The sequence below is a fragment of the Mizuhopecten yessoensis genome, unplaced genomic scaffold (assembly GCF_002113885.1).
Source record: "Mizuhopecten yessoensis strain PY_sf001 unplaced genomic scaffold, ASM211388v2 scaffold11179, whole genome shotgun sequence".
Classification (NCBI taxonomy): domain Eukaryota; kingdom Metazoa; phylum Mollusca; class Bivalvia; order Pectinida; family Pectinidae; genus Mizuhopecten; species Mizuhopecten yessoensis.
Genome location: NW_018408919.1, coordinates 2,414,825 through 2,486,913, shown reverse-complemented (window position 1 = coordinate 2,486,913; position 72,089 = coordinate 2,414,825). Strand labels below are relative to the sequence as shown.

The window sequence follows — 72,089 nt, the reverse complement described above, 5'->3', positions numbered from 1 at the left end:
TTAACTAAAGGCCAAAAGTGAGGCATTGTCAATGGAGACATTAGGAAGAAAAAAGTTGCAGGGACTTGATTTCTTATTTTTGACGCATTTATTTGTATGTGCAAATATATATCACTTACAACCACTCACCAATACATTTCATTCACGTATAGTATTTTCTGTAAACATAGATGTATGATATTTTGTTTTGTTTAATTTTTTCCCAAGCGCTGAAATCAAAATTTTGCCATAGCTAGGCATTGAGAGTCAATACCTGGAACTTTCGTCCCGTATCTCTACATATATATAGCATGCCTAATTTATTTCAGAAGTTGGATTTCAAACAGTGCCTCAAAAGGTGAGAAAATTCATTGAGGTAGTGATACTTTTCAATCTCTGATTTGACTTTCTATTTACAAACCTGGCAATCTTAGCACTTCGGATGTTTGTTACAGATATAACTTCGTCACCAGCCCAAGCACATTCACAAATATACATAAGCAAACAGTCTCAATTTCTTGTTATTTTTCGGTATCGTTTGACCTTGTAACCTCTTATGTTTATTTATATTTCGCTAATCTCTGTGTTTACATAATTGGCACATGATGTCGAGACGAGGAAACACGAGACTTGTGACGGAAACACAAACCCGGCATCAGACGACCGTTTAGAAAGTCCTTTAGACGTTTAATGGTATTTAACCTCCTTTTTAGCTTTGATCGAAATCAAAGCCGTAGAGATCACAAACACTTGTTTCCGTAGTGAATTGAAATGTCCACAATTAGTGGTTCGAGGAGGAGACCAATTATAAGTATTTACTCAAAAGTCGGTGTACCTTATTCGGTAACTTTTAAAAATGGGGATTGTATGTTTGTGGGTTTTTTTTTTTTTTTGTCAGACAGGTATAACTTTGCTTTGTAATGATTAATCTACGAACCGACCCCTTCCCCCGATGGTCGGTACTTATCATTTTACGGTTGGCGCTTGCTCCGCTTTGATCTGAGTAAAGCGGGTATCTCTTCGAGAAGATTATAGGCAACATGACACCCGGGTGTACTTGGTTGACAAACGCGGCATACCCCGGGTACCAAACACGGATTACGTTTCTGACTTCTTAACTTCAATTTTGTAACTGTCAAAGAAAATTAATTTGTCTCCGCGGATGAGTCATTTGGTGAAAGACATCAACAATTTACGGTGTGTTAGAAATAAGGTAAAGGTAGTGTGAGGTAAGATTATACTGTATTTGACATTAGGAATGGGATAGGTGTTGTCCGATATGTGGATACACTTCATAGGGATTGAACGGTATTTTATTCGATGTTCATACAGGTATGAACGCATGTTAGTTTAATAAATATTCAATACGTTCATCTAAATTCTAGATTTATGTTTGTTAGTGATACAAATAATACATTTGTATATCTCTTGACGTTTAATATATATTAAAGTGTATTGATTTAAACATATTGTATTGCCTTTTTTTACATAGCAATATAATTTGGCACAAGTTGTACAACTTGTATCAAGCCCTTTCCCTGTACAATAATATGTTTTTAACAAAATTTCATGATGGCAGAACTGCGACAAATTAATTAATAAGTTGACATACATACACACACATTCCCACACCCAACCACATGCATGCGCACAAATATAAACATGCACATGTAGATAAAGGAAGAGGGNGGGTTAGAGAGGCCGATTTTTTAAATTTAAGAAAATATTTATCAGGCCACGTGGTTGTTCTTTCTCCATGCGAACGGAACTAGTTATACTATTCGCTGTTCACAACTTTCTTCTGATCAAATGTTCATCACTTCTTATACTATTTTAACTTCCTCTTGTTCACTCCACTCTTGCTTGTATTTCCGTTTCAACTATAGTCCGTCCGCACAGAAAAAGACCAAACAGACGGCTTCATTATAATATTTGTAAGTTGCAACTCGTGTTGTCAATCTATTAGTATTAGTAACATACATGTATTAATAAAGATGTCGATTTTGAGGGGTGGGGTTGGGGTATTAAATCTGTCCGAATCATGTATAAATTGCTGAGTATGCATGCATATAATTTTGTTTTCTTGTTCCAAAATTGTTATATCTCCAAAAAGAAGTAGATTCTAAGTAAGGGGGAGGTATTCATTCAGTTCACGATAAATTTTAATTCTCTGTTCAACATTTTTATCCCAGTTAAAAAAGAAATGGAAGGTGTCTTCAATAGGGTAGCCACACATACAACGTTGGTCATCAACCAGGTTAACTCGAAATAGATCGTTTTTCAAAGTGCTAGAACGGTTTCTTAGTTTTGTATGTAAGATGTTATTTTTTCTATCGCCGTTGGGTACATGGGGCAAATGTTTGTCTCTATGGTATTTTTAAACGATGAAAAAGAAGAGCAAGGCTTATACTTTAAGTTAACTGATTCCAGAGTCTAACAGTAGAAGGAAAGTAAGACATGTTAGATAACTCTAGTCTGTTGTTAGGCAGGTTGTAGTTTTCGGCGTTTCTAAGATTATATTGAGCATTTTCGACAAGGGGAGGGAGTAGAGTGTTTAGATAGTTAGGTACATATGTCTTTATTTAATTTGCAATAGGCAACAATGCCTTTGTGCTTTATAAAATAATTGCAGTTTCCGACGGGAATGTTTATGTATGGTCAGTGCAAACGATATTGTTGGAACGGCTTATAGTCAAATAAATGTTTGCTTCTTACGATTGTTGCGTTCATAGGTCTATAAACCCAACTTTGGTTGGTTTGACTGGTTTTACGCTCTTATTCAATGCAACATTTAGGTTTCATAACACTGACAGTTGTGTGTGCCCTGTTGACCTTGAGGAAGTGACCTTAGTTTTCCTCTGTGCCGTTGTCTATGTCTGGGTCCTGACCAGCTGGTACTCCCCAAGACCGGACATTTCCTCGGGGTCGAACACACAGAGCCTCAAACATAATTTCTTCTCGGGTGTTTATATAGGGACTGAAAGCGGAAATGTAAATATACCTAATTGGGTTTATTCTAAAGAGTACGAATATTTCTACATACATGTATTATTGTACAAACTTTAGATATGGCCTTACATTTTGTATTAAGTGTTTATATATCACTCTAAACAAACCTTCAGACTTGTATTGCGAATGAAAAACAAATTATTTCAGAAAAAAAATCTTTTCATAAAATATTCTTAATTTGGAATTAGAAACAAAGATCCCGTTTGTATTTCCCAAATATGATGATACGCTATACTGAGCCAGATATATCCATCTCTCACGCGCGAGCATCAACGCTTCTCTGTTTGTTACTGATCGACATGTTGTAAACCTGTAGCTTTAATGATTTATACGAGATTAATAAATGCCAGTGGTATTTAGAATGCTACAACAGTCTAAATTAATTCTGATTTCCCGTTCCGATTTGTGATTTCTCCAATAAAATTGTGCCATATAAACTACCGATCGATCAAATCAGATCTGGATTGTCCGTGTATAAATAGTGCTCAGCGATGAGTGATTTGTTTCGCGGTCATAAAAATCTCATTTCGCCCGTTTTAAATTAATAGGTTGTTGAAATAAAGACTACCTTTGTGGTTGACAGATATTAAAACCCCGATCATCCACTCCAGTCACGTTAAAATCAGACATAGGACAAAAATACCTGTATATATGAACTAATACCTATAGCGGTAGGTGTATATGAGAAATTTGTACGCGGCCCGCGGGAAGATTGTTCCCGATTTTATCTCTCCGATTTGTGTACTACATTTTACTATCATACTAGAAAGACATCGATAGTTAAACAACTTAGATTTAATGCCTGGGTTTTTCGGAGAAATTCGCCCACAGGTAAACATTCCCCAGGTAAGAATCTTGATATGAGTCAAATCTGTAAAGATAATTGCAGGTTAAACATTGTTACTCGACACAGAAGGTGTGTGTATCGGTTTGGAGAGTATTTTATACTAAATTTTATGGGGTTTCAAGTCATTGATACAAGTTCGGTAGATCAATATATACTACACATTTGTATACAGTTATAAGTACATTAATTTGTTGACTTGCTTCTACCCCCGGGCAAGGTACAAATGTATGTGGGTCAATATTTGTGGGACTGACAAGCTTAAAGTATGGGGGATCAACATCTACGTAGAGACTACAGGGATCTGAGAATTGTTACAGCTATATTTTGACCTAAACTTAGGTGTTCAGAGTAATTTTACACGTTTTATGTATAATTATTGTGGGTGGCATTTTACTAAAAGTCAATCTTAACCCCTAACACAAATATACATACATATACATGTAGCTGTAACAAATTCGCAGGTCCCTGTGCTCATAATAATATAAGATGTTAGATGTTCAAACATAGTTAAACTGTTACAAATTCTCAGATCTATTTGGCAGAAACTGCATAAACCACTGCCAGTGTTATTGGATTGTGAAACACATTGACTTCATGACATATCGTATTTAAAAATAATGTTTTAAGCTTTAGTTAAAAAGGATAAAGATATTCACGCAACAGGCCACTTTTTCTAACTGCGCATACAGCAGAATTTCTGATTATGTATGAAAACAAGCACTCCTGTTACCCCAAAACACGGGGCCGTAACTTATTATCCGGAAGTACGGTATAATCTTAAACAGGACCCATAGTAACAACATACAACCATCGTTTTGTTTAGCAAAAGAAGGGTTCTTTATTTAATGTCCCCTTTTTCAGTAATTCCAATACTTATCAAAACGGACAGCAGTAATCTACAATGCTTCCTTTGAGTAGATGTCAGCCGACTACAGGGATACGATAGCAGGGCTCTGCGGACAGCCCGTAAAACCTCCCGTACAGATCCCTTTGTAGGGATTAGAGCTCTATAGATCCACAATCAGACCTTTTTAAGAGTTTCAAACAAACAAAACATTATCAGCAATAGCGTAAATGTCCAATAAAATGTGTGGATCCTTCCCTTTGATCCGTACGGCCTATAGTGTTATTATGTTAGCTATTCGCGATATGTACACATTCAAGGGAGATAAATCTCCGCCGCATGATTGACTTCCCGTACGAACACATCAACTGTTCTTCTAAAAATGCACCCATAAACGTTTTTTATATCCCAATCTCCACGACCCTTTCATTATGGAGGTAAAGCCGTTTCAGCATCGAGCATATGGACTCGTCATTAACTCAAAAGGATATGAATGGGACCAGCCTCGCTCTTAACGCATCGCTGTAAGGAAAGATACAAATTAGGTGAAATATTGACCTTTGAAATCACGACAACTCATAAATGTTTTCTTATACATCGCTTTAACATAAAATTGCATGCGCCGCTTGACCGGATGGTGGACAAAGGTTGCGAACGGCTTAAGCCGATTGGTCTATTTTATTGCCCTCCCCGCTGTGTAAGTGAAAAGGCGGAACTATACTAAGCATGTGCAGTGAGACCGGATGTGAAATTGATGACCCGTCAACAAAACCATGTGGTACACACAGCCTGTGACTTGTATGATGGTTTAATACGTAAACTCAGTTTTATTAACCGAACTCTGGTTTGTTTCATTGTCCGAAGTTTGTGACCAGTGAAAATAAACATCTTTGCCAATTGGTGTCCATCTGACGTGGTCACGTGGTATCAATGTGTCCGAACACGTGTTCCACCATGCTCTGACAACATTTTAGTGTAATTCTGTTTGTTTATTATCCAATAGATTTCAAAATTGCCACCATAGATTTTCATTTGAGTTATTGCTATGCATGTACAACTCGTCAAAGATCGATAAACTGTATTACTCGTAATAAAATGTGTCCGAAAATGTCAAGTAGATCTTGCTTTGCGTTTGTGTCGGCCAACGTTCATCTTTTATGCTTCCGTATAGTATTTAAACATTGTAAAAAGTGCGCGCGCTAACACCCGGGCCAACAATAGTGATTAATATAAGTTGAAAGAACTTGTTTCATAATTGTTGTAAAATAAATAAAGCTTATATTTTATCTGGTATCCATTAAGATATGACCCAAAATATTATCTTGGATTTTTCAATTTCGGCATCGACAAATCCGGTTCGCTGTTGACAAAATAGCAATCTCATAATCATCTTTATCCTTATTCATAACCAAACGTGTCCAAAAATGGCAGCTTAGCTTTAGCGCCCACTGCCTTCGTCCCTATTTAATGTACTCAGTGACTTTTTTTGTCGATATTGACATCTGTAAGACGATATTTATCCTGATACAATCACAGCGTAACGAACACGCATTACGCAAATAACAACTCCGACGTGCGTAATCAATTTCTGTCTCAAATGCTTCATCGGAAGCTTATCAAATATTGTCAAAGTGTATACGCGCTGTCAATATCGTTTTACACCAAAAAAATCCGGCATTGTTTATATTGTCGCAGACGACACTTTATTGGTTTTTATTTGCAATGTCGGCAATTGAGAATCTGTTATTGACTTATCGGCCCGGCCATCAGAATCTGGACTAATAAGTGGGCATCACCTTCCGGCTCAGATACGGTGACTGAGTAAATAGTTTCTGTCACATGATCGCCCAATTGCACCGCAATATTGGATTCTGTTTGGTGAGTGCATGGGAGTACTGAACACTGCTTTTGTTTATATCGGATTCTTGTTTAAAATATAATATCTCATTCTGCTATATAAGATATTTTCATTGATACGATGTTTACGAATTTACATAATTGTCACGTGACTTGTAACAGTTTATTGTTACTACTTTATTGTATTTGTTTACATGTGTCCATTTTAAATTGAAAATTACCAGTAGCAATCCAGTCTTGATTGTCTTGGTTTATTTATTTTTCATTTATTTATTTTCAGTTTAACTTATTTATTGCCAAATCAGTATAAATATTTTGCACAAGTCACAAGACCATTATAAACGCCGTTTTCTAACATTTTATTTAAACGTTTATCATAAAATGATAATCATCGATAGATATAAACATATATAATATAATAAAAATTGAACATGAAAACAAGAGAAATAGCAGGAGAGTCAATGGTATTTAATTACATCATTTCAAATTGCATTGGCTTGCTATTTATGATCAGGAACATCTATTTAAAATAATTGTATGAATATTCATGAGCGTATTTGTCTGGAAAGACACTAAATCATATGAATGAAATAGAATTAAAGTCAGAATCCATTTCAAGAAAACAAAAATGTTTTGTTTTAAATTAAATACCTACTCAGCAGAAATAATGCTTTTTTGACGAAACTTCCGGTTTTGGACATTTGCCGCCAAGTTTAGATGATCTAACGTTCGGACATTGTGACGTATCCAGGTAACCATGTGAGTAATTTACAAGCAGTGGTCAGCCTGAGTCTAGACCAATATGTGGTCATTCCTGTAAGCGGACATCATTGTAGCACCTTAAACGGACTGACCAGACAGTTGCTGACGTCACAGAATCGGCCAACATAGTGGACAGTGCTGAAGTAAATCACAACAAACGTCAGTACGCCAAGGTCAATGCCATTTGGATGAAAGTTTGGCGCGCACTTTGCCCGTTTTGTATGTTATCAGTTTAAGAAAACTAGCTATGTCGTGTCAAAAATTAAAGACGAATAAATACGATTATGTACGCAATGTCACCAATATACGACAAATTAGCGAAGTTTGAAAAACCATTTATCATTTGTCAAATAGACCCTGTCTCGTACAGGTCACAGAGGAAGTGTTGATTTGAGGAGATTTGGAGTAGTGTATTTAGGCCGTTATTAGTCAGACATCAATATTCCATTATAGGGGTGCTGGACAAACAGTGAAATAGAGTGACGATGACCAATTAAATGACCCCATATACACTAAGTCCTTATTTATCCTATGAACTGGCACATACGAGTGGCCTCGGATCTGATAAAGAAAATTCTTGATATATAAACAAATAAAACACTCAATCGTCGCCTTTAAAGACACTTAAATTCCTTTTCAAAAATGTATATCTACATGTATGTATGATATATAAACTTAAAGACTCGCGTTAAAGATTCAATTGTTTACCATTATTATTTTTCGAGAAGAAATTATGTTGCTGTATAAGCAAAAAATATGATGTTTTGAAAAGTAAAATATTAACGTATTATATCCGCCTTTGCAAAAAAGGGAAAATCTGTTTAGGAAATAGAATTAGAAAATAGATTTTCCTGAGGTTTAAAATGTTGAGTTTTATTTTCAGATGTAAGACGCTTTAAGATGTTAAGATTTTGTCTGAAGATTCGAAACATTGGGTCGTACTCTAGAGTTCCAAGGAGTCATATCTTAAGTCATTTGATTGTGAAATATATATATATAACATATACATGTTTTGGGTCGTAAAATTTTAAGACAGAAAATTGACTTTTTATGATACGACTTTTACTTATAAGATTCTCTTTAGTTTTTAAAAGTTTAACACTGAGCTATCGTGTTCTGTTAGTACACCAAAACGTTAATTCTAAAAGTTTTGAGATAAGATTAATGTATTTACCTATACTAATGGCAAATTGAAATGGTTACGTGACTTAATTAAATCTTTTTACGTCTTGGAGGTTGTTAGTCAGAATTAATGACCGAGTTTTGTACACAGGAACCTAAACATTGAGCATATCCAACCTGTGTTGCAGACATGTTCGTTTTTTACTGCTTCATGCGTCAAAATGACCGAGATCAATCATATCCGGAACGAGTATTCAGCACCCCGGGCGGAAAGCACGCCTGCGCAGTCAGACCGGCTCTGCTTGACCGCCGCGTTATCAATCAATGGTCTCTGATGTAACATCATTAGGCCAGTCCGATATGTCATTTGTCCGGTGTCCAGTCTGTCAGGAATCTGAAGGGAACTTCTCCGGCCACGTTCGGTGTGTAAATCATGGTTAAAGATGATAGCTTTATTACCAAGTTACTAATCACCTTTCAATGGCGGTTCACATAAGTGGTTTTCTGTAATTGATTTCTAGTATTAATGATGTAAATATTGAGTAATGAATACCGATTTATTGATGGCGTCGTGTTTTTGTGATATAAATAATCATGCATACCCTATGAACGATCATACACACAAAGCCAAGTAATTCATTTCCCTGAAATACCACCAGTTTTGAGGTCAACGTAGAAAATAAAGCTGATTTGTAATCCGTCAGCAATACCATCAAAGTACATGCAAATCGGGCTTTTAAGTTCAATTAAATATTGCAAACATGTCGAATCGATTATTTGCAAGTAAAACGACGGAATAAGATCAAAATGTGAAAGCTAATAAAGAGTAGCGTATATAATTTGGATTTGTCCTGCTTTGCACTGTGAAAAAAAGGTTAGAGTATGGAATACTGGTTTCTATTCATATACGCTAAGTTACCAGTGTTCCTTAATACCGTGAAATGGGACAAGAATGTGTGATGATGGGTCGAGTTCCTTTCTGTGTGTTAAATTGAAAAGACTAAGTTATTTTTTATTTGATATTTCACATGAGGTTGCTTTTTGCTTTCTTACAAGTTGGTACGTAAGTGTAAGGCCCGGTCTAACAGGGGGGCATCTCTCGCTTTGATGTACCGCCATTGCCAATGTTATTGCCTGCGATAAAAAACGTCAGGGACACAATGACTATACTCGACCTGCGCTGTAATCGTTTCCGGGTCAGCGCGCGCATGACCTATAAATTGAATTAAACATTATGACAATGGGGTGAGATGCCTACCTACACGACACGAAGTAAGCTGATACGGAATGACAACATCATTACCACATGTGACGGTGTATATCCACCCCAGTAGCCCCCTCCCCACCACGGGACTATAGTTAAAGTATCCTTTTCAAAAATTACCATGTAATTGGTACAGGATTTGCCCTTAAAGTCACTGTAGTGTTACCGGTAACGCTTTGTCCCTTAAGCCAATATCACGTTCCCTGGTAATAAAATGGGGGTTTATTCCCGAAAGTCAGTTATGTCCCGTGGCCATCCCCCTTTAAGACAAGATACAAAATAACAGACGTTACTCTTTTTTTTTTATCTTCGGCGCTTGTATGACCTCGATTTTACCGCACACACATGACTTCCGGTTTAAGAGTAATGCTTTGCTTTCGTTTCAACTCTCATTCATTAAAGCATAAATCGGACTGTCAGACATGTTGGTGATAACATCTTGTTTTTGGATTGTAGCCACTAAGGGCACAGGTACGTTTTAAATGTATCGATATTTAATAAGAACAGTCAAGCATTTTGGTGATAAGATCTTAGTCCGCACAAAAATACTGAAGGACACCGATTTGTTGTACAGATCTCAATACAAATATCAACGTCGTACACACAAGTATGATCGATGCCTGTACACCCATTAATAGATCCAATTCCTGGTGAAATTTAATAAAAATGTATTGAGAGAGATCTACAGGTTTAGAAATATCCAATAAAGTTTGACCATAATTGGTGTGCTTAACCGACCCTCCTGTCACGTTACTAGGGAACGAGGCAGTGCCGTCACGTACCCTTGAAACCCACACGGCCAAACGAGCAATCATTCATCGCAACACTAGTGAATATAGATTGTAATGCCTAAGCCGTCGGGTCGGATTTGACGGCATTTGTCACCTGTATCTCTTACCTGTCTGACACTGATATGATCCCCCAGATTAGTTCTAAGGATGTCTCCTTCATATGAAGTCTTATTCAGCATTTAATTTCTTTCGCCAAATGTCACAATTTAAAATGTGTAATGCATGTAGTTCATATTTAAAGTCAACTGGTCTCGACATAATGCCCCTCGTTTCATTTGCCACCTCGTTTACCGCCAACATATCTCAATGGCCTTTTATGGTTTGGTTTTATTACAAATTCTTTATAAGTCTCCCTCAATATAACGCCAGATCCTTTATAACACCAATATAACGCCAGATCCTTTATAACACCAATATAACACCAATATAACGCCAGATCCTTTATAACACCAATGATCATCTAGACAAATGTTTCTTTTGCGTTTCAAAGGACATTTTCGCGAGAATTTCAATTCGAGCAAAAGCAGCAATATTCTCTCAGAATGTGGTAAACGTTTTTGTTGATTCTCTCAGAATGTGTTAAACTTGCTATACGTTAGTTGGTGTTCCAAAACACGCATGACCTTCGCGAAATGTCTTTATTTTTTCATGACAATATGGTCGGCGGGAAATTTCAATGTTTTTTTGTTTACAATATTTTATTGTATACTTTTATTATATAGTCTGTCAAGCATAGTAATTATAGTATGTCACCAACATAGCGCTTCCTTTCAGCCATGTCGTATTATGGATACAAATATCGTACCACTGGTAGATAATATGCAGATTGTAAAACCATCGACTTGAAATATGAAACGACCAATTAACTTGAGACTAATGACTCTTTGTTTTCAACATTGATATCGTGCCTGGCATCAATTGACCTGGGAGTTCCGGACAGTCCGTTGTCCGGATCCCTTGTCAATGTTTAGTGTGAGTTCTGCGAGTACTAATTACCAGCGCGTGTGTACAGTTCAAACTCGTCGTATCCGGAACCGTGAAACCAGCTGTCCGTCTCGTCGCACGCTCAAAGACGGGTATTGTGTCGAAAAAGAGTATTAATTTACTTTGGAGGATAAACATGCAACACCGTGTGGCATATTTTTGGGTGAAATATGTTTTTACATGAATTATTAAATAATAATGAAGACTTTGGTTTTCTACAAAATGCTTGGACAAAGTTCATTTCGAAAAATAACATGTAAGAATAATTAACTTTGTTCCATATACCCTAAACCTTCCCGGAACTATATATACAGTCAAACCTTTATATATAGTTTGATAATCGGATCAAATGCATGTTTTCTTTATGTTTTACGTCCTATTAACAACTATGATCATTTAAGGACGGGCCAGGTTTTATTGGTGGAGACAGCCGATGTACCCGACTGTCCCACGAACCCGCGACCCGATGGTGGAGGGCTAGTGGTAGCAGAATGTCAGACGCCTTAACCACTCGGTCACAGCGGCCCCTCAAATGCATGCAGATGTTCTTACTACCGGTCAATTCAAAACAAAATCAATGCAAGGGGGGACATAAAAGGTAGTAATACATATGGTCTTTTAACGGAGGTAGACATATAAACACGCGTATGAATGTATGCTAGCGTTGTGTGATTATTTTTATTGCAATTAATAAGAACTGACCTTCATTTCATGGTGTATATGGAAGTTTTGATATTTTGTTTTAAATGGTATGTGCTACAAGGTAGAAAAACAGTCGGAGAGGCTTCCTCAATGGTAACTACGGTAGCCTTGGTTGGTAGGGAAATATAGTTCCAGTGAATCGTCATCGAAATATGATCCCTTTGATAGCTTTTGATTTTTAAATTAATTAATCTGAGTAGCCTGTCGAACCTTTTCCCCTATAAAAGTGGGCATTATGTATGGAGAATGACACAATGATCCAGAAGTGACGTAGTCCAATGTTTCAGAACGTAGCCTCCATCGTCTACTTTACGGACAAAGAAATTTGAACGTGCATCCATGAAATGATTTTTTTTCAGCATCCCGTTGTTGTATAATTAGATGTGTTGGATTCCGAAAATGTTCCGTGTTTCCATATAGTGAAAGAATCCAGGAATGTCTGTCATCGTGCCATTATTTCGCTGAACTGTGAACTATACTGTGACCATAGAAGTAGTCCGGCGTCAAATTTAAACCATGTTCATGTATCAATCCGCCGAACTCTTGTTTTCATTGCGTGTACGATTATTTATACACTGTTAGAGTTTACCAGTTTACTAGGCTCAAGAAGGAAAGATGTAAATAAAAGCCGACATCGCCCTTATCTTCCTTCAATACATGTACATGCATAATGGTTTTTATTGTTTACATTTAATATTGTCGCGACAATCTTTAAAGTAATTGGATTATATTAGATATCTTTTTTAAATATTTCATAAAAGATTGCAACATAAACTTCCCGCCCGCCTCGTCGAAATTGAACGACAAATAAAGCGTTTTATCACCAATGTCGATAGAAAATTAGGCATTGATGCAGAAAATATGATTATCCAGATTTTTTTTATATATGCATAACACGGAAGAGGTCGGACTTTAAGTAATTTGGTGGGAGGATTAAGTAGTTAGCGTGATAATTTCGTTTCATTTGCACGTGCATTTCAGGTTACGCCGACACGCAAACTATTAGATCCAATGGCTAGCAAGTCAACTCTAAAAAAACGCGCGAAATCGCCATCGTTAGAAATAAGATGGAAAACGATCACCAGATCTAAAAACTCCCGTTTTTCGATAACTCAAAAGAGTTCATGACATGGGAAAGAACACTGGTACAGTTCATTGATGTTTTCATGGTATTGAACAACGACATGTCTAATCCACTTGACACAACCCCTCCCTCAAAGTGGGGCGTACAAAAACTCCAAAAGGGTGGGGTCGTGTCACTTCCTTTAACGAGGTTTTTCCGCTTCATTCAAGCTCAAAAGAAAATCACTCAATTCAAAATAATATCTCAAACAACTACTTTTAGCACATTCATCTCATTTTTTTTTTGCATTTTTTTCCCATTTTATTCCAAATCTTGCTGAAATGTGTTCAAAACAAGAAAATTATACAGACGGAAGTACAAGGTGTGTCGTAAAATAACATGCTAGGATATTGACCGTTTTCCATAATTGTACGATCTCCAATTCATGCTTTTAGGCATTTCTGATTTGTCATTTGGAAATCTGAAATGCAATGATAATGTCCGAATCTACGAATTTACAATAATCAACGTTTCGCTGTGTTGAAAATTTGACCATTCCCGACGCAGATTTATCGAATTTTGGTTAAATGGCTTTGTGCTTTGTACTCAATGCGTCGTCTGAGCTTGTGGGGAGGGGAATGGGACGGGGGCCTTGATGTGAACTGTCAACAAGAGTGATGGACCGGAATGTCTGCCTGTGACACCCTGCGACTCCTAGAGTTGCAGCAGGCAGCAACATACGGGTGTCTGGTTACCAAAGACACCTCGATATTCTCGGTCAGACGGGTGTTTCATTACACACGGATTGTTGCCGTTGTGTCAAACACTCGTGTGATTCATGTGTATTTTAAAGGGGAAATTACAAAACGAGCTCGGAATAGTCGCAGCTTTTCTGAAGATGTTGCCACGGGCGGTCGGAAGTTAGTGAAAATCACATGTATCACACAGTCGTAATTGCAGGTGCATCGCGCGTGATGAATTTCTTCCCATATGTTACACTTTTTTTGCCCTGTGAATTGTCCAGATTAGGGAGTTGCACTCGAGTTTTATTTGTGATATTATAATTCAACAGTGTTATTCTGTAGTCAAAATCGTTAAAATTACAAAAGCTCATGTTTGATCTCCAAATTCACAAAAGCGCGACGAGGAAAAACTACATTAACAAGTTATCGCAAAGGATTAATGTACTTAACATACCATTGCCATCCAGATTTTGGACAGTTTATCTAAGATTAAAATGAAATAGTTTCTGCGTACAGTTTTTGTAAACCCGTATGTTGCATCTTAATATGGTTTATTTCTTTAATATAATCCGATATTGGCAAAAAAAAATCTATCTCTTTTTTTTTGTGTGATTTGTTTTTGCTTTGTGCTTGTTTGTATTTTGTTTGTTGTATTTTTTCTTCTGTTTAATTATGTTTTGCTTTTATTCAGTTTTTAATCTATTAAATTATGTTTATTTTTGTTTTGTGTTTCATTAATACATGGTTTTTGTTTCATTTCTTTGTGTTTTGTTTGTATTTTTTTTTTAAATATGATTTTGTTTGTTTGTATTTATTTATTATTTCAGAGGGGCTGAGGTGGGGCAGGGTTACAAAGCTATGAATTACCACGGGTACAATATGTGAGTGAAATGTGTAATATCTTGTAGTTACAATTTACTATTTCTAGTTTATCAGGCCGATGGACATTTGTCACACGTGACACTGAATATGTGTTCCAACGTTATCGTCCCCTTGTACATATAGTTAAAAACCGATTACATAGGGACACGAAACACATATATCAACACCAAATCCATAAACCTGTCAAAAGAAAAAAACCAATATCAAATTAATATTCTCCCATCAAAACTACATTGTACGGCGTCGTCTATCGTGTGACTGTTCCCGGTTTCAAACCCAACAATAAAGTAGTTCATCAAGATGGCGCGTGGATTTTATGGCGTATTTTGTAAGATGATATATACATGTATTTGCTCGAACAAAGTATATCAAAATATTTTTTAGAATGTTTTGAAAACACTGGCATTGTATACAATGAATAGTAGACAACTGTTAAGTTGTTTTGCAACGGATTGCGTCGTTAACAGCGCATGCTCAAGTGGGTTGATGCCGGATGCACGTGATTTAGTGTTAAAACGAGGCTGTGAGTTAGTTGACCTCGGCATAGAGACGCAATGATCTGTAACTGATTAATAGCGATTAAGAGGATAGAGCCTTGTGTACGGTAAACACATAAATAAACTCGCTCAATCCAAATGACAATTATAATTCAAGTCAAATGGCCATATATGTCCGTGTCAATTAATTGATGAACACATTCATTTTATACGGGTAGCTAGCCACCTTACGAGGCACACAGAGAGAACGTCACGGGGTTTTGTCCCACCCCCTTCTCAGGGAGACTACCGTGAAATTCTTAATGGCACAGCTCCTTAATGGGGACTCTTGAGAGACACATTAACCCTTAGGGTGACGTGCGCACAGAAAGGGGTCGAGAGCGGCCCCTAATAAAGCGGCAAGCATCTCAGTAATGTTTGGGAATAGCGAACATTCATTGTTCGTGTGAAAGCGCTTGTGAGATTGTGATTACGCCTCACCTGTACAAGTAGGTGTCAGGTGGAGAGGATGGGTACAGAATCAGAATTTATTGCTGGAAAATCACAGCTGATTCTAAAAATATCTAAATATTAGTTAACAAAAAACTACATCTTTTAAAATCTGAAATATAAGTTCATCAAAGCACCACGTTATATTGGCCTGATGGTACTGATATCCGGGGCAACTTCGTTCTGGTTCGCTCCATCTCTCCCCTTTCTAGTTTCAAGTTTTCAAGTTTCAAGTTTCTAGTAGAAACCACATGGTACTGTACCAGTATTATGGCAAGTCCGATATAGTAAATATCACAGGGGATTGTAGCATGTCCCCGCCTCCACTATACATGTATATATAAAGTAAATAAGTACTATCACAGGGGATTGTAGCATGATCCCTGCATCTTATATAGTAAATAGTTATCACAGGGGATTGTAGCATGATCCCCGCATCTTATATATTAAATAGTTATCACAGAGGATCGTATAGCATGATCTCCGCATCTTGTATAGTAAATAGCTATCACAGGGACTGTAGCATGATCTCCGCATCTTATATAGTAAATAGTTATCACAGGGACTGTAGCATGATCTTCGCATCTTATATAGTAAATAGCTATCACAGAGGATCGTAGCATGACCTCCGCATCTTATATAGTAAATAGTTATCACAGGGACTGTAGCATGACCTCCGCATCTTATATAGTAAATAGTTATCACAGGGGTTGTAGCATGATCTCCGCATCTTATATAGTAAATAGCTATCACAGCGGATCGTAGCATGATCTCCGCATCTTATATAGTAAATAGTTATCACATGAATTGTAGCATGATCTCCGCATCTTATATAGTTGTTTAAATAGTTATCACAGGGGCATCTTATATAGAAAATAGCTATCACAGAGGATCGTAGCATGATCTCCGCATCCTATATAGTAAATAGTTATCACAGGGGATTGTAGCATGATTCTCGCCTTACCTTATAGTGTATAGCTATATATTTGCAGAGGGTCTGTACATGATGACCCTGGGGACTGAAGTTAAGCCAAAGTGACCTTTAAATTGCATTGTAATATAAATTGCTAGTCTAGGTTTTTTTAACCGGTTAAAATTCAAATAAAATACTAAAATAACTTTTTAAAATCCCTTCTTTTTCAGCTATTCTTGTGTCGGGAGTTATGTAAACAGAATACGTGGTTTCGGCACCACAGTGGGTATTGACAGGTGCCCTTTTCATTTACCATGATAATGAAGTCATCGGCTTCGTGCTGGATGATGTTTTCTTTAATTCGAAAAAGCTATTACAACAGCTAAGCCGCAAATGATAACATAATATTGATTGAAAAGAGCGGTCCGTGCCGGTATCGTCTTACACCCGGAAACAAAAGACGGACACGGACGGTCCGGATTATCAAAACAACCCAATAAAGACTGTAAAAAAAGGTCTATCTAACACACACAGGGCTTATTAACGGCAGACTGGGGTCTGTTCCAGGGTACTTATCATCGAGGTCAGAACGCGAAATGAAACGTGATGCTTAGAAACAAATACATTCGGAATAGGGTTAAAATCGAAAACTCGAGCCTCAAAGATAAATATTGGCCAGGGATTATGTTCGCCAATCGAGTTCAATAGTTAAATATTGAACATGATGTTAGTTTATTTGGATAATTTCCTAATTTCAGGTATCTGATATCAATGTTTTTCTTGGTTTTATTGTATGTCGATAATACAGTTTTGATTGTGTACACCTTTAAAAGTTTGGACGATCTTTTTCACGTTGATCTTGTTGAAAAAAGAGCGTGTTTTGCCACCAGGAACATGCTGTTAGGATTCCAACAGTAGACCTAAGATTGTTGTTTTGTCGCTCTATCCAACTAAGCAGCGTATATCCCTTGACAACGGACCGGAGCTGACTTTGCACGGCTGTACTACAAATTTTAACAAGAGCGAAATTAAGGAGGTTACTCAATATACGTATACGAAACACTAGAGTTCAGTCAGACAAGGATCCTTAAATTACGGATTTTTTTATAGAATTATTTCCAAATTTTCTTCTACAATTTTCATTTTTTTTAATTTACGGTGTTTGTGGTTTTTATATTGAACAAGGTTTTTATTCGAAATCCATCAATAAACTCCTATTCCCTATCATATTCAAATGACTTTAAAAAAAGTCGGGGACCCCCTCCAAGTCATGTGTTCAGTGTTTCGAATAAGAAAAACTATTATAATGTAACACGTATACTACTTGTATAGTTTCTCTATCTACATATGAATATTGACCGGAAAGTCGATGCCCGCCGGCAGGAATTATTAACCGTACGTTGTGTTGTCTTTTAACAAGGCGACCCATTCTTATCATGCTAATTTACCTATATGTATAAATCGGTATCGGCATACCGGGAAGTAGAACTCCGAAAGACCGGCGTCTTTTTCAGAGTATTAGAAATATAAACTTAATTATTTTACAAGTACATTCCAGATTTTCATTACACAAACCCAAAGGAATACAAAACCAATTAATCTTTCCAGCAGTATGCAATATAAGATTATTAAAGATGTAAATACATTTCTGTTTATGTCTGGAATAATAAAATATATTTTGAAAAAACCCCACTATAAATCATATTTTCTGTATCATGTTCCCTTATATCCATAATTACAATTATACTGGCAATGAGATTTCATTGCTATTTTCCATGACCTTTTTTTATCACAATATATAAACATGAAATTTGCGGTTTTTATATCATATCTTCTCACAAGCCCTTCTGTGAGCTTTTAGTACGAAACCAAATCTTGAAATATTGAGAATTGAGCTATAAACTTTCAAATTTGGGGATTACCGTTCTTGTTCCCTTTAAAGCGATACCTGAGACTTTGATACTTCAGTCTTAGTTTTCGTGTGTGTTTGACCATCCCCCACAGTTCGGGGGGGTTTGTTTGACGACACAGTTACAATCTATCATAATTTGAGGATAAGTAGCGTGTTTATGGGTAAGATTATTATCGTGAAAATAATGACGAACTCTCGTGTTTCTATAAACATTCACCCTTAAGTCGATTAGTTAAGAAAGTTACAGGTTACCTCTCCACCCGTTATCTCACAGTGTCGTAATGTTGACAGGTGTTTGACATCTTGCAGTCAAGAAGTTTACGGGTGACAGCGAAACAAATCCGCCCGTATTAAATGAAAACAGCGCCGTCTGGCGGACTTGTAAGTAATCACATTATGAAGTTTGAATGGTGCGTACAGAGATTATTACAAGCATATACTAAAACATGGAAAAACATGTGTAAATGCGACACTTGTCCTAGTTGTAATCTATGTCAGCAGTGAATACAATAATTTAACCTGCGCAGGTTCGGGATAGAATAGACCTGCTAGGTATCGATGTACGCTATCACATGAATCGATTTATGTGCAATACTTGTGCAATGATACACCCCCCTTTCCCCGAATAATCGGTGTTTTCTGCTTTTTTCCTTTCTGGTTAAGGGACTTTGCTCCCCTCCTTTTATCTACTTTTTTTTATATTCTTTAATCCTATCTACTTTTTGTGGTGGTTTTCCAGTCACCCGTCCTTATATATAACCACGGCTTTTGCGAGGATGTTAAACCCTGCGAAAGGGATGCTATAACATAGTATAGATATTGGGTAACGCTTCGTCTTGGAATCAACTGATTGTACAAATTCATCTCATTTAATATTTGGGGAATTTTCTGGGGAGGGGGATGAAATAATAAATAACGGAGTTTGATATTAATTTGATTTGATTTAGTTTAACGTCCTAGTAACAACTAAGATCATATAAGCATATGCCTCAATGTGGAAAGTGTGCTTGGTTGTGTATGTGTGTGCTGGAGGCCGGGTATATTGATGTATTTACCTCCTTGCGAAAGTGCGGATCTGATGCCTACTTTAAAGTGCTACCTCACTGAAATACAATGCCGAAGGTATACCCAGCTCGGTATTCCGCACGGTCACATTGTACATTGTACTGACAACGGGAGAACCAGTTGTTGCCTTTACCCTAAATGCTGAACGTTATTAGGACTTTAGTATGCCCCGGCCTGGGTACAGAACACATTTGCCTTCTTCACTAACCAGGGGGCTAAAAAGGGGTGAATGCTTTGAATCAAGCTTTACTTTATAGCAATGTGTATTGTGGTTCAATGTTTCAAGTGCTTACATTTAGATATCCTTTACATTTAATTTTCTTCGATTAACTTCAGGCGCATGCTCTGCAAGACTGGGTAACACATTTGCAGAAATAGTTTCTGTGGTTATTTTTTCAATTACTAAAATGCACTTTTCACGAACAGAATATTCCTTTCGAGCACGCGAGCGTTAAGCGAGCACGGGTCGGGTGCAAATCAAATAACGTTGTAATAATTGGTTAATTATTTTAGATTGACACTCGACACGGATGTAAACCACACCGTCATACCCTGTCGTTGGTTAGATTTTTGAAAATGTACAAATTACAGTGCAAGAAGAAGACTCGTGTATCGGCTTTCAAAAACCTAAACACATACATGCCTGACTGATATCAATTTCAAGTCCCAACACTTCTCAGGGTTTATACAATTATATAGTCTACAACCTTTCATCAAAATCATTTAGGTACGTGCAGGTCATAATTAGTGATCTTTTTAAACCTAAATAAGTAACGATGACCAAGGACCGGTTACAAACGCACACGAGATAGTATCGGCCTGGGGACTTCGTGACCAATCCAATACCAGTATTTCAATAAATCATTTAGTGCGGGGCTGTAATTACGTTGCCCGGACGACCAATATGGCCGCTGTACCCTTTCATTTTCGTGCCATCTTTCTAGTGATGAATATGTTTATGTCGTGTAATGTGACTAAAGTGATGTTAAGATATGTCCACGTCTATGTGTTCGCAGGATGACCAGGGAACGGACATTGAGATTAGGACACTGCCGGACAATGATTACAAATTTGATTATATTTGCGTCTGTTTTCGATTCCATGGTTTTGATTTATGTTTCTTCTGTCCTCTGCGCGAAACAGGTCAGCTAGATTTATCGGTGTGGGCTTAAACATATGGCTCCAATAAAAGATTCCTCATAAAACCTGGATTCCCCAAATGAATGTCACCAAATTAAGTTATCTTTCAATTCCAGCCAGAAGTTCCAGCTGTCTTGAGTGACGATGAAATTCAATAGATTAATGTTAAATAAACCAAGGGCATTATTTCCGCCTTGTCATACACCCTACATCCAATACAGAAGGGTCCGCTCTTCATTACATTAATGTGTTTCAATAAATCATACTGAGTTGATTTATAAAAGCCTTGCTAATGATTGGTCCGCAATGCGTTGCAGCCATATTTTCTCACATAAATCTGATTATAAATGTGTATTTGATAATATCTTATCAGACAAGCACAATAAACTGATCAAATATGAGAACAAATGAGATAAATTATTCAGAATCACCAGAAATAATTAAACCAAAAACAAAGAGAAAGCAACATTGATCTACAGAAAACCTCGTTTGATATGTATACCTTTGTTCCCGTTAAATGTAAAGATTGCCCGGAATATGTAAGAATGGTAATTCAGAACATTTGTCGTCGTTTTGGACAAGAATATCTTTCATGTTCATTCAAATGAATCATAAACATTGAACAAGACCAACAAGACCATGAAGAAAACGTTTTTAATCAAGGTTGGGTGGTTATTAATGAAATGAAAATCGTCAAGAAAGAATTGAACTGAAACAAGCAGCGTCTTCGAAAGTTTGATTCGTATGACATTGAATACAAACGTTTTGGTGGTTTTGGTTTTATTTACGTTTGAAAAAAACGCTGGTTCCGATATCAATACAAAATCGATACGGTTCTGAATTGCAGTACATCGATATATCGGTATATCAGTATTACACCTATGTAAGACAAAACAGCATATCTATATAAAAGGTTTAAGTAATATGATACAATATAAACAGTGTAAAGCGAACCTTGTATACACCGGACACCTGTATAATGTAGACATTTAACAATTCATTCCTAGTTTCATTATACAAAAAACTATACACGTGTTTCTATGTAAATGAAACCTGTGCAATCTGAAGACCTTTATAAACCAGAACAATTGCTGTATAGGTACATATTACCATTGTACATATACAGAAATTGGTCTGGTTTTTATAGGTCTTCAGATTGCACAGATTTCGTTTACATAGTCCGTAACACTTTATATTCTGAACGAAATTTTTGGTTTCTGCGAAGAATGGATTGAACATGTTTTTATTATATATATTGTTAAGCGAACGATATATATATATATACATTAATTGTTCTTTAGTCATGTGATTGCCAAAATGACACATTATTTTATAAATGTGTGCTCAACCTGGTAAACAATGAATTGGTATAATGCAACACATAGCATAGCAACGAAGAAATTTTCACCACTGAGGAAATAACATATTTTTTTGTGGGTTTGTAAGATAGTGCACATGTTGTGCCTCTTTAGTTTGTACAAGGCTTGACACGATTGATCCTGTATGGACTGCACTCCAGTTGTATTAGAAACCTGAAATATGATATACATAATGTGATATTTAGTCAGCAGTAATTTTGAAAATTAAGATGAAATGCACAACTTTTTGACATTGCATGACTTTCCTCCTTCTAAAGGATATATAATGACAAACCACATGTTTAACAAAAGGTGTCTATGTATTTATCTAACATCAATACGATCGGAAACATTTTGTTTGATTTTGTTCGACAGAATTAAGATATCGAATATCGTCGACGTCAGACATTCGGGCTCCCCCATATCAGAACCTTCCTCAGACAGCGGCTTCAAAAAATATAGCCTTCTGTTCGACTTTCATTAAACCCTTAAATACAAGATAAAAGAATATCAAACGGTTTTGGCCTGGAAGTAAATTAATGGACTTTCCACTTTGATTTCTTTTGAAATAAAAAGTAGCATAGAACATTGAAATTAATTCGCCCATTATTTTTTTTGAAAGAAATCATTTATAATTTTAAAGCGTGACGTTATGATTTCGAATAGATAACGAATTTCCCTTGGAACATTTTGTTCTCGAATTAATTATGAAATTAAGTGTTTATAATAGAAACGATCTTTCCTTGTTTGTATTACATTTAACTTGATATGCTAATTACATCAGTAACCTGTTTGGTCGTGTCATTATTTCGCTCTCTTGCTCTTGACAGACAACGTTTAATTACTCGTAAAACCTATTTAAGCTAACGAAAAAAATATATCAAAAATTAGATATATTTGAGTTTTTTTTATCGTAGTTGGCTACCTTGGTCCAGTTTGACTACTGGCACTTTCAGTTCCTTTTATGAAATATATCGCGCACGAGCTCTGGCACTCACCGTTGACATATTGAATAAATTACATTGCCTTTTAAATGTGGTTAAAAGTCATCTCTGTTTTGCTGTAGATAAAAGGTATTTGTTACAACAAATCGCTACAGGAAGGGGAATGAATAAAAAAACATTAATAAATGCGGGATCATATTTTTATTATTCTACACTCCGGATTAATTTACACCGGTGCCGCCCCGCTGTTTAATCCGTGGTGTTCCATTTCCTTCATCTGCGGTCATATCAACATCTATAACAACCTGACTGTTTAACACTCTCAATCTCCTTCAAAACAATACGTGTTAAATTACGTATGTAACCAGAGGAAATTGCTTTCAGGATTTCAAGACCGGAGATGACACACGTACCCATAAACTTCGGCCATCCTATTGGGTTCTTAACCACGAAGCGGATCGCGGACCTACCCGAATCACCGAGGCAAAATAGTTGAGGAAACTTTTTATTAATTTCGAACAATAGGCTACTTTAAGAGATGGGTATCATATTAACAACATGGCGATGTGGTGAGTCAATAACTCGTCACAGTAGATTGATGACAAACTGTCGATGTGGACCAGGTGGGTGTTGTGTACAAACATAATATATATCGCGCCACCTACCGGTATAATATTTTTATGTAGAGTGCCACCTACCGGTTTATTGGTACACGAGGGCTGTAAGGTCACAACACCCCGGGTACGTACTTTATGCCAGTACGTCGTTTCCTATATATAACGACGGGGGCTGGAGTCGGCGGTACTCTTAACCTAATGGGTAATTTTGACTATGGGTGTGTCAGGTGTTTGAAAAAGAGTAACATAGACCGACAAAACACACATACAGGACACTTGATAAAACATTATTATTGCTACAAGGCACTAGACTAACGATCAGATTGAGCCATTTATTTAAGAATATATGGTGTGACCTTAAATTCTGATACATGCTATTTCATAGACCATTTACACACAGCAGGAAAATGGCGGCCATTTGCCGCCATTTTGAAAAGTATATATATACTAACTAACGTTGACATGATTTTAATTATAACTCACTTTTTACTATAGTGTTGAGCATTTACCAAGGTGGGGAAGGCAATATGTTCTGTCCGCAGGCAGGGACATACAAATTAAAGGTCCTTCAAAATGTTAGTTATTATTTTCTGCTTAAAATGTAACGTTATGATTTATAGGGGAACGACAACAACTTGTTCATCCGTTGTCAGTTTTATGTGACCGGGCGGAATGTTATTCTGGGTGCCTTCGGTATGGTATTTCAGTGAGATAGCACTATAAATTCGGCATCAGATCCGCGCTTCCACAAAAAGGCATCTACACCAGCATACCCTGCCTCCTACACACACGCGCGATTAAGCATGCATACACAAAACACATTGAGGAAAATCATTAAAAGACCTTAGCTGTCGATAGGACGTCAAACAAAATGAAACCAAAATAAACCACTTGCACAAACAATACAAGTACATGCATATTCAAAATACACTTTAATGATAAGTTAGCATTTTATAACGTCTAAAAGATGAACATCAGACACACACATGGGATTACACCTTCAAAAGTTGGTAATATATACAGTACGCCAAAATTACATTGTACCAAACAGCTGATTCGTCCTTCTATGATTCATCGGTGATGCTAGGGGCCCAACATGTGAAAATCCAAACTGGTTTAAACTACTTTTGAAACAGAAGGAGAGGTTCATTAAAAAACCTCAATGATATGAAAATCAACAGTTTGATTAAGCTCCAACATGAAGAACAGCAAGCTAATTTGCTCTTGGTGTAATTGGTACTAACGACTTTAGAGCAAGATTGGTAGAGTCAAACTGTGGCGAAGAACATTTTGCTAAAAGGGTCCAATCTATGTCATCATTAATTTCTTCAAAGAGAATCAAGTTATTTTGAAAATAATGAATGGGCTAAATCGATATATCGTTTCATTACAAATGTTACTGTATTTACAACAGCAAAATGAACGCTGGTCCTTTCCAAACCTCATTTACATTTAATTACGATAGGAACATGTAACATGTGTGTTTCACGATAAAGCTACGGGTGGGCTTATTGAAATGTTGAATAGACTGGCACCATAGCACCAAGTATTAATCTAAGACACTCCTGAAGCAGGTGCGCCATTAAGAACGAACTTCAACGGAGGACGCGGTAACTGAATAAAGGTTAACCATTTCTGAGGTAGACCTCATTACGTTTTCTTATTAGCTACAATAATGGTGAGCATTGACCGGTGCCCATATAACGTTCCTTGATCCTCGGACACAGAAGCGGGCGGCCATTAAGCTGATTTCTTTAATTTCACCACATTTACTTGATGATTGGATTTTACGCCTCGTGACGTAATGCATCTTGCGGTTGTATGACGTCAACAATAGCCGGATTTGGCGTTGTCTAAGTCTTTATTGCTATTTATACAAACAATGCACTATTAGGTACAAAGGGATTGACACTTATGTACCAACACAGATTCGTAATAGGCGGGACTTTATAGGTATGTGTGGATAGTCTAAAGCCTGGATTTACAGACAGAGGGAATCGCCATTATATCATTATCAAAAGTTACAGGGGTGGCCAGTAGAATGGGTAGCTCTAGAGCCCGAGGGTCCGGGGTGGACAGATAAATGGAGTAAATATATATATAGCCCAGGGACCCTGGTTGATAATACTAATAGGGAAGCCTTGTTAGATTACCAAAATTGAAACAGAATTATTTTATGAAAATTTGTTGTTGTTGTTATTGTCGTGTTGTTGTTGTTGTTGTTGTTGATAATGATTGAAATTCATATCTGAAATACACGTGCGATAATATTCATTTTATTAGAGAGAATGCAACTAACTACAGCGCTTTAGAGTGGCTTATGTTAGCTAAACAGGACGCTATATCAAATGCTGTATAATATTATTATTAAGTTGGCTATCGATTTTATAACGAAACATTGCTGTCACAGAAAGGAATTGTGGCTGGTGCAAAACACTTGTTTATTTACTAGTGTTTTTACTCATTTGTGATTTATTTATTTATTTATTAATTTATATGTGGTTTAACGTCCTCGAAACAGTCATGGTCATATGAAGACGGTTTACCTCGGGATGACACCGCGGTATGGAAGAGAATAGGGGAATTGAGGAAAAATACATGGAGCGAGAAATGTTTTAAAATAGTCAAAATGTATCAGGTTACTGTGTCAAACTATTTGTGTGGATTTTATTGCAAAATATTGAAAAGATGTTAAAATAATCGCCTAAATATATAATTAAACAATATAAACACAGCCATCCCCTGTGTCTTGTTGTAAACTGCAAACCATAAAATAAGGCGAAAATCATGATTAAAACTTAAATTATAATATAAACATACATGCATCCAAAAACCAGACAGACGTTTAAATGATAAAAATAGACAATATCAGGATTACGTCTTTATACAAGCATAATGTAATACACCGATCGTCTTAATTGGGCGATTTTAAGCCCTTTCTTTAAGACATTCTAATGTTCACTCCAGTTCTACTTTAACGAAATTAATCGGAACTTTGAATACTTACCTGTAATTAAAAGTGTGTCACCTGACTGGTAAGACGCTTTTAAGTTACAGTTAACAATGTTTTATGACTGGTGGTCTTATTACCAATTGATGATACGTTCCGAGTCACGATTCTGCCGAGTCCGACCTTAAGGAACGGTTTTACGTTAAAGATATTGCCTTGGCAGCGGTGTTAAACCAGGTGAAAGGGTTTATGGGTCAAACATGGGTTTGTTTTGGAACAAACTGACAATATTGGTCAGTGATCAGTCGTTATCATTCAAAGTAAAATCGTGGGAAAATTTAACATTCCCCACCATTGTTTGTATCTATCTGTCCGAGTTTCGTATGGCCCCTTCACTTGACTTTATAGACGTTTGGGCCCCCGATCGCACTGCTATACAAGCAAAAAAACTGAGTGGAATTCTCAGATACTGTGTTCGTGTTTTTTCTTTTTTTCTTTTTCAAATTTCGTTGATTTCGTGTGTACACGAAAAAATGTGTTTCTTGGTCAACCCACGAAAATTGCACCACACGAAAATATCTGATTTCACAGTACCGCCCCCAGCTTTCCGAGTTTCAAACTTTACCAACTGAACGTCGGCCTTATTTAGGAGCCGGAGAAAGAAGGGCTAGGGGAAAAGGATTTTTTTTCTATCAATGTATTATCGTGCACATTTCGGCTTCTTTTTTAAGTACAACAATTAAAGGCTTATAGTTGGTTTGTATGATGTATGACCTTAAAGTTTGTGTGATTGTTAAGAACATTTCAAAATTGATTTTATGTAAATTATGATGCGTGACGCTGAAATAGAATATATTTGATTGATAGATTGATTGTTTGGTATTAAGACCAACGTACCACACTGTTTTGTCACCTTAACATAAGTTAAACGTGATTTCAAATCCAAGATAAAAGCTAAAATTTAGAAATTTAGGACAAAATGCGTCTATCAGGTTTCAACTAAATCAACATCAATTATCGTATTTAAAAGAACTCTGCCATTTTTAGATATTTTGTAAACTTTAGCCCAGAGCATTTTCGGTCCTGTTCTATTCATTAAGCTGACAGTACTTTCTTCCGATTCGTTTGTCAGTACACATTACCTGACGGTGCAACAGTCTCCCACTTATCCCGGACGGACATTAGTTAAGCTTTGTCAACATCGACACGGAAAACCACTAAATTTTACGGGTTCCACTCCAATGGCGTGCTGATTTAATGAACAATATAGCATTAGAATAGAAATTTGTTCTTGATTAATCCCAGTATAAAGATAGCGCCTAAATCAATCTCTAAAAGTACACTAGCAAAGTCATCGAGATAATGTTGATAATAGCAGACAGCACAAATTCCCGTGTTTTGCGAGAAACTCATGAAGGGTGATTGATACATGCGGCACGGGAAACGCTTATCTATCCGGAACGTCTAGATCCATATTCACGAAACCGTTCTTACGTTCAAACTGTGATTCTGTGTTCAAGCCCAATTTCTCTTCCCCTGGAAATAAATATGCATCCTGTTTCGAAAACTTGGAAGAATTTTTGGAGAGATCAAAGCAGAATACTGCTTTCTGTCTTAACACTTTTTAATGGTGCGACATGATTTAAGTGCGTTACAAGAAACAATGCTTGAGCACATATGCCATGTTTGACAATTAGAACGGTTCCATGAATATGGGCCCTGGTTCGACCTTAAGTTTTTTTTGTTTGCTCATGTTGTCTTTCCTTTTGTTTCGGTGTCTCTTAAGTTCCTGTTGCTGTCTTCTTTTTTTTCTGTCCGTAAACTTCTTGACACTTTATGTATATTTATGTTTGTTTGTCCCTCTTCATTAACAAATTTGAATAACTATCCTCTTTTATAAATCATTGTTTGTTTGTTTGTATACCAGTTTGATAATTTGCTTGTATATCTGCATCTAAATTCCTATTATATGCACAGATGCATACATTTATAACAATACCGTAAACATTTAAAACCCATAACACAAACCATTGTTATATATTTCAATTCATACTCAAGTTGGACTCAATGCAACTACCAAATGTAACCCGTTTCATTTGCCGATGAATTTGACCAGATTATCGTTGCCTGTGCGTATGATTTTGCGAAGGGAGAAAACTATTGACATGTTTAAACAAAAACGATGTACCACTTGATGAGATTTAACTGTTTTTGAAGCTACACAAGAACTTGCTAGCGGTAGTGACAAGTCATGTACTGCCCTAGAAATTCTCCCTCCAGCTACCCATTCTATCAACCCCCGGTACAAATCGAAAACAACGTAAATCCACAGGGGTTCGTTACAAATGTCTGAATTACACATGCTATAACTGATAGGTGTCACAGCACATATACATGTATGTTTACGTGTGCTGTGACCCATATTAGTATAGCATATGTGTATAAATGTATGTTTATGTGTGCTGTGACCCATATAAGTAAAGGCATATGTGTATTTCAGACATTTTTAACGAACCCCTAGCCTGTGGTAGATCCATTTGGTTCCGTCTTCTATGAAATACAGTCGAACAGCCAAATGTCATATTAAATGTTTCTTCCTTTCAAGCCACGTCTGGTTTCCTGTCTTATTCGACATTCAATTACTGAAGCTTCACATTCTAGAAGATGTAGAACCTCGAAATTTAGCGGCTCTCCACTTCGCGCTAGTAAAAAGATGGCCGCATAGACTCGCAGCTGAGCCTGTGCACCGCGTCTAGACATTATTGACGCACCAGCAAAGATATCTTTTGATTTCATCAACAATATTTAAATATGACATTTAAAATATGGTTTTGTGTTTTGTTTCTACATAATTTGGCTGTATTGAACTATCAGCGTACATCATCATGTTGTATGGTGATCCTTCAATGACGGACTATATTTTTAACATTACGTTAATACGTAGACTTGCACAAGCTCCAGAACCTGGAACGATCAGAATGGACTTCACAAGTTCCAATGATTGAAAACAAACACGTTGATTGAAATATAAGGATTGAATCTTGCTTTGGTCGATTTCATTGGGTGATGAATTGAATTGGTCTTGAAACAAATTCAACATATTAAATTTGTTCAAGACCAACTCAATTCACCACCCCATGAAATCAACCAAAGCAAGATGCAATCCTTAAGTAAAATATATTTCATAATATTAACTGACCGATTAGAGAACTGAATTCGTATGAAATAAAATAATAAGTCATAATTGCTTGCTGTGACGTCATATCAAAATGGCCCGGCGGAACGTCTGTTGTCGCGCCATTGACCTGGTTTCTATCATTCAGTAGCACGTGTGTCTTTTGCAAATGTAATAAATAGATTATTAATTATTTATGTGTGGTATATCTATTTTTTTCAATTAAAATGTTGTTTACTAAGCTAAATAACTAGAGCCCTACTATTCCATTAAAACAACTTTGAAAAAAGTATTTGAGATTCAAATTCGATAACCTGCATTTTTTTTTTATTTAGAACATATCTGTAATGAAGTTGTACACACTGTTAACAGAAAAATGGACTGTAAGCTTAAAGGATTTTTAATTCAAACATATTTGATAGCCTATTTTAATTATCAATGATATTTGACACAGGTTGAACAACTTATACAAAGCTCTTTTTCTACTAAAAGGACTCTGTTGCAAGTCATTGATATTTTTAAAAAGATTAAGTTTAAAATGAAATAAAACAATGTTTAGATAATCATTTAATACAAAAACATAACGGATCACTGATTCTTAATGAATGAACTTTTAATTAATTATTCATGTAAGTTTAATAGAATCAGTATACATATATAGCGTTCATCGTTGCATGAAGCGTAACATCTTTGCATTTCATTTGGTGTGAACGCATCCAAGATTACAGCTCCGGGCTGCTAAAAGCGTGAACACATTAAACACATTGGATTTAAAAGCAGGTGATGAAGTGACGATGATTGTCAATATAGTTAAACGACAGTTAACCAAGAGAAGGACTTATGACTCGATTAAATTATTTGAAGACGCCGACAGGTGGTGATGACGAAAGTTCGACACAAATCACATTTTCCCCGTTTTGTAAATAAAAACGACTCTCAAATAGTCTTTTCTAGTTCAATTTTGGTTTAAACTTTCTTTTTTTATGTCCATAAATATGAATTGTCAAGTTTATATATATATATATATCAGTTACCTATGGTGTAAATGTCAATAAAGACAATTTAATAAAATAACAAAACTGTACTAGTTTTTGGAAATAGAAGGATACGCATATAATTGTATGTGTATTCCGAAGTAAAATATCTAATAAAAACATCTATATAATAAAATGACTAAGAGAAGAAAAACACTGTCAGACATGATACAAAAAAAGTGTCCACCTGCTCAAATAAAATGTATTCCAAAGTAAACAATGTATTGATTATTTATGATTAAAATGAGGCGCACAAAAATACGCCGAAGGAACAAGATGGTAGCAGTATTCCAGTCCAGTACCACCAGATGCTGTGCTTGATTATCTTTTCAAGCTGGAGTTTAAATCTGTGAATTCTCTTCCAAATAAATCAGAGCCCGTTTTCACGACACCGTTATCATGCTCAAGTATGGATTCTGTGCTCAAAGGAGTAGGGGCGATAAGGGCCAAAATTGGCCCAAACCAGGAACTTCTAAATCTTCATATCATATCATCATGAATATATGACATTCATAAAAATGTGTTTTCCTTTAAAATTAGAACAGTCGTTACCTAGCAACAGAGCTGTAAACATTAGCTATTTTTTGGCATATTTTGGCACATATTACCACAATAAATCCATTGATGGAATTCAATTTTGTTTGTTCATGTTCATGTAGTTAACAGTTACTTGCATGTTTTGCTATAAGATATAGATAGCTGTTTTAAATAAATTTGTGAGCTAATATCCATGGTCCAATTGTACTTAATTTATCTATCATAGCCGATCATGTTCCATAGCCACCAAATAAATTCCTTAGCAACTATAACAGTCGGCTGTAAGTCAGAAAAGAAAACAGGAAATCCATATTCCTTTTGTGATATACCAATAGGTGATTTATTCAGTATTTGGTATCTTCATTATTTTCTGAATAAATTGCCTGCAACTTGCTTAAATTATGTGGTCGGTCAAAAAGTCAAATGAAAACTTTGAAATGGAGTACGACTTTCGATCTCTAGAAATTTTGTTTATTTTGTTTATTGATTTATTAACGGCAAAGGAAATTGGACTTGAGCATCGAATCGGTGTTTGAGCATAAACATAAAATAATGAATACGGGCCCGTGTCCCGGCCGAGATCAATCACAAATTCACCGAATTTGAATGGCATGCGCACAATCAAAGATTTGATTTGTTTGGGGGTGACACTCTTGCATAATGGTTATGTAGCCATGTAAAGATCATTTTATGAAAAGCTAAGCATTCCTTTTTATTTTAGTAGAAAACTATGTGGAATATAAATGAGGAGATAGTGATTACAAAGTGTTTTATTCAATAGAATAATTAATTATTTACAGTGAAGTTTGATAACCGAAACATGCATATATTACACTGTATTAGCTATTTTATTATCACAATATGACTATTATATGTCATGTCCAGCAATATCTGGGTTTTTTTTGTGTAAAAATAATGGGATAAGGGCGTATGTCATTACGAGCAACATTTGATTTCAAACGGGATGAAATAACTATTTCATAACTGCAATCTGTATATAATGAATTTTTGACAAGGTATTGATATTTTGAGTCTGTCTTTTTATAGTGTTCAGTTATTTCAATATCGACTGGAATATCATTAGGAATATAACATTAGCTATTCACAATATTTACATTTTGTAATTGGATGATCGACATCAATACTCACTAAAACGACCGTGCTTGCAACGTAGTGTGATATCGGAAATTCTTCATAAATACGGCATTATCAAATAATTGTGTGCACGGGCCTAAACCTAAACCTAAACCTACACCTTAACCTAAACCTTAACCTAAACCTTAACCTAAACCTTAACCTAAACCACTTTTATTTCCTTATTTGCATACGCATACCGGTTACAATATATAGTTCAATTGTAGCCTGGATACTTCAATTGTGACAAGAATTGTGTACCTAACCAGAAACGTATATACTTCATGGCTTCGTACGGCTCTGACCTAATGTAAAATTCCAAATAAAATGAGCGACACCAAAACCTTTGCCGAATATGCTACATAAGACAGTTAATACGTTATGTTTACGTGTTGGATGATTGATGTTAAGGTCTTTATTTGTGAAACCTTTCAAAGCCATGTTATACACATTTTTTCTCTCACTTTGATACCGTACCCCAACCCAACCCAAATACACAGTCTCTGGATCCGTTATTGAGTGTTTCCGGATTCTCTTCCTCCTTTCTCAACACGGACTTGGAAAGGGACCGGATTTTGCGGAGTTACACTCTACAGGAAGTAGGCCCATCGTCCGAACCATGTATCGTCAATGTTATCAGTCTCACTGTGAACCTTGGTGTTACTTGACAATGTCTATGACAGAAGGTGTCATACAAAACCTTAATCTATCACTAGTTAATAAGTTTACATCTTAATCTCGGCAGGGGTGTCCGACAGATGTGTCAATTTCCGACCCAGAATGGCACACCGTTCTAGGGGCCATTACAGCCTCTTAATTTCCGTTTCCTAATCCCCACAACCCATTTGTGTTGTATCTGCCAATATTGGCCCATTTTTCTTACGTGTGACACCTGTTGTTGTAAGTTGGACCGTGGTCATCTTACACACTGATCAATGGGCAGTGACACGGCCATTATGTCGAGGTCATAGTTTATGGGAAATCCAATAATCTATTCTGTAATAACTGTCAGAAAGCACAGGTAAGAAAATGTATGTGTGCTTGCAAATGGCGGGAACCGGTGATGTCATAAACATGTTAACAATTGACCAGCGGTGGTCAGTGATGACCACAAACTGTGTAGGTATGAATTGAGAACTGACCACTACTAAGCTTCGGACATAAACCTGCCAAGATCACAGCATTTTCACCTCAGGCATGGCCGGACTAATGTCTCATGTGATTGGAAATTTAATTAGATGAGAAATAGGTAGAGGGAGTCATTGCAAGCGTAAGATTGAACCTTGGGGGAAGATAACGATGACCTTGACAAGTTTATGACCTTGGAACTGTAAGGTTACAGTGTGAAAGCATGTTTCACAGTACGAAATTGGTGTCAAGTCATTATAGCCGATTTGGTGTTGCGTTTATCGGGACATGAACACTTCAGTAAAGACATGTATTCATTAAAAATATGACGTAACCGGCTACGTTTGGTTGTTTGAAGCTATATATTTTTTTTTTATTACATCCTTGTGTCCGTATACATTGTTGAAAGTTTCAATTATTGTGGCGCAGTTGCTAGCACACTCGGCTTTCACCGATTCCAGGTGGCAGGTGAGCCTTTCTGAAGTCTTTATTGGGTTCTCTGGTTTCTTCCAATATTGAGTTTTTTCGGAAACATTTTTACGCCTCCGGCATTTGTATTAAAGGTTCATGATATCGTTCTTTTTATTTGGTATCTCGTCAGATCCAGTTGTTATGGTTGTCGTATTGCCTGTATTGTACGGATATATACACATGTATATTAAATTTGCATTATGTGTTATTCTTTTTAAAGATTGTGTTTGGATTGTATGAACGATTGTAAAATTTACTTCCGCACGATTCCGAAATCCCACGTGCAGCTGACTCGATTTGATCTTGTTTCCTGCTTCCTTCTTCGTTTTAGCAATACTTGTATATAACAGATATATTATGTTTGTGTTTTCATCTAAGTTGCGTTTTCGTGACATCCATTTCCGCCGAAGTTTAAACATTTAAAATTGACCAGACGACGTGATTGTAAGGGAGCACCCTGACACACTGCAGTGTCAAGCTCCGTAACGAACGTGACAAGATATGTTTATGTTTGATCAACGTAAGTAAAACGCTTTATTATAAAAGAACTCCGTCTTTAGATTAGACAGGTAATTTGCAGTGTAGCCATGATTTTGTGAGGTGAAAATTAAGCCGGCCCTTTGATGATGACTGAAGGGAATGGTCATTTGTCCGTTCGGTATTTACCTTACATGATTTTCTCTTCAGCAGGGGGCAAGTGATACATTGTAGGATGTAATAAAAAGATATTTTAGTTTATCTAGACTTGTATACAGGGTAAAATTTAACGAGAAAATAGTAACGCCACCCTCAAAAAACAGACGTTGCTGCTTCATTTCGGAGAGACAGGACATTCACCCAAATTTCAAAATGAAATAAAAATATTTGTTCAAGAAATGTGAAAAGAAAGGACGGAGAAAAGGTTTCACATACTTCACATTCACATTTCGACAATAAAGTAACTCTCGTTCAGTTGAAATGTAACCTTGTTTGTGGTTGAGTTAGGATGATTACGTGCCGGTATGAGATATTATCATATCTCCCGCTTGCAAAGTCATATCGCCCTCCACTTTTACGATCATATCACCCGTATTCGAGCCAGGACGAACTACCAGACTGGTTTTTGAGTTTCAAATTAATTTCGTTTGAAGAATGTTTTCTTAATGAAACACAAGTTTTGTTTATTGTTGTTTGCATTTATATAAAGATGTTGGAAATTATGTCCTTGATAAAGAATAATGCTTTAAATTTTCACATTCAACAGCGATTCACCGAAAGCAATCAATTGGACATGTATTTTATTCATTCTCCTTTCAACCATTGTACGACACTAACGGTTAAATTAGCAAACTGCCCCTGCTTGCAATATCAACCAAAGACCTGTTTCATTAGCGCCGCACGCGCACCTTGCTGACCACGATACGACAGAAGACGCTAACGCTGTTTGCCATACGAAATTAAGTGTTTGTGTCGCACAGGCGATGTGTAAAGGACTAACCACGGCCACACTGGACTACATGCGTTCTAAACTATCTGACCGTCCAGGGTTCGTTTCACGCTACGTATGGGGTGTAGATCAATTTTCACACGCGATTGACCAGGGTTTAAATAGTTTTCTTTTAGAAAACTTACGGAGAGCGGGTAAGAATCTGTTTACGGGTTATGTTTTTAATCTGTAGAAGAAGCACGTTTGTCACTAGCCTTCTGATGCGTAACACACATGAAAGAAATCGTGTTTCCAAGGGCACGGTCGTGTAAAGTGCGTGTATTATCTTCACCCTCTCTACTGGAATAAGCTTGCTGCCAATGTCTTCTGTCGAGGTAAACATACCCGGTGTGTCACGTTTTCCCCTTGTCTGACAGGGGTCAGTCCTTACATGCGGAATGTACGACAAATCCTGAAAGTGAATACAGCCATTTGGCTGTCAACAATGGCGGAGAGAGTCAGCGCGCACCTGTCTCGTCTAATCCTACAGAGGAGCCGGACCTGTTTCTCCGGAAAATTTATGACTTTATAAACAAACAATAAGATGCGCTTTAGCGGTATCCAATGGTTGTTTACGAGTTCGACCTTATATAATAGTTCGCTATTTCCGCTGCAATGTTTGTGTTCACCTCTGTCGCCATTTGAGATGGCAAAAAAAGTTTAAACAGTTGACGTGTTTATTTCAGAAGACTTCTAAAGATCGAAAAATGGCATACCAAGCAAAGACAAGCCACCCTCGACGTGGTCGTTACTCGAATCTTGCCGAAGCACTTTATATGTTGACGTCCTTTCCTTACTAACGCACTTCAGGATATCAAATTCCTGTATTCTCACATTTGTTTCGTATCGTATGAATGTATTTATTCAAATTAGGTATAAAAAATAAGTAACGTTTTGAATTTAAAGATATATCTGTCTTTCCGTTTTGTTATCCTGAAGTCAGTGGAACTTATTGCCGTTCACATAACTGATCAATCTAAACACATAAAAATGTACTCTATGAGTTTTGACAAAATACTTATTTTTTAAAAGCCAAACCGTAGCGGAAATATTTTGCATACGGGTTTGAATAATTATCTGACATCACACTTAATGTCGAAAAACTTAAACAATGATATCATTTTATTTCATACCGCCGTATAAATCAACGATGGGTCTGTCAGATCGGGGGAAACTTGATTGGGATCTATCTATTACCGGAGTTGAGTGATATTGTCATGAGCGAGGATATGGGGGAATTGGATGGGGGTCCTATCATACGGGAGAAGAATGGGGGGTTGGGGAAGCGAGAGAATAAGATTGTCTTTTTAGATAGAGTTTATTGACGGAACACTTTTCCTGATAAGTCTTGAATAAAGATTATTAAGCATTGACAGTATACTGGCACAAAACCATAGCCGAAAAATCATGGTGTATTTTAGTTAATTTTTCAATTCTTGATGAAATATATCCAAGTTTGGACTCAAAATAACGAGTGTTAACTAAAAACATCGATAAACAGCATTTTAAAAACAAAATTGTGAAAATATTTAAAATTATATAATCTTCATTATTTTTTGGTTAAGCATGTGATACTTAACATGCATTAGTCTCGTTCATCTACAATTATAATATCGAGATATTATCAAATTTGATCTAACAAGTCGTCACAGAAATCTACATATCGTTCCATCATTTAGACAGATGAATATTTAAATGAGCGTCATGGGTTCACCGCCATTAATGTTGATCTCCATGCATGCTAACGTTTCTTCCAACTGTCTTGGTCTAAACGGGCCTTGATATCTTTGGCCAAAGGTCAACACCCTGACTAACGTTAGGACAAATTTTAAAGTATGTTTGCAGATACGATCGTTGACGGAATAGTATCTTCTTTTTTATTATTATTATTATAAATTCAAAATCATTTCGACAATATCACATATGTGAATTACTACTCAAATTGTATGTTGTTGTTTACAGTTCTTCTATAGAATATAAACTTTGATAACGTATTTCAGAATGAATAATATATTGTATATTTGCATATAATTGACGATTTTGTGTACGATGGGGCAGAGCAGGTGTTTAAAGTCATTGAAATGGGTGATCAAAAATGTTGCGACAGATGGGTCTGTTATACTTATTCCTAAAATACAAAATGTAAAGTGAGTGAACTTAGGATAGCACAGTATGGTCAAAAACATAGAGTCCGTTAGCACGCGCTATAGTTCAAATGAAACTGTAGTAAATTTTGATTTCAATATGAGCATGTGTCCGCAAAGAAATAATGTTGAAATACATTGTGAAACATTGCTTTATATCTTTGAAATAAATGTATATGCTTTATGACATGACTGAGCTGATAATCGAACTCCCGACAACTCAATTACGCAGTTAGCTTCCAAAAGACGCACAGACAATACCCTTACAAAACGCTGTTTACCTAGAAAAAATACTTTATTATATCCTGGAACTTGTCTAAATTTCCTGTGCTGAAAAACAGATATTTTTATAGATTACAAATTTTACGACGTTTCCGTGATGCGAGCAGACTCCGATTCATGGAGCAGATATAACTTAATGGCGGGAAGTTATTGTTACAAGATGTATTTTGTAGGACGAGACCTGCGTATCTCCGTACCTTTTAAGCTAATGCATCCCCGCCGATATCATCAGGTTATGATAGAAGCTGGTTGTATATCATTATTTTACTAACGATACTCCGTGAACATTTGTCGTTGATATCAACAAATTTGCAAATTTTAAACATTAAAACATCGGTCGAGTAAACGCTAGTTGTATCTCCCGTAATGCCATTTTATGGTTTAATTTTATACTATTTCTACTTTAGTTTATTGTACTGTGTTATTAGTATAGGCAATGTTATGTCTGTTAGTCTGTTTGCTTCTGGTTACGTTTTAGTCTGTACATGTACTGATATAATCTTAAATGTGTTTAGAAATAAATATAGAGTTGAATGTTTGGATGACTGTTCTTAGGCGGAGTATCCTCAGAGGCGGGGATCGTTGCTATCGAAGTGAGAAAGAGAAAGAGTGTGTTTGAATTGTCAGTTTTTACACAAAAATTCGACCATAAAAAGAGGAATCAAGCCCCCTTTTTTACTCGCCTTTATTCGGCATTGGTTTACAAACTCTGTTATAATATTTAGACAACACGGATGGAACTACAGGAGCACCTTGTCAGAACTCATACCATCAATTAATGTTAAAAAACGTCAACAGAATCGAGATGGAACTACTGCAGCACCTTGTCTGAACGCATATACTAACGCAAGCTGTAATAAAATCTCAATAGAACCGCCGGTTTTTATGTGACTCATTTTAGAGTTTGCTTCTCGCCTTATAAAGTAATTATTAAAACAAATTGTAACATTAAATTTGTTTGAATAATAATGAAATTAACTTATTAACAGTAATTTTTGATGTATTCAAAACACGGCGTAGCCTTTGGACCCTTCTCATTATGCCGGTATACTGTATAATCTTACTATATCTTTAATTTCTAATTGTGTAAGCCGTAATTGCATAAATAATGTTTAATTATGTTTTAGTAACTGGTGAAAGTATTTTATTTTTTAAATTAACACATGCAGGCTACTATCTAAATGTTTGAAGGAGATTAGTTCTAGTTGATACTACAGTATACCTAGCAAATCATCTCAGCCACTTAGGAAGTAACGAAATTTTTAATCAAGTTAGTATGTAGTTCTAAAATATTCCGATGGCACTAATTTCCCAAATCTGTCGAATAGATATCGCCCTTATTGAGTATGAGTATGAAAAAATGCACAATACTGGAGGTCCATTTGATGTTCAATGGTGGGATTTCGATACGAAACGTTAATACAAATATGCTTTGATTATCAAAGTTTTGATATCGGTAAAATTCATGAAACGACCTTGCCTTGCTAATTAAACAGTTGAAGACAAGCATCAAGATATATTCAAATAAAATTAGACCTGTGATGAGGACGGACACGGCCTCAGACGATTGTTAATCGGTGTCTTCTGATCTCCACTGAGCAGGGTTCTCTCCAAATTTGACCACAACACGTGGGAACTCCGATGTTTTGTAATGATGAGTGGAAAAAGCAACATGAGTCAGTTTTTATCATAAGTGAAGTATGTCCGACCTTGTTGAGGAAATGACGGTTCTTTAAATTGGTATTCTTAAGTTGTGTTTGCTAGTAATTATATGTCTGTGGACGATGTCAAAAGTAACGGGCCATTCATGTTATCATCTAACGAATAAAAGGAGCACCCCCCCCCCCCCCCCCCCTCTTTTTTTTTTACCCAAAATAAACATTCGAGTTCATTTTCTTTTGCTGTATTTAAAATAAAGATAGTCCACAAAGCGACGATACACATGCTTTTATTGATTTCAACATTTACCCAAAACATTGCTTGTTATTTGAAGTATACAGGTCGGTTCCTTGACATCAGCTTATAGAAAGCGAGTTACAATAGTAAAACTGAATCGATACTGCTAGGTCTCTTCTTTGTCAGAGGTGATTTATTTGTATCTGAATTTAGATCATCTACGAAGTAAATGCTTTACCATAAGTTGTATTTTGGTTGTTGTCCTTCAACTAAATATAAACTTATAAAAAGTATAATATATGATGCAATTTCATTTTTAAACTATCATCCCGATTGGCTGTGTCAAGCTGTACCTAGACCATGCCATACCTTTGCGTGGATACATAACTAATCTACTTTAAAAGTTGGCCTCAACGAATATCGTCAATACAAGCGCAAGATTGAATAATCACATTCTTATTATTTCAATTAAATGCCCCCATCCCCACTTATCCATCCCCACCCTAATCGTTTGTTTTTACCTAAATAATGTATTTTTAAATCGAATACATTCAAACTTGTGAAATCACTTGTGAATGAATGAAATTCAACTACCGTCACATAAAAACTATTCACTTTTTTAATTGAAATTAGCAAAGTCGGAATTAAAAGAAAAAAATGAACCATAATATTTGTTTATGGAATGTTGATTTGAAAACAAAAAATGTTTGCTACATGATTCATGGTTTTACCAGTAACGGAGGTTAAATGACAAGTTTAAAATGGATTTCCTGTTAATCCTGTTTTCGTGATGATTGAGTGAAGGCCATACTTTACTTTGATCCGAGAAGCAAAGATAGCAACATCTCATTATTGACAGGTGAATATATTACAATTTTGATTGAATTTGTTTTTTTTTAATATTGACTATCAATGATCGATACCTGAGCGCCACCAATCTAACATAAAAGCCGACCACGTTTGATCTCCCCGCTTAGCTCGCTAATCTGGTTTTCGCTCACGTTTTGCTTATTAAAATAAAAAGGTGTCCGTTGATTATAACACAATAGGTGATTATTGAGCCTTTTTCGTTTAATTCACACTGATAAACAGACAAGCTTGTTAGTTTTGCTCCGAGACAGTTGCGCGGGTCATAACAATGTAAAATTAATGATGGCCGATCTGATATAGTTATACATCAGAAAGGGCCTATGTAAATACCTGACACATCTCTGAGACCAAAGGTAAATAGACTTATCAGATAAAGTTACGTCACAGACAGCCCATTGGCCATGTAACCTTTTCAATTAATCTATTACTTCTGTCAATAGAAAAAAAATATATTACCGCCATCAAAATGGACGCTCATCGCTTCCAGCGGTTACATTAGTTAGTAGCAGATCAGTTGACTGCTTAGCGACGTGTTCTGATTGGTCGAATACAATTCCAGTCTTAGAATCGACCGGGAGATTTAATTAGATGGCGGTATAGGTAAGATTTAATTGTTATTAAGGTGGGGATTAGAGACAGACTGATTTGTGAAAGTGTTTACCTGTTAAAGATGATATCATACCTGTGATTTTCGACTATGATCTCGTCCTTCTGTCAAAGGATAGTGTGATATTGGGGCTATCTGTGCGAGAATTAGCACCTGTAATCAAGCAGATCAAAAGGATTAGCGGCATCTTTCACAGACAGGTACGTTTCTATCTGGTTTTGTCTTGGTCAATTTTCACCTTATTTATGCTTTTAGTGTCTTAATCCTTGAATAAAGATAGAACGGGGGATATTAGGTCCGATCAAAGCAACAGGTTTAGACATAATCGTGATTTCGCAAACAGTTTCCCTTTAAAGGAATTATATACAATAATTGGCCATGATTAAATGTATTTCAATTAATTCTCTGATTACTTTCACTGAGTTTTATAAATATTGCTTAATATTACGTATGTGTGTGGTTTTATTTCTCAATGTTTTCACTTAAATAAGTCACCAACGAAACCGGCGTCCCTTAAAACCTAACATTAATGTATTATTCATAAAAAAACTCAATTTTGATAAGAAATCTTCTTACTTCTTTTTATTAAGTCATCCGCTCTCGGAACCTATAACTGCCATTTATTTATTTGAATTTTGACTTGATCACACTTATTTTGTTCCTGTCTTGAATATAAAATGATGTTCTCTATATAACGGAGATAATGATCGAATCAGAAACAAAATTGGCCTGTTAAATAAAGGTGTATGATTTCTATATCAGATAGATAATGACATCTTTATCTCACAAAAGCTTGTCGGCAATGTAGGTTTCAGTAGTGTCGATTCGGATGCTGGTTTTATTGCAAATGAAACATATTTTATTACACGCTTGAAATAATAGGGCACCAAAAAGTCATCCCTGTAGAACACCAACATTTATACAGAATCCCATCATCTCTTTCACGCAAGCCTGCACAATAAACGGATTTTATAGAAAAAAATACCATTATATGCGACCTAGCGATTATTTGGACTGATAAAGATATACAATGTATATTTATATATAGGCAGTCATTTTTATTCGACAAATTTATTTTGAATAATTTTTTTATCAGAATTTAAAATCTACGCCCGTTAATGTACTACGAATGTGTAATTAAGTTGTAATTGGGGTTATGTACCGTTTAGCTAAAATGACACGATGCTATCTGTCTAAGTGTACTTTCTGGGGCGTCAGATTATCAAATTTAAGACTTCTACCTATCTCATATATTTGTCTGCCGAGCCTGAGAGTTCAGGTATTTCTGCTGGAGACAAAATGTATTTATCCTTTTCGTGAATTTGCTGATCCATTACTGACAATTTACTAGGGTTAGATCAAACAGTACGGCTCCGTGTCTGTCTCGGAGACTCTCGAACGTTGTGTAGGGCCGATAGACAAAGATAGCAACCCCTCGCTAAAATACAATGTTAAATGGTTGCACAAATAGACTTATTATATGTACCTTTTGTTTAACCTATATTAACGCCGAACGACATCCCCTATCTACCCTTCACATGGTTTAGTTACTAGCTTCATCTTTTGGACGCTTGGAAATGAAATAATTTAATCTGTCAGTGACATCTAGTTCGTATAAACACTTTGTTTTTCAAAAGAAGAAGAAGAAAACTAATTGAACATATTTCATATTTTCTCGATAGACAAGGAAAATATCCAGTATTTCGGTACTGTTGAAGAGTTTGTTTTTACAAAAAGATTATTTTCAAACAACAACAATATCAACGATAAAATAAACAACAACAACAACAACAACAACAACAACAATAAAGATTTTCAATGTAGTTTTAATCAATATGCACCTCATATTCGACTTAAACGAACTATTCTTACCATGAGAATATGTTTCACAAAATCTAAGTGATTATATGTTTCTTACGGTCAGTGGTTGAAGAGAATTAGTGTTTCCAAATTCAAAAAGCAATTATTTTGTTTAGAAAAACAACTGGTTTTTTTTTATTCCGATTAGTTACTCATTTAATTCATTTATATTTATGGGAAGTAGAACATATTAAAATTCAACAGAAATAAACTCAACAAAAATGAATGTGATGATTTAAAACCATAGTCATGAATATCTCGTTATACTGCCCTTACATGTATTTGTCGAGGAAAAGTTTGCCGTTATAAAGAGGTTTTTGACATATTGTGAATAAAGGAGAAAAATGAGATGTAGGAATATGATGGTTTTAAGAGAGGAGACAATTGAAACTTATGGCATTATATCGAGGTTTTATTATTGCTTGTCAGAAAACCATGGGAGGCCAACAATAAAATCAATCACACTGCTTCGCTCAATCTTTATTAGCTATGAATATTTAAAAGAAAAAATCTTTATTGTCGTATGTTAAACGCATTAATCATAAGTTATTGAGAAACATTACGTTAGTATATTGTAAAAAGGAAAACGGTAATCGATTCTGACACCGTTTTATACATCTCATTAACTGCTGGCAACAACATTTTGCACAACATTAAATCTTAAATATTCAACAAACTGTAAACATTTCATTTATTTATTTGTTTTTCATGTGCACTCATCGTCTCTTCTATTGTCCTTTCAAATTGGAATCTTTGGACATTTTAAAACCGCGTGAACTTGTCACACGCCATACCGTTGATATGGTGTTGTGCGCGTGAAGCTTCGGCCTCATTTTGACCAAACTCTGGCGCGAGGTGAGATCGGGTCACGTGCTTGATACACAAGTTTACGCGTTCCTCCGCCTCAGGTGCGTTCGGGGGGTTAAAGGGAATTGTGACGACGTGTCTACTTCTCTATCTCCTCCCGAGTCACACAGGTATGCGTGCCGGCGTTGGACAGGTGTAGCGCGCTATGTGATAGCTAGAATTGACGATAACAACTAGCTTATACTGAAATTACCTCTGTAAAACTAGCGTCGATTGAACATTGATTACGAATTAACATCAAATTTACAGGCACCTGAAATGAAAATTATTACCGTTACACTGATAGGGTTACCTGTAATATAAAGACTGGTATCTAATCAAAATTGCTCTTATCTTGTTTAAATTTATCAACTTTCGTTATTTAAGACTTTCTCTTCAATACACCAGGGCTTTGTGACTCCACGATATTGGTTTTCTTTGGAAATGTGAATCTTATTTATCGGGCAGGTCTGAGCGGTAAGGGCACCATATTGTGGTCAGATACACTGCCTACCCTCCCCATACACACGCCTTGTTTCATTTGAATGACGTCACATAAAGTAGGGACAATAGCTACGGTTTTGACCGAACACGGGGACAGATTTCGTCCGTGTATGGCTTGAGATATGACCGACATTGATCATTCGCGTTAATCCGAAAATGCAAAATTGTGTTTTAACTTTCGCCTATCAAACCTTAATTAGAAAGATTTTTACCGCGAATTTGATATTGTTTTTATAAAAACATTTTGGTTTAGCCGCGCAACCTTGATATCTGAAACGCTTATGTTATTTAAGAACTAAAACGACTTTGGGCTGAAATGCCCATGTTATTAAAGACTGAACAATTTAATTTAAATTTAGTGTTGCATTGTTTTTCAATTGCGGACGAGATAGTTAATTAAAAGTTGCTTTAAACACGGTTTCAGAGTGACATCGAAAAGTCAGGATCAGATATTACGAAGTCAGTCATATGGAAAATACCAAAAGGTATTTTTCTGTTCTACCTTTTACGACACATTAAGCTGACAATACTTTGATAAGATGAGCCCTCGCGGTGTGATGATGTTAATTTTGAGTGGGATAAGTCAAGAGTTTCACACTTGACAAACATATATATTACGCATAATTAGGGTACAAGTTCAAGTTCTTTATTAACTTTAAGTCTTGCGGTAGGACTTTGGCCGCTTTCTTAAGTGGGCTGTAAATTCCAAATATGAAAACGTAACATCAATGAACAAGGCCGTGATTGTTTTAGACCGGTGTATTGACTAAAATTATCTAAATCCATGACATGTAATGCAAAGTTTACAACATAATTGGGGACAGATTTCGTCCGTGTATGGCTTGAGATATAACCGACATTGATCATTCGCGTTAATCCGAAAATGCAAAATTGTGTTTTAACTTTCGCCTATCAAACCTTAATTAGAAAGATTTTTACCGTGAATTTGATATTATTTTTATAAAAACATTTTGGTTTAGCCGCGCAACCTTGATATCTGAAACGCTTATGTTATTTAAGAACTAAAACGACTTTGGGCTGAAATGCCCATGTTATTAAAGACTGAACAATTTAATTTAAATTTAGTGTTGCATTGTTTTTCAATTGCGGACGAGATAGTTAATTAAAAGTTGCTTTAAACACGGTTTCAGAGTGACATCGAAAAGTCAGGATCAGATATTACGAAGTCAGTCATATGGAAAATACCAAAAGGTATTTTTCTGTTCTACCTTTTACGACACATTAAGCTGACAATACTTTGATAAGATGAGCCCTCGCGGTGTGATGATGTTAATTTTGAGTGGGATAAGTCAAGAGTTTCACACTTGACAAACATATATATTACGCATAATTAGGGTACAAGTTCAAGTTCTTTGTTAACTTTAAGTCTTGCGACAGGACTTTGGCCGCTTTCTTAAGTGGGCTGTAAATTCCAAATATGAAAACGTTACGTCAATGAACAAGGCCGTGATTGTTTTAGACCGATGTATTGACTAAAATTATCTAAATCCATGACATGTAATGCAAAGTTTACAACATAATTGGAAATAAAAATCATCAAACATGTCTAATTATGCTATAATAGACATACAAGTTTAGAGATTATGTAATATTTCGTGGTTTCCTTTTATATTTCCTTCCGACTCAACTGTTTCAACGCGATGTCTGTGTTTTGAGTATTGTTACGGGAACGAGGACCCGGACTTCTAGCTTTCTTCTATCGAATCCCGCCCCTCTGACTCTTGTCCCCTTGACGGATTACGAATTACGACCCGGCTCTCGCCCAAATAACTTCGGGAAGAGACTTGATTTACCAAAACGAGGAGTCGCACACAGCTTCCGTCCCTAATAAGACAAAACAAGTTTAAACAAGTCGACATGCCCAGACAAAACAAAACGGTTGCTAAATCTCAAAAGGGAGGGTTTGGGGTGTTGTGATGGGGTGGGGGGTTCGGGTCCTCCCCGTCCTTAGCCCCAACTCTAACCCCTTGGACATTCGTGTGCTATGTTTAAAGTGACCGATTCTCTGGTCAGTTTGGTAGATGTGTATCAGGGATCAATACGGATTACTGACAATATCTTCCTGATTGACCAAACGTGTCCAGTCGTTACGGATTACGGACAAACAACTCCATTGCCCGGCCAGATAACTGAACAGTCTTATCCTATATTTTCATTAGTGTCACCGGACAATCTGTTCCCCGCCATAGCGAAACTCCTCAAGATAAATGCTCAGTTTTATTTAATCTATAAATATATCCAATTTTCATTTATTTGATAATTTTCAATCGTAAAGTGGTTTTCTTGTATTTATTTATTTTTTAGCCCAAGTCTGGTATCTAATTTCTGTAGAAGTTTAGCAAAGTTTATTAGAAACAAAGCTCAATAAAAAGTTTATTTGTGATATTTGTGGATCTGCGGTTTTTAAATTAAAACAATGTTAGCTTTACGATGCTTTGATGGCAAATTGATAAATTTAAGCCTGACACCAACTTTACCAAGTAATTTCATTTTTATAATATCAATGTAATGTTTTTTAATCAACAGTATCAAAATATTATATAAAATTTAAACTGTTTGTAAAATATAACTGACTTAAACATTCACGTTAAGATGAGATTAAACTGACAATGCTTTTGAACTCGTGTGTTTTACTGACACCCATTTCACCGGAACTGTCCATATTGATGTACACATATGTAGGTAATTCAGCATAACTCCGTACATCTGTCATGCATGTTTAATGCCCCAAACCATGTGCTTGATAGTCTCAGGTCCAGACTTATTATGGTACTATCCAAAAAAGTAAACTTTTAATTTAAAAAGCTTCTTTGAAAGATGTCGAATCCTCGTCACATAGATAAATGTTGAGGATCGAATTTCACAATAAATTATTATCCGGCCTGAAATATCATCGAGAATATCTTCCGTTATTTAACGAACCTGTCAACGATAAAATTGGATTACACGTAAATTCGAAAGCTAAGAAAATAATATCACACATTTTGTACCGGGAAAATCAACTTTCATTTAATGTAGAAAATGTTTGGCGTTTTCATTCTTAATGCCGACAGTGTATTCTTAATTTGACATGTCAAACGTCATGTTGACACTTAAGAAGTTTACTTAACTTAAGGAAACACGGTATTTAAAATCATTCAATTTCTTTATTAAAAAATCCTAGGTGAATTGCCAGAGATAATTAGATAAACCAGGGTCGTTTTATTTCACTTCAAAATCATTTTGATTCAAGTCAAATGTGATCCAAAGTTTCTCAATCGCCACCTCATTAAAGTTTTCTTCCGTTATGCTTTATAACTAGGAAACATCTAATTAGATGGCAAATAGTTGAGTTAGCGTACATAAAAAGGTTTTTCATTGACGTACGATATCAGGCGCGTTAGTCCGCCTTTTGCTGTGAGTATTATACCTACATGGACGATGCTAATGTCTCCACTCGTCCGACACAACATAATTTTTCGATACTAATGACCACTTAAAAAGTCTTTGAAAGCTCAATATGAAGGCCAATACTTGTGTAGTCTATTACTCTCCGAATCAGTGTATTAACGCCCATTCGCTCCTACCCGGCCCTACAACAATTTTTTATTCATAACCCATAACTCCCTCAAAGGAGTCTTTTCTTAAGGACCCCCTAACTATGACAATACGCGCTTATAGACTGACCCCACCCGGCGGAGTGCAGAGAGTAGATGGGATCTAATTAAAAATCGTTGACTTCCTGAGATTATTCTGCAGCATGTTTTGATCAATTCTGTTAAGTGATTCTTAGCGTCTTTCACATATACCGTAAGCTCCATGTAGCAAATTGTTTGAAAAACACAACCGCAATAGAGAACCAAGCCTTTTACCGAAAGGTTAATATTTCTGAAGCGAGTGTATTGAGAGTGTGTTAATATGGAGTGTTTGTGGCGAGTGAGAGACAGAGAGATATAAAACATGAATGGCGGAGAAAAGACGCGATTAAATCACGCGTACGAATTTTAAATATATCCCTTAGTCCACTACCGGTCTGTAGAAACAGACCCCCATAGCTTATTTACATCGGACATGAGATGTACATTAAATCTGAATTACTCGCCTCGATGAATTCATTACACGGTGAACGACGGCGGCGCTGATTGGTCACGTCCGCGGGGTAGGCGTGGTCTAGAGACAGTGTCGTGGAGGTGTTAGTAGATATGGACAGAGATAGGCAGTGACTGGCGGCCGTGACACATGTGTTTATGTACGCTATATACTAAACATTGATACATATCACATCGCTACCAGGACATGGCACACACAGTTACAATATTTGTGTAGACTTTGGCCCCAGTTATGTAAGGCGAGGATTAACGTGTTAAAAGGCGAGTACACTTCATTTCGTACACGGATCGGTATTAATTAACGATACAAGTAATTCTTAATAAAACGGTAATGTATTTATTTTGCTGTATTTACAGACTGAACCTCCTCCAGATGACATAGGCGGACATGGTGTGTTGAACTTGGTGACAACATTTCGTGGATATTTTACACTAGAGCAGACTTTAAAATGGATGTGGTACAATTTCTGAGTTTGGATTTATTTTTGATATGTGTCTTGTGCACGTGCATGGTCCCGGGGGTAGGGGCGAAGGATGTGGCGTATTTTCTCGCAGAAGAGGAACAAGCTAACTTCTACCTAGGAAATGTTGCTGCTGATGCTGACCTTGCTTCAGAGGCGACTAATCCCGCCGACCTCAACTCCATGAAATACAGTTTTCTTACCCAAAGTAACAACAACGAAGAAAACTCTTTAGTATCTTTGTTCCACATCAATGAGAGACAGAGCTCTCTCTATACCGCCCAGCAGCTAGACAGGGAAAATCTTTGTGAGTATAAGGATGAATGTGTTTTGGAATTAGAGGTGATCGCGAGATCCACATCCGGAAGTCTTTACAAGAAAATCAAAGTTTCTATAACTCTTCTGGATATTAACGATAATTCTCCATCCTTTTCTGTGCCATCTATAACTCGTGATATTTCGGAGGGGTCCCTAACGGGGTTTTACATCCCCATCGAGGCGGCTAAGGACGCTGACACAGGTAATTTTTCGATCCAGTACTACATACTAGAACCCCCATCGTCCCCCTTTACTGTGGGGTACCAGGAATTTGTAGACGGCACCTACAGTGTCCGAATCGTCTTGGACGGGCAACTGGACAGAGAAACCACTAGTTCGTATAAGGTGAACGTAATCGCCCGGGACGGAGGGGAACCCCCTAAAACCGGGGTTCTGGAGGTTATAATTAATGTTTTGGATATCAATGATAATCGCCCCAGATTCAATACCCAAATGTACAACGTCACTGTCAATGAAGACGTTGCTGTAAACACGACGATCACAACCGTGTTCGCTGATGATCCTGACCAGGGTGAAAACGGACGGGTAACGTACAAGCTCAGTCCTAACCAGGCCGAGAAGATCCCTACCCTCTTCACTATTGACGAGTCCTCGGGTGACGTCATCATCGTAGGGTCCCTCATCTACGAGCCAGGCAAGAGTTACACCATCATCGTGGAAGCCTCAGACAACGCCTTACAGCCTTTGATTTCACAGTCTAAAGTATTCATACATGTTCTAGACGTACATAACAACCCGCCAGAGATCAGTATAGACCCCCTCTCTAACACGGAAGATTCAGAGATTCTGGAAAATGCGATATTGGACACTGCTGTTGCTCACATCACTATCTTTGATCCCGATACAGGTAAGAACGGCATCGTAAACTGCTCAGTTGTGAACAGTGACAAGTTCACGTTGCAAAGGTTCGCGGTTCACGAGTACAAGGTTGTGTTGTCCCAGGCTCTGAACCGCGAGATTAAAGACAGATACGAGGTGACGGTTCACTGTCATGATATCGGTACCCCACAACTCAATGCCTCCGCCATGTTTGTTGTGCACGTGATGGACATCAATGACAACACCCCGAAGTTCACGCAACAACAGTACTTCGTCAGCGTCCAAGAAAATAAATCACTCACCTCTAGTGTCATGCAGGTCGCTGCCAATGACTTCGACAACGGCAAAAACGCAGAAGTCATGTTCTCATTGGATTCGGAAGGACAGAAATATTTCAGAATAAGTGAAACATCTGGAGTGATAACTGTTAATTCTGTTTTGGATCGAGAAACTGTTAGTCAGATTTCTTTCTCTGTGTTTGCTGCCGATAAAGGCTCGCCCAGTTTGACCGGAAGTGCCCAGGTGAGGATGATTGTAACGGACGTCAACGACAACAAACCTGAATTCATGGAGGATACATTTGAGTACAATTTGGAGGAAAATAACCACGTGAACATCAATATTGGTGTACTAGTGGCGAATGATAAAGATGACGGGAACAATAGTCAGATCACCTACTCTATCCATCCTAACTACCATGCAGGGATTCCCTTCGCCATCATGCCCAATGGCAGCATCTTAGCCACTCAGGTCATAGATAGGGAGGCAAAGGCAAGGTACGATTTCACCGTTATTGCCGAGGACATGGGGAACCCATCTCTCCGAAACTCCGCGCACGTGACGGTGTTCGTATTGGACGTTAATGACAATAACCCCGAATTTGTCTTTCCGAACGCCCACAATAATACTGTGGTCATCTCCTACCAGACACCGGTCAATACCATTGTGTCCACTGTCGAAACTAGGGATATCGACGAAGGTATGAACTCTAGAGTGACGTATTTCATGAAGGACAAGAACTTTTCTCATATTTTCAAGTTGAATAATCTCTCTGGGCGTATTGTACTGGATAAAGCGTTAACTGTGGCGGATGCGAAGAAATATACATTCGGAATCATTGCCCAGGATAAGGGAACCCCTCCTAGGATAAACGAGATTGCCATGTCCATAGTGGTCACTACTCAGAAGATTGGAGGTGACGTCACACCACCGGAAGTGAATCGTCAGTATTTCCTTATCGCTGTTGCCATTTCCTGTGTGACGGCTGTCATCGCCATTGTCATCATTCTGACCATTTGTCTTATCAAACGAGCTGATAGGATAAAACAGAGGTATTCCGAAACTAAGGATAATTCGGATGGACCTCTAGGGAGACAGGAAACGAGGAAGAAGGTCAGCTTCAGTATCGATGACAGAGCCATGACAACCATGCCCGGGGGTCGGTCCAGCGCTCACGAGAATCACCTATATCCGGAGATACCCGCAGGATCTATCCAGGTAAGTTATTGTTATTTTAGTTGTTTAGGTTCGTTATCTTACCTGTTATCAAGCACGTGATAAATTGTTCTACATAGGTATTACAGCCTTAAGCCTCTCCATGTAATAACCCCGGTCAGGTATCATGTCACCAAACTAAGGATCAACACTAATTTATGTGACCTGTCAGGCCCGTCCATGGGGGAACAATCCTTTTAGTGAAATACGTGAAAGATACAAATGGTGCTATCATAAAACGATAATGATATTATCACATCGTAATCATGTCAACCAATATTGGACAATTACTAAATCCTCTACTCTTATCTTTTGACATAAAAACTTATATATGGCATGCCAATAATCTTTGTTAGTATCTTCCCATTTGTTAAAAAATTCACATATCTAAAATCTATGCTATAATGTCAGATATCTAATACAGGATGTAACTCTGTAATACTGTAATACTGTAACTCTGTAATACTGTAATACTGCAATACTGTAACTCTGTAATACTGTAACTCTGTAATACTGTAACTCTGTAATACTGTAATACTGTCATACTCTACACACATGCACATGTAATAATGAATTCCACCCTATTATGTAACTATCAACATAAAATGGCATGCAAAGACACCCTACACAAACAAACAAACAAACAGACGAAAACATGCAACTGTGTTGACGACCTCTCGTTTGTAAATTTTTACCGTTGAATTGTCCTATCGTCTTCTACATTAGATACACTATCGAACAAAACACTTCTGTGCAATAATAAACACAAAACCAAATGGTTCATTTTATAGTTTCATTAAGACGTGTATATTCCTGAAGAAGAATATATTAGCTTGTTTTCATCTCTGACAGGTGAAAAGTTCAAACCCTAACAACTTCACATGAACAAAACAAACGTTAACTGATATTCACTTCCTTAATCATACATTGTTCTTGAATAAGTGAATTAAGGAAAAGCTTCAAACAGAGAGATATACCACCTATGATTCATTAAGAAAACTTGGAAGTCTATTTAAGAAACTATTTTGTCTACTAAAATCAAAACGTGAAAAACCCACTCAGTACCTTTACAAATAGTTGTATCGTGAAATATCGATACTTACTAATACTATATAAGGCCCAGTTTTAAAACCTTGTCAGTGCTATCCCCTAGATAGGTGATGAGGACTTTAATTGAATACTTACGAGAATTTTTCTCATTTTAACTTCTATCTTGATTTAAAATTTCTGGTCACAGCATTTTACAGGGATAGGTTAAATGTGTAGGCTTTTATGTCGTCCCTCCAGGGTCAGCTAGAGATCGTATCGTGTCCTACTCATCTACCGAGAATGTAGCCATACCCGTAAACAATCGTAATAGATGAGTTAAACCAATTTATGATACATTTAACGTGTACTCTTGATGAAGCTCATCCAATAGCTTATTAAAAAGCATGTCACTCTACCGGTACAGGTAAACACGTATTGTTACTTGTTGAGCATCAAGATGTACCTATGTAATAATATTCGATTCATGTCCATTTCGTTCAGGTATAACAGTTTCAATACCTGAAGTGTATAAAAACTGATATGAAGTTGTGTTCGTTTCCATATACCGTGACGAATATGCCATATCATTTGTAAGAAATATTTTATAGCAAAAATGATTGATGATTGATCATATTTATACATATATACAGTTGATATATGAATTATGGATAATGAATTATTAAAATCACATCCATGTTTCGAATACGATTTTAATTTTCATTGTCGTGAATGTCAATGGAAACGAAGATTTTGTTTTCTTCTTTAACAAGTTTTCCTTAATATAAATATACTTAAGTACATGTATTAAATGCCGAACTGTAGACATTAAAATATACTTTAAATATATTTATTTAAAATAGTTTAAATAACTTCTTCTTTCTTGATGCTTCTATTTATATTCTCTTTGTCAAAACGCTTCCTTTTTTGTCGAGTAGATGTACTAAAAAGACTATTTTGAACGCTTAATTATGAATCATATGTAATTAATTTTATATTGTTAATGAATAATGATAATGGAATTTCAAATACCTATTAATTTAAAGTCGTGTTCGAGCAAAAAAAAAATTGTTTGAGAAAATATCAACAGGTTTAACCATTGAAACAGTTTGCAAACTATTTCCAATGAATTTACAGAATGTTTTAACGATTTGCACAAAAATGAACAAATTAAAAGTAAGCAGCTTAAACTTGTCAAAATATTGTGATTCATGTTGAGTTGATGTCTCTCCCTGTCACCTGATACCGAATGGGTCAGAAGATCTGAATATGGGTGATTATCATGCACAGGGGGATCATATCTGTTGCAAGCAACCCCCTATGATGTAAAACCCACCACCCCACATGTGCGAGGTGTCAGAATGTTTAAAGAAAACACGCTTATAATGGCTTCATTTTGTCCGATTTACTTAAGGTCCGGTCGCGTTCATCGTGACCCGTAGGTAAACAATCCCATGTTTAGATGGCCGAAAAATCCAATTTCTATTAAACGAAGAAAAGAATGGGCTGGAAATTTGAAGCGGAGTCTCATAAATCTCCACCTGCCTCTCGGTGTGGAAGACAATGTGTCTGAATTACCAGGGTGCTTTATCCATTCTGTCCACCCGATCAAGGCATTTCTCATTTATATCCCTATTCACTACATCACATAAATGTCTTGGAAAATGGAGTAATCCAGCCCACTCTCTCTCTCCCCCCAACCCGCTTATTTACGGGGAGTAGATAGATGCCTATCCCGGTGAATCATTGTACGTGGCTGTTATTCAATTCGGCAATACTTCAATCTGAGCATCTCAACCCTCTGTCAAGTTAGGTCCTCTTGCATTTTGTCCAATTATGAACCGTGTTGTACCTTTCTGAAAACACCGGACATCTAAGAGTTTAGAATGTCGTACAAAGAGCAAGCATGATCCACATGTTTCTATTTGAGTAAAAGCTCCATTATAAAAAAATGGATGTCGAATAAACACATTTTGTTTGAGCAGAAGTGCAAGTTGACAAACCCTGAAATGAGTAGATCAGGATGGGTGGTACTTGATGGATGCCTATCGCTGTACCGGCGACTATGTCCCCTTAATGTGAACGAGTGTTCTGGTTTCAGGCTACATGCTCAGGTATTGTTACCCTGCAAAAGAAATAAAACAGAGGGACTTTACGGAACATTCCGACGTTTAGTACTCGTAACTTACATAAAACAGTCTTTCTGTCGAGTCTGTTTTGATGTAGCAATGAGCTTTATAGTATTGCATAATCAAAAAGGTTCGCCGAATTGAATTAAATGTATCAATTATACATAAACTAATGTTAGGGTCAAATGTTTGTGGTTTAAGGTGATATAGAAATGAGTTTCTTCGTTGTCACTCTGGTACCGGAAAAACGTAATTCATCTGGATCACCCAGCGTCCTTATAACCAAAATCGTTACCAGGAATTTACTATAAAATCGAAATTACTTTTTAATGAAGGTAGAAATAGAGATTACACATTTTAAACGAGACCTCGTGCCAGACTGACGTCTGTACGTAATGGTCAAGCCCTGACGCAATGACCAGAGGTCAAATACTTGTAGATTTAATGATTAATAACTATGACTTTCACACATGTCATTGCTGAAAAATGGCTTTCCAGTTCGTACCTCTAAATTGTTGAAGTGTCAACCAAACTTACTGAACCAGATGATAATTATTTTATATATCATTTCTTCACGAGAATGTCTCGCCCTACAAATCCGACAGAGATTCATTCGAGACTCATTACTCGACTTTTCATGGCTAATTTGTGTGATGTGTGGTCATAATTTGGTGCCTAACTCTATTTTTCTTGACAGCGATGGAGATGTTATCAAATACAAACTGTTTACTCTTGACTTCTCAAGTGTTGCTAATTGGAGGCCAGTTCAAATACACTCTATAATTACTCGGATGGGTCAGGTATTCCTTTCACTGTTTACCTAGGGAAATCGAGAGTGCCAGTAGCCAGGTAGTAGACCAGCATACCACGAACCCTGTCTCGTGAGTTATATGGCACCCGTCACTCACACACGGAACATTCCTCGTGCAAAACCCAAAGTATGGCGTCAGACCATGACACAGGGAGGAAGGTTCAATTCATAACTAACTACTAGAACTAAGGTGTTGCCCGTGTGTAGTGAAAATAAATGACATTTTTGAACTTTTTACAAAAAACTTCCTATCCTAGGAGTGTCAATGATTAGCAGACTTTTGCAAGTGTCAACGGCTAATGACAAGGATTAATGTTTGGTGAACATGCAAAGGTTTTTACCGGATTATCCCTGATCACAACGCCTAGAAGCGAACACCTTAAGTGCTCTGACTTCCTTTAAAATCGTACAGATTGTATAAACACGGTTTAAATATGGTAGCTACTGCACTTATAACAGGGCGTACTTAAATCCATAATCTAACTTTCTAATGTAACTTCATTTAAATTATAACTTTACAAAATTCCCTAAGGTGGTTTAGTACCATAGTTTTAAATCCATGGTTGAACATGGTTTTAAGGTTGTTTGATAATACTTAACAATATTGATGAACTATATTACACACTAAATAGTCGTCAGAACACCAACTTTGTGAAGACAAACAATCTTATATTCATAAAATACACCCGTCAGTTGTTCAATGTAAAGATAAGCCCTGTGTCGTTTATTGACATAATGCATATCCGTAGTTCAATGAGCTATATGATATAACGAAGGTACTCAACATTTACAATTAAATGTAACGATCTATTCAGATTGTATCGTCTTTGTTTAGAATTATTATCAAAAATCTCTTATACATACAATTGAAGTAATGTTACGGTGAAAGGATATAGTTTTCATTCGTAAATTTGTCTTGGGACATTGATTCATATTTTTTTTCGATTAAATTATTTAGGAAATATAAAAAAAACACATAAATATTGAGCTTGATTATTTTTTAACAACTATAATATTGGATCTAACCTAGATGAAATATTCCCATAGTCATAAACACATTGAACACTTGAAATGTTAGTGTACATTTACTCAAAAAGAACTTATATTCGTATAGATATTTTCATAACATAATTGATAAATGGTAAGGACATATTAGTTTAAAATAATCATATAAGTTATCGTGGGAAATATCTAATATACATATTTGTTAGCTTGTTGCGTTCTTTTAAGCTCATAAATATTAAGAATTCTTAGGTACTTGAGTTAAGAATATAACATGTAGCTGTTAGTGTGTTCTTCTATGTATATTAATGGAACAAACTTGTACAAATGAAAAATCTGACATAGATTTCATAGTTAGCGTGTTTGGAAATATTAGAAATACAAACAAGATATTTGATAAAACCTAAATACAAACAAGTAATAATAGCATTAAACTCCCAAATAGACACCTGCTCAACTTTTATAATATCTCACGATATTAAGACATACCTGAATAATAAATAATATTAATACGTTTTTTCAGCTGTCGCCAACCAGATTTACTCTATATCAGAAAAGTAAACAGTTCATATTAATTTTCTATATCAATAATGTCCTATAGATCTGTCCTGAATAGATCTATTCAATATGTATCAATTATGAGAACTAGTTGTCGTAAAACGTCATTCATTTTACTCCATTAGGATTTCAGGATCAGTATAATATAATAAGTTAATAGATATGATTAAATTGGATACTTATCTCTAAGTCCCTGTTCATATTGGATATATTTCCCCTCGAATGGCGTGAGTGGTGATTTAATTACATAAATATGTGTGCCCTTTTCACCTTCGGAACCGTTCAGGCTTATGGGAAAACATTGGTGGTCTGTAGGAAAGGGAGCGAGCAATGATCGTTATCATAAAAAAAATGCTTTGAATAAAATGTACAAAATATAACAAAATAACTTTAAGTGGTCATGCCAATATTTAAAATTTAAGAATTCAAGGTTATTTCATTTACAAACTGGAATGGATGTTTTCATACCGTAAAAATACTCCACAAATTTACCACAGATGGTGGTTATATAGAAAAAGTAATCAAAACTATCAAACTTGATATTGAAACAACCTGTACAAGGCTTTAATTCGTTCTGGCATGTGAGAGAATTTTACACCGATATGATGATCTAATATATAACAACAGATGCTAGATTCAATATAAAAACCATTATACGCTGTCTTAAACGTGTACATGCTGACTATTATATATACTCGCCGGATAATACCCAATATGGTTGACGAAGACTGATAGGTTTTCGATAAAGATCAAACCGCATTGTAGCCTGTACTCGGAAATTGATTTTTTCCTATATAATAATGTGACCGAGAGATGTCGGAGTTTAACAGGTACGATGCATTTAACATCTAATGTCAAAGCACCTGTAACAATGAAAGTGAGCATCTGAAGCTTCAAACAAATATTAGATCTTGTGTTGCCTAATCGCTCGGAAAATCCTTTCTAAATGGTCACTGAATAGATCGCCTATCTCGCTCAAATAGGTGGGCCTTGTATTCGTGGGGAAAGAAAGTGAGGCCACCGCCCTTGATCTCGATGGAACAGGATAGGGGAGGAACAATATGGTCCCCTACTGTCTAATGTATATCGGGGGTTGGGAACCTCTTTATGCTGATGACTTTGCCTTGATTGTGACGTATTTCAATCTCATCGATAACAAAAAAAGATATATAAAGTCATCTTGGAATGGTTTAAAACCTATTTTAATTACATTTAAAAGTTTGTGACTGTTAAACGTATTTGTTTTGTTAGCTAAAGCAAATATAATCGTACATTTAATTGGTAAAATGATATCTTTAACGAGATTTAGTTTTAAATACTTGGCGACGCTGATTGTCGTGTGTCTGTCTGCAGCAGTGTGTTGTAACACACACAAAAAAGATTAACAAAAAGTACATTAAATGGCAGGCAAGCGTACACATGTACACAAAACAAGGTTAGTCTAAGATTAGCAATGCTGCAGTTCAACTTGAAGGCTTTGCACAAACATTGCTGAAATGTTGTCTTAACATATCTTAGGAAATAATAATTAAAAAATATTAAATCAACATCTATCACTGCATATTTGTTGTAAATTTATTAATTAAAGAAGTCAAATAAGTTAATATTTAAAATAATAATTTTTACTCAATCACTTTGATAGACATTCACTTTTTCATGAACAACTTCTTAATGGATATTCGTAATGAGCTTTATTCACCGTCATTCGACTAGATATTGTGGTGCGTTGATTTAAAACTTGTAGGAATGATATAGCTTTATGAAAATAAGAGTCCTGGTCTTGCTGTTTCAAATTAGGACTTACGTTATTCATAAATATAGACCATTGTTAATATACCTTTTGCTAGTTAGTGACACCGCGAGACGGAATGTTGGCTTCGTTCAAATCGCCGAAAAACAGCTTCAATTGCACGAAATATTGCAATTAACTCGATATCATAGGAATACTGGCAAGTGCAATCTGATGAAATTTCTGACCTCGGGTTCGACTCGCTGTTTGATTGAATATGTAATTACCGGTAATACACTCGGAATGCAAAATACATATTGATAAAGTCTCGATTCGTTATAAACGTATTCACCGGGCAATTATCGTAATTATCCCGAGCGTAAATGGTGAATCATAAATGAAAACATCCCGAGTATTTACGTTTGTCCATACCAACCCTAGTAGAAAAGCAAATTGGAGAAACACGACACCAACATAACTATCTTGTCTCATCACAAAATACCTGTTCATGCGAAATGGGGGTCATAGGGTCTTCCGTTATATATACTGTATCATAGGTACAATAAAGGGCTGAGGATTCCTATAATACAGATACTACAATGCTTAACTTAGAACGTGAGATGGGCCCAGCATATCTACATAACTCATTTGTATACGGTTATACTTATCTCTGCTAAAAGGATATATTGTTGAGTAATTTTAATTTACAGCCGCTGTGATCTCTCTGATAGACTAAATAACCAATAGAAATGCAAAATAAGGAAGCATATATTTTAGTCGATACAGAAATCCAACTAGAGCAAATATTTGTACTGCACCATATGGCCATCCCATTCACGTAGGACTTGAAAATTGAATACTGTATAATTATCTACAATTGCAAAATAAACTTATGTATTTTTATGAAATTATAGGATATACAGTGTCAAAAGTTATTCACAATTTATTTGCTCTGTTGGGTTGTTTTGATTTCATAAGAGGGAGAAATGCAAAACAGTTTAAAATTATATAAATAGTAGAAACTAATTAAACATCACACACAGTCCGAGTTTTTGAGTCATACAAAGACCGGGTGAGGTAGTTAGGTATTATTACACATGTATGTGAAGCACGGTTGTTAACTATGGTTGTTAACTATGTATGTTTACTATGGGTAGTTTACTAAGTATGGTAGCCGGGGCTTCAACATCCACATCAGAGAACGTGTCTGTAGGTCGCGCCAGACCTCCTCAGTGAAAATAAACACAAACAATACTATCAAAGACAATTGGCATACTGAAGGGTGTTCAAATAAAGTCCGAACAACATATGGTAATGGCTATATGAACTAGGGAAGTCCACAGGAGGTATCAGACCGGACATTTTAACTCGAGGTATCTTGACGAGTGCCACTCGAGTCGTTATCTTCTCTGCATGTAAATATGGAATCAAACGGTAAAGTGTTTTTGTCACCTAGCTGTGCATTTAGTGAGAATTGTATATTTAGGTGATAAATCATAGCTTAAGCGTTACATAATATCGTATCCTAACATTACAGGTATTTCAATGTTTCGAGTCAGCTTAGCCTGATAACTAGACAACACAGCGTTCTATCATTGATAACGCAATTAGTACGGAAACGTCAAATGGAAACTATCGTCTTTGGAACTGTTGATAACTAGAACGAGCAAGGTTGAATAGACGCGATCTAAACGGAATAAAGGCGTAAATCATTATGCTTAATGAAAACTTATGTAAATACGACAGAAAAAATATTAAAATATGGATAAAAAGAATCAATCCTTCTTGACAGTTTCTAATATTAATATTTAGCCAAGACATTACCAGGTATTGTGATGCTTATGACCTAACTTTGCTTTGGACATCTGTCACAAATTCAAACAACAGATTCTGTTTTTGTATACAGCGATAACGAGTTATGAGAGAACGAAACCCTTGATGGCGTAGCATATCCAAGTATCTGTAGTTAAATCTGAGATACCAATCTCGTTTCAAAGCCACGTGACTCATTGTCTCCAAAATTGAAAATTGTGTATCAGTGGTGCCTTTCTACATCAGCATGTAGTAACACATGCTAATAAAATAAATCACTATTTTGGAACACGCCCACAAAGATTGGTGAGAAGCACAAATAAAATGTGTTTCACAAAAGTATGCTTATCATAATAATGTTATGACACAGCATACATTTGCATATCAGGTATCATTGTCTCTAGCGTATAAAGTACGTGTAATATATAAATATTAAATAAATGATATCCTGTCAATTTTGATGAAATGTTTGGCTCAATAAAATCAAAACTGATTGATGAATTTCTTTGGAATATTTAATTTAATTTTAAAGTGACTTTAAATGTAATCAATAAATCACTCGTTTGATTAAATGTAGGAAAACACCATTTACACAGATGAGATTGTTTTTTAAAAATTATAATAAGCTTAAAATACAAATAAGACGTAATAGTCATTGCACCATCATGTTTTCATTATCACTGTATTTTGTTATTGTGTATCGTGTTATTGATAATTTTGATTGATAGTAGATTAAGAATTGTGTCATCATAGTTCGGTAATCGCCATTCTTTTACTAGTTGAAGTTAATTTTTCTTCCCCTTCCTCGACAGTTTCGTATAATACAATGTATATTTCGACAATGTTTTGTAATACAATGTCCTTTTTCGACAGTGTTTTATTGTACAATGTCTATTTCGAAAATGTCGTAAATTACAATGTCTATTTCGACATCTTAAAATACGATTCTTATGTCGACAATATTTTTAATACAATACCTATTTTGAAGTTGTTGTTTGATACAATATGGCTAATTTTGTTTTACAGGTGTCGTTGAAGAATCCAGACCGCGGTCACGAGAGCGATAGTGGACAGGGAAGTCTGGACAGCGGCGACAGGCGGCATCACCAGCTCACAAGCCTCCAGCTCCATCACGCTCTGCTGACCTCGCCCAGCGGCTCTAAGAACCGGTCAACCGTATCACACATGGTACGTAAGCTTATCAACATCTGTCACACACATACGGGTATACACTGGCAGGAGAAAAGAAACGTCAGCTTACCAAATTCATTTTAACAATTAAACCCGCACTCATTTTGTGAAAAGCATTTTTACTTTTTATTTAGATTTGGAATTTCTGAAATGCTTTTTTTAACGTATAATCACATTTATTATTATTTGATTAACAGTGAACACAGTTACAGACGATTTTTCATTTTCCATTTAGGTTATAAAGCTGACCCCACCTTTTTAGAACATCTGATGAAACAATATTTCAGAAATAGTCCGTTAAATTTCTCTCCTTCATTGTAGAACATATTAGTATCATTGTACTGTTTAGCTCCAATTGTTAAGGGTTCATCTAAGGCAGTCACGCGCTGTCGTGTTTTCATGACATTGTGGATATTATTAATCCTTCAAATGATTCGCTCTTTGTGATTTTTTTATTTTACTAATAGCAAAAATGTTTCTATTTGGTTGACCAAATTCAATAAAATTTATGCATTTGGACACATATTAACCTTCATTTGTCTGAAAGCCTCTAATTACATTGATAATAATTGAAGTTTTAGAATTTCTAATAAAACATATTGGAGAGGAATGTCATCAAGTTCAGTTTCACAGAATTACTTCAAACGTGATTATATTTCCATAATAAATATTGACCTTGCTTTTGTCCTCCAGTCACCTCCCTTGTCAGGACTCATTACTCACCAGGAGGCGGATAACCATAGCGACCTGTCGGGCGAGGCAAACACAAGCGACAGTGGGCGTGGCGGTAGTGATGATGACCTCAATACCAGCTGCATCCTATCATATTCGGGAGACTTCGGTAAGTTTCGGAAAAAGAAATCTGAAAATAAGAATAAACTCTTTTTTTTCTTTCTTACTATTTCTAAGTATTGGTTTATTAGCTAGGTACTTAGGGTTTCGAAATTTGTACATTTCTAAATGTAACTGAATACAATGACACCTCCGTATTTATACCTTGAAGTGATACGGAAATTGTTGTTTCAATTATGCAAATGATATGTCGTTTTCGAAGATAAGTTTGTAATATGAATTAAGATAAAATGATAAAGTAAATCATTTTACATAAGATTGTTCATAAATGAATGCTTGATAAGATCAGTAATGATAGAAAATTGGAATAATTTACATAATTTATTAAATAAAAGAAAAAATATCATCGTGTATGTAGAAGTTTGAATTTCACAATATAACAAAAACTTCAAATTGATGGGCGAATATTTTCTCATATTTCAAATGAGATATGAAGATCAGAAAATGAATATTTCATAAATATTGCGCGACGGTATATTAAAAAAAAAACATTTCATGAGGCAAAGGTTCGGCGTTATTTCTTACACGAAATTGTCGCTGAGTGACAGTGTTTCTGGAATTTTGACATGTTCTGCGTGAAGTGTCGATGATTGATGGATGGATGAGGGTGAGAGAGTTTGTCGACCAGGTACATACATATGTAGATGCTTCCGTCTTCTTCCATAACAAACCATCACTGATTCATATAATCCTGAGGCGCCCGCAAAGTTTGCAGATCTTGTCATGTTTAGTCACCTAGACAATATTTAATATTAATTTTATAATCTGTAAAATTATGGTTCAATACACAAGAAAATAAATCGTATGCTTAAATTTATAGTCAAACAAAACTAATGATAAAAAAAAAATTACAACTTCGTTTTGTGAGTTTCTTTCCAAAGAAAACATTATTTTAGTATTTTTGGTTAAGTTAAGTTAAGCTGACAAATATTTCAATATTTGGGCCCCGATACACATTGAACGTGTCTTTATATTATATGTACATAAGTTTATACACTAACGGTTAAAAGTTTGACGAGCGACATGACAAGACGATGAGATCAAATAGTTAGGCTGTATGTAGAGTTTTACCTGGAACGACACTCTACAAGGGAGTGATTTGTGTTATTAACAGACACTTAGAGAGCAGCAGATGAGAGCTGTCACATTAACGAAACTTAATGTTTAATGTTCTTAATGTATCAAAGCGAAGTACATAAAATACAAGAAATAAAATCATCTTCGAAATATACGCATCACCGATCAAAAGAATTGTAAAGGGAATTTAAAATAATAAATTAGTATATATTGACTCAGGTGAACTAAATTTGATATAATTCGTGTTTGTACAAGTGTCAGTTTCAAACCATCAAATGACTCAATAAAACCTTTAAGCCTTTTAAAGATAAATATCTTATTTTCTACACATTCTTTGACTTAACATTTACAGTACACGTACATGCAAAAACATAGCGGTACAATATGGGTTGTAAGTGTTTCCAATTGATTACTGTTGTCGTATCAAATCAAATGATGTTAGTGACCGTATTTAATAATGTTATTCTTTCTTTTCATTACAGATCACTTGGCGCATAGTCCCCGAGGGAAACACACGCCTAGAGGCAGTTCAAAAAGCGCAGGCAAGCGTGAGGAACTATTTCCGCTTCCGGAACATGATTATGGACAATTAAATCATATGAAGCCAACTTTAGCTCCACTATCGTTTGGAGATAGATTTTTTAATTACGAAAGCAATCAGGGTGGACTTTCTCCCGTTAAATTTGGAGGTGTGTCCCCAACCGGAAATTCGTTTATACTTAGTGGAAACGACGACAGTACAACGACTTCCGGAAGTTACGTATTGGATCACGAGGACGATTATGTTGACGTCGTGAGACCTAGTAGACAATGCATTGTATAACATCCGGTCTGAGGGCCAGAACTGGTAAGAGAAATAACTCTTTGGTGTGATGTCATTTTGACCCAAAAAATGGCATGCAATAGCATTTCATTTGTCGAAAACCAATGGAAAAATCGTGAATAACATGACGTCATTGATCGAATCTGCAAACAGACTGAACTAAATGTATTGTCTAAATATATAAAACCCAAGCATATTCCTTGCATTTTCCAACAGATTTAAATGTAGTTTTTTTTTATTAAAGGTTTATATCAAAACTGAATTAGATTTAATCTATTTGATAATTATGTTTAATGAAAATAAAAACTAATAAATGCCTCTTACCTTCTAGGAGGGTTTCGGATATGTTTCCAGTCCCCGAAAAAATGACGTCCCTTCATGTCTTTAGATTGCCGTCCGAACCACGCCTGCCAAACTGACAAACCGTCACTATCTATCCTAACGCCAAGTCTACCGAGTCAACTGCACAGTCCCTTTCACACAGGTATATATGTTACTCAGTCTTTAATAAAAAAAAATCCCTAATTCAAGTAATCGAATGTTTCACGTGGATGTAAAAATTTCCGAAGGTCGATTAACGTTTATCGAACAATGATATCAAAAGTAAATGTATGATCACTATACGAATGCAATTTCACCTTATAACTAATAATGACATGCGAGATGCAATAAACCTCTGTACATAACCAGAATTAAGTTCAAACATCGCCTTGATACAAAATACTGTGGAAGGTAGCGATCACGTTGTTTTACCTCAGTGCCACTGATAAGTTCTAAATAGACGAAATGGCCATTGCTATGGTGTAGTAAACATTTACTTTGTTTGCCTTTTATGCAAATACATTTTTAATAGGTGATTAATTTCTAATTTTTTCTATTATTTGTTTATATATGAACGAAACTAATCTATTTTTCGGTGAAAGGATTTTTAATTGTGCGTAAAAGTGATGTTTAGCTACGCTTCATATGAAGTTTCATGTATTGTTTTTTTGGATCTTTTCAGAACAAAAAGAAAATCAAGAAATGAGGGAATTGATACTCATGTAACGTTTGTGATATATGCATTGCTTCACTTTACCATGGAAATCATGCATGTGTGTTTAAGGAACACTTCTACAGGAGAATGTAACGCTCGGCCTTGGCACAGGAATGACGTCTGTCAATTTCCTAATAGATGAAAATCCTGATTGATTTTGTTCATGGTGCTTCCAAATTACAAGGAACAGAAAACTGACTGTTACAATGTATAATATCAACACGATGGGACATCTTTCATTATCTTATTGGTGCTTACAATTGTCGACGTCTTCGTATGGAAGGTGCAGTCCCGATGTTTTAAAGCAGTATTCAATGTGTTCAAGTCTACAAGTGATACACATTCACGCAATTTGTGCCAAATATTGTTTATGAGTGCTGTATTAGTTATTGATATCTCGCTCATAACTGATCTCGTTTTCGTCGGGTTGTACTAGATTCAGGGGGATGTGTGTTAATTTTTATACCAGTCATATCAATCTATATGATATTAAGGATGTTTTCTTGATTTGAATTTGTTTTTAGTTCATCTACAAATGTATGTGATCATTTTGAACCCCATTCCGATCACACATGCTTTTAAAAATTAGGATAAATCAAAATATAAACAACTTATCACAGCATCAATACATAAGGGCGAACATTCAAACGATCATCATGAAACCCCCTCCAAATATGTTTTACATGTTTGTCTTACTAAACAAAGGGACACATGAGTTATACTATTCCGTTTCGTTTTTAAACATACGAGATCAGAATGAGCGTGTACTGTCAGTAGATGATGACGTTTATTTGTCTAAATATGAATGAAAGCCACATTCACTTTTCGATCATTGACTATCTAAACAAAATGGATAATCCCCGTGTTTGCTGGGAGTCGCGGACCGTGGTAACTGGTGTCACATCGTTCATGGTTTCTGTTCTGTTGTTGAAATTTCCCCTCAATTGCTGTTTTAAGTCCGTGTCGGGTTTTGAATTATCCTTTTTGTGTTGACGCAGTGATCTAAGTTTATATTTCTTTTGAAATTTAAAATCGTTATATTCCAGGAAAAGAAGTCCGATTGATGTAATTTTGTTTCTGTAAAAGTACATATTTCAACGCTAATGTTATTTTTGCGCTTTTGGCGACAGCGCTTAATCGAAGTTTCTGCATATAGTTATTTATGCATACATTTTGATTGCGCCAATTCATGTTAGACTTATCTGTTAAAATTCGATCATGCGCTAATATTTGAATACTCTAAAAATAACTATGTTTACAGTAATAAGCGGACCATTAAGCTTATCGAGTTTGATATAAGTGACCTAGATACATTAAAGTGTCATGGTCTACTACAAGTTAATTGATTAGAAATAACTCGGTGAAACTCGGCTGATCCTGCTTTTATCCAGAACAGTCGTTTTCCGGATTTGTCATTAATTAGTTATTACTTAATATTATTGTTGATGAATCTGATATTCATTTTCTTAACAAACCAAAATGTCCGTACTCCTGACGCTTCCCTGTATTTCGACTCAATATGTGTGTGTTTGTGTGAAAGATGTTATATTGTGTGAGAAAGTAATTTCTATTTTTCTGAATGAAATTTATCAACAAATTATTAATCTCTTATAAGAGTTGTTATATTTGAAAAATAAATGAAATGTTATAAAATATATTCTCGTAGCATTTGTTGTACTTTGAAACTTCAGCTGGTTTTGTTAGGCGAAACCCATTTACACGCTTATCTTTGAATTTTACAATTCAATTTCATTACGATCATCTCTGCAGTGACTCAGTAGCCTTAGGGATGTACTATTTACGTATGACACATTTCCGTTTACTTGACAATTCTTAAATAGTATACGCTCTGAAATTTTGAATGGAATACATTGGGTCATATTATTTCAGAAAGAATACGCATGAAATTCATGAATATGTATGTCACAAAATACAGTTTCACGTACCTTGATCACATAACATTAGAAATAACTTTAGGATTTTCAACAAGCTTCAACCTTACCATAATCAAATAATTTAATCTTGCTTGTAACAAGCATTTCCATTGGCTTAAAAAAGTATGTTATCATCCCATAACGTAAAGAAATGACGTCGCCATTTGTAACGTCGCTTGTGATTAGTTGATACAGCGGCACAATAATTTCTAAGAGAAAAGAGTCCATCAATAAAAGCAGATTTCCATAGGGATTGGTTATAGTAGTCATAAACTAAGCCTGCAATCATAATTGATTATAATTATTGGAAGCATATGTATTTCACAGGTGCAGTTTCATGTACCTTGATCACATATATAAGAAATTATCTCAATGATTTCAACAAGCCTCAACGTTGAAGTAATCAATTAAAAATACGACTGAAATTCATAATTGATTTGCTATTATTTAAGGAATGATTTTTATTTTTTCAACATTTATGAGGTCATAACAACAATGGGTTTATGGACATATTGAATGAATCGCGTTAGCGATTCATGTAAAATATGTCCAAAAACCCATTGTTGTTATGACCTCATAAATGTTGAAAAAATAAATATCATTCCTTATATTTACATTGACGAATCCTTTCAGTGGATCGATATAACAACGAATAAAACAAATAAACAGGGTTTGTTCCTGCTTATACACGGGTGCAACGCAGTGGCGAGAACAGTGTTTTTTCGCGGGGAAATGTGACACTATCGTGAGAGATCTTAGCAACCGTCAACAACAATAACACAACAAAATGTAGTTCCATATTCAATGTTTATTTGTAGCACAGGACACGTGAATACGTGGATATTTCACAAAGCACAGTTCAATAATATTTTAAGATGTAAGAATTAAGCATCTAGGTCGGTCGTTCCGAGTGAGTAGTTTTTGTAGTGTATTACTACGCAGTGTGATCAGGTTACTATCAGTTCCCACGTGCTGAGATTCTATGAACACCTGTGTTATGCATTTATGAATGTAATTTTTGTCAATGGGTCTAAGCATACAGAATGTAAATATAAACATATGAATTTCACAAGAACAGTTTCTTGTACATCAAAGATATATACGAAATACCATTTTAAAGAATTTTAACAAGCTTCAACCGTACAGTAATCCAATACAACTGTTTGATCGTTTAATAAGATAATAGAAAGAATTGTTAAGTACTATTAAACATAATGTATCTGACAGGATATTTTACATTAACTGTAAGTAATAATCTCTCGCAAAACTGTAAACATATGTTATAACTATTATACACGTTTCCAGTTATCATTGTCATCTTTAGTAAACTTTTTTTCCACTATGGAGGTGATAAGAAATTACAAATCGTTATGCTAATTTATGAATCATCTCTGTTTATGACGCATGCTTAAGAAAATTTAGATGTTTTAGAAAAAAACGTTTCAATTTAAAATTCAATTAAAATTTAATGATGCCGATATCAGCAAGCAAATACTATGATCATGTTTCCATGACAATACATGCCGTCACGTGATCTAGAAATGTGTGTACAAAAATATGTCCGCTACCATTTAGGGTAATGGTAAATATCTATATCGGTATCAATCGGTTTAACTTAAAACATATTGTAGCGATTACATATATTATATCCTCTTTTAGAAATAAAAGAGGCTCAGTATCTAAGCTGGTCTTTATTCTATACAAAAATGAATTGAATTTAAAAACAGGAAATTGTGTGATTACATTTGCGATCTTAAACTGCCATAATTAAACACGTGTTAAATCCTCATGAAATAACCAATGGGCAACAATTCATGCTTGGCCTTGCCTAGTAATGCTAGTGTATTTCGATACTGAATATACAGACTCCTTGATTTGCATTAAGGTAAATAACGGGTCCTGAAGTGTTGGTACGGGTGTTTTGTACTTAACTGTTTATGTAAATTCCGGACACGTGTCCACATACACACTAACAGAGAGACAAGATAAAACAGACCGCTATCTGTTTCGTATATATAGTCATCGTATTATAGTAAACAATTACAAAGAAGCTTTAAAAATCCATAAACCCGAATCTCCATTATAGTACTACATTCGTCTCTTTGTACAAAGAAATGAAACCAGGTATATCTGAAGGCTAGGGACTTAGCACATATAAGTATACTCGAATACATATAAAAAATGGGTTTCAGAAAATTTATCAAAAATTGCCGCGTTACAGAAAGTAAATTATAATTAGATAACACAAATAATGTACACAAGGACAAAATTGAAACTGTATCTGGAAGCCGTAAATAATATAAAACAAAATGTTGAAAACTAAACAAACGGAACAACAGGATGAAGCCTCATAATAATCAAAGAAGTTCTAGGCGCTCCGCAAGGATAGCGTTTCCTGCACGACAAACTAAAACAATATTCGATTCCTGTATCGTAAAGCTTATTTAGGGTGAGGGATATATCTCCATATTGGTTATGAGATGACCGAGAAATCATGTACAATCAACACTTATCTACATATACAAATGAAAGTTCACGTTCATATGTGAATCATTCAATACAGTAAGACAGAGTAGAGCAAACACTTTATACTTAGAAATTTCGCCCGTCAAAAATTGCTCTTTACCGACAAGTTCCATCATTGCCCTGTGTTTATTTTGCCTATTTCCTTTTATTATCTATCCATGTTATTCTTAGTACTAATATTCGCAGACATGAGAAAATTGCCCTCATTACAGAAGGCGAAAAGGACAAAAATACACTGCGGTAAACATGTCGTCGTATGCTGTGTCTAGATCTCATAGTGCTACCATACGAGGACTTAGTCAGAACTCAAGAACAATATGAAAGCAAAAGGCATGAATTTCGTCATTAATCTTGAAGGCCTCTGCGGACACAGATGTGGTACCTAGACTGACGTTTTCTATTGTTACTATTATTATTATTTTCTTTATTGACTCCAAAGATGAAGATTGCAAAGTAATGTGGAAAATATATACAAAGTATTTGGTACATATATACACGAATACATAATATGCATTACATAAATATACACTATATTTTAGAGTATACCTAAAAAGGTTTAATATTCTGATTGAATATTGATTTGCACAAGCCAAGTAAATTATAATAAATTGTATTGATCCGTGGTACGTAATACTTATACATGACTATGTATAGACATCAATGTATCGTTGTATTTGTAAATACATGCAATAAAGGCATTTATTGTAACATACAAACTATAAACGCGGAGGATACATTTGTGGGTCTGGATCACACAAGGCTGGGGGATATCCCCACCTGCGAGGTGTTACGGGCCCACACATGTGTACTCCCATGCATCTTAATATGTATTATAGTTCATATAGTATCTCATGTGATACCTTTTGCTAAGTGCATATAACTTATACAAAATTCTACATTAGATATGTATGTATTTAACTTTTAATCATAACTATTATATACACAAAGTATAATATAGTTTACACATCTTGTACACATAAATGATGGATTTTATCCTGAAATCATTCAACTCTTCTTCACTAATTTTGTAGGTTATATTTCCTCCAATCATCATGTGTAATATCTCTCAAGATCTGGGAAAGAGTGTAAATAGACACTAAACAGTATATCCTTGATATTAATTATACAGCACCATAGTTGGTCCCTCAGCTCGGAAGTACACTGCAGGACTAGATGTGTCTTGATATAAAAACCGTCATTTATCACATTATTCCTAGGTAGTCAAGCTAGGGATGGTTACAACTATTGTCATTATATATTGTATATATTCTCTGTATTGAGGAACTCGAAGCGCTAGCTTCTATAAAGTATCAGGTTTGAGTTGGTTATGTATTTCTCGAAACATTGTAAAATCATTATCAACTTTCATACGATCCTTTAGATTGTGTCCCTCATATTTCAATACAGAATTATATACTATGGTTTTCCAATCATCTAGATTCTGATGCAACGATTTATTGTTTTTAATATTTTGACTAAGTCGGGGATGAATCTGTTCTGGTACAGTCTACCTAGTTAAAACAAAAAGAGTCTGGTAATAAAAACATTATACACATGACACATTGGTTTCATTCTACACAATCTTCCCAAGAATAATAATTTTCTAATGTCTATACATGTATATTCCTCAATAGAGGTCCAACCAAGTAAGGATGTACACATGTCTGTTCTGGT

The 72,089-nt window shown here is 35.8% G+C and overlaps 1 protein-coding gene across 1 annotated transcript; it reads left to right on the top strand.

Moving 5' to 3' along the window:
* Positions 1 to 48,901: 48,901 nt before the first annotated feature.
* LOC110440342 (protocadherin beta-3-like) lies at positions 48,902 to 65,403 on the top strand. The gene is made up of 5 exons (XM_021483360.1): positions 48,902 to 51,912; positions 62,003 to 62,164; positions 62,861 to 63,008; positions 64,579 to 64,943; positions 65,251 to 65,403. The coding sequence occupies exons 1-4, from the start codon at positions 49,246 to 49,248 to the stop codon at positions 64,917 to 64,919; spliced, it is 3,318 nt and encodes a 1,105-aa protein (XP_021339035.1). The 5' UTR covers positions 48,902 to 49,245; the 3' UTR covers positions 64,920 to 64,943; positions 65,251 to 65,403.
* The last annotated feature ends 6,686 nt before the right edge of the window (positions 65,404 to 72,089 follow it).

What these genes read in the sequence shown, in the direction of transcription:
- LOC110440342 (XM_021483360.1), top strand. Translation starts at nt 49,246, where the DNA reads ATGGATGTGGTACAATTTCTGAGTTTGGATTTATTTTTGATATGTGTC. An exon ending in TACCCGCAGGATCTATCCAG is followed by an intron (nt 51,913 to 62,002) that starts GTAAGTTATTGT and finishes TTTGTTTTACAG; the next exon opens with GTGTCGTTGAAGAATCCAGA. An exon ending in GGTCAACCGTATCACACATG is followed by an intron (nt 62,165 to 62,860) that starts GTACGTAAGCTT and finishes TTTGTCCTCCAG; the next exon opens with TCACCTCCCTTGTCAGGACT.